Genomic DNA, 72089 nt, shown 5'->3' with positions numbered 1-72089 from the left:
AAATTATGTATCTGGGAAACTAATGAAGATGTCTAGAACATTATCAAAGTTATTCGAGAACGGAATGTTAGGAATATACCGTAAAAAATGACAGCTTTTGGTTTTGCATATGCGGCTTCGTATCCGCAACCTGTGTTTGTTCCGCTGCTGACGGTGAAAAATGAGGAGAAAAGGTTTTTTGTGGAAAGCCAAAGGAAACTATCATGTATTTTGTGCAAATGCATCATTCATTCACTAATTCATTCATCGATGGTATACCCGTCAGTTTAATCAAATAAAGGATTTATTACGGATATACCTCTCATCTATATAATTCTTACGTGCATATTTCACGTGCACTACTAGGAAGCATTTAAACCTCTTTATATGAGAAACGGATAAACATATTTATAAAAATTTTAAAGTTATTCGAGATTGGGATCTTAGAAACACACAGTAAAAATTTCAGCCATTTGCTGTGCAAAACCAAACTGGAATCCTTGGCTGGTTTTTGGTTTGCTGTTGATGACGAAAATATAGTACACAAAAATCTTTTTAATGGGTTTTCCGAAGAACCAGCCGTTAACGTGTGCAGAATTTCGTTGAAATACCGTCCATCTAGACAATATTACGAATGGAAAACAGTGTACCTTAAAGAGAAATCACGTAATACACAGCTTCGTCAACTGAAGTCTTGATCCCGTTTAAGAGTGGGGTATCTCAGCTCTGGCGGTAGCTCACCTCCAAGCAGAATTTGTAGATAATGGGGTGACAGTCGTGCTCTCCACTGGTATTTGTTGATTCTGCTTAGTTTATAACAACAACGTCTCTAAACTAGCTATTTTTCTGTGCCAGCTAATGATAAGAGCCACGTACTGACGAAGCTGTCTTTGTAACCTAGATGTCGTGGAACTGCAGTTCGAATGCGTGTACAGTTTGAAAAGCACGGAACTGAAGTATCTGCGGAGTATATTTGCTTACATGGTGTAGCAAGGTGTGAACATTGGCAGATGGGTACGATGTGAGCATATTTTCTTAATTAACGTATGTTACAAAATTCTTCCTTTGCTGGCTAGTCTCTGAAATGTGGAGAAGTACGTAGGCAGTGAGGTACACAAAAGCTAAGCATAGAGTAGGTGCTCAATATGATCGCCACTAACTTCGACAAATTTTGTGGATCACCGGTAGATCATTGGACCTGTGTATATCGTGTATTGTGTATTAAACCGGGGACCTAGATAAGACAAAGTGGCTTCGTCCCGCCGTAGCCCTCAGTGGTTCAAAACCACACAACTGGCTACACAGTAGTCCACCCACACCACCATCGCCCCACACCGAACCCGGGGTTATTATGCGATTGCGGTGGGAAGTGTTTGAACAGCCACCATACAGACGGGACCTGGCTCGCTCTGTTTTCCATCTGTGCTCAAGTGAACCACTGGCTATGAAGACATTTTGGCACAGACAACGAGCTACAAAAATGGTTCAAATGATTCTGAGCACTATGGGACTTAACTTCTAAGGTCATCAGTCTCCTAGAACTTAGAACTACTTAAACTTAACTAACCTAATGACATCACACACATCCATGCTGGAGGCAGGATTCGAACCTGCGACCTCAGCCGTCGCGCGGTTCCAGACTGTAGCGCCTAGAATCATTCGGCCACCAAGGCCGGCACAACGAGCTACAGTCCGGTGCGGAAAAATGTTAAAAAAGGCGGAAGGCTGCTTCTACGACGAGGGTATTGGAAGCTTGGTACAACGCTAAGACAGATACCTAAATCGGCGCAGCGACTATGTAGAAGAGTACCTGAAAGGTGAAGCTAACTTTTGTAAATAAAATAGTTGTGATTCTCACTGTGACTTCGCGACAAATCGTTTCCTACTTTTCTAATGTGGTTGTTGTTGTGGTCTTCAGTCCTGAGACTGGTTTGATCCAGCTCTCCATGCTACTCTATCCTGTGCAAGCTTAATCACCCTGTACTTACTGCAATCTACATTCTTCTGCATCTGCTTACTGCATTGATCTCTTCGTCTCACTCTACGCTTTTTACCCTCCACGCTGCCCTCCAATGCTAAATTTGTGATCTCTTGATGCCTCAGAACGTGTCCTACCAACCGGTCCCTTCTTCTTGTCAAGTTGTACCACAAATTCCTCTTCTCCCCAATTCTGTTCAATACGTCCTCGTTAGTTATGTGATCTACCCATCTAATCTTCAGTATTCTTCTGTAGCACCACATTTCGAAAGCTTCTGTTCTCTTCTTGTCCAAACTATTTATCGTCCATCTTTCACTTCCATACATGGCTACACTCCATACAAATACCTGACACTTAAATCTATACTCGAGGTTAACAAATTTCTCTTCTTCAGAAACGCTTTCCTTGAAATTGCCAGTCTACATTTTGTATCCTCTCCACTTCGCCCATCATCAGTTATTTTGCTCCCCAAATAGCAACACTCATTTACTGCTTTAATCGTCACATTTCCTTATCCAATACCCTCAGCATCACCCGGCTTAAGTCGTGTACATTCCATTATCCTTGTTTTGCTTTTCTTGATGTTCATCTTATATCCTTCTTTCAAGACACTTACCATTCCGTTCAACTGCTATTCGAAGTCTTTTGCTGTGTCTGTCAGAATTACAATGTCATCGGTGAACCTCCAAGTTTTTATTTCTTTTCCATGGAATTTAATACGTGCTCCGAATTTTTCTTTTCTTTCCTTTACTGCTTGCTCAATATACAGATTGAACAACATCGGGGATAGGCTACAACCCTGCCTCACTCCGTTCCCAACCACTGCTTACCTTTCATGTCCCTCGACTTTTATAACTGCCATCTGTTTTCTGTACAAGTTGTAAATAGCCTTTCGCTCCTTGTATTTTACCCCTGCCACCTTCAGAATACCAAAGAGTATTCCAGTCAATATTGTCAAAAGCTTTCTCTAAGTCTACAAATGCTAGAAACGTAGGTTTGCCTTCCCTTAATCTTTCTTCTAAGATAAGTCGTAGGGTCAGCATTGCACCACGTTTTCAAGTATTTCTACGGAATCCAAACTCATCTTCCGCGAGGTCGGCTTCTACCAGTATTTCCATTCGTCTGTAAAGAATTCGTGTTAGTATTTTGCAGCTGTGACTTATTAAACTGTTAGTTTGGTAATTTTCACATCTGCCAACACCTGCTTTCTTTGGGATTGGAAGTATTATAATCTTCTTGAAATCTGAGGGTATTTAGCCTGTCTCATACATCTTGCTCACCAGATGGTAGAGTTTTGTCGTGACTGGCTCTCCCAAGGCCTTCAGTAGTTCTAATGGAATGTTGTCTACTCCCGGGGCCTTGTTTCGACTCAGGTCTTCCAGTGCTCTGTCAAACTCTTCACGCAGTATAGTATCTCCCATTCCATCCTAATCTATATCCTCTTCTACTTCCATAATATTGTCCTCAAGTACATCGCCCTTGTATAAACCCTCTATATACTCCTTCCACCTTTCTGCTTTCCCTTCTTTGCTTAGAACAAGGGTTTGCATCTGAGCTCTCGATATTCATACAAATGGTTCTCTTTTCTCCAAAGGTCTCTTTTAATTTTCCTGTAGGCAGTATCTATCTTACTCCTAGTGAGATAAGCCTCTACAGCGCTAAATTTGTCCTCTAGCCATCCCTGCTTTGCCATTTTGCACTTCCTGTCGATCTCATATTTGAGACGTTTATATTCTTTTTTGTCTGCTTCATTTACTGCATTTCTTTATTTTCTCCTTTCATCAATTAAATTCAATATTTCTTTTGTTACCCAAGGAATTCTACTAGCCCTCGTCTTTTTACCTACTTGATCCTCTGCTGCCTTCACTACTTCATCCCTCAGAGCTGCCCATTCTTCGTCTACTGTCTCTTTCCCCAATTCCTGTCAATTGTTCGCTTATGTTCTCCCTGAAACCCTGTACAACTTCTGGTTTAGTCAGTTTATGCAGGTCCCATCTCCTTAAATTACCACCTTTTTGCAGTTTCTTCAGTTTAATCAACAGTTCATAACCAGTAGATTGTGGTCAGGGTCCACATCTGCCCCTGCAAATCTCTTACAATTTAAAACCTGGTTCCTAACTCTGTCTAACCATTATATAATCTATCTGATACCTTCTATTATCTCCATGATTTCTCCATGTATACAACCTTCTTTCATGATGCTTGAACCAAGTGTCAGCTATGATTCAGTTATGCTCTGTGCAAAATTCTACCAGACGGCTTCCTCATTCATTTCTTGCTCCCAATCCTTATTCACCTACTGTTTCCTTCTCTCCCTTTTCCTACTCTCGAATTCCAGTCACCCATGACAAATTTTCGTCTCCCTTCACTACCTTAATGATTTCTTTTATCGCATCATACATTTCATCAATTTCTTCATCTGCAGAGCTAGTTGGCATATAAACTTGCACTACTGTATTAGGCGTGGGCTTCGTGTCTATCTTGAGCACAATAGTGCGTACCCTATGCTGTTTGTAGTAGCTTACCCACACTCCTTTTTTTTTTTCATTGTTAAACCTACTCCTGCATTACCCCTATTTGATTTTGTGTTTATAACCCTGTATTCACCTGACGAAAATTCTTGTTTCTCCTGCTTCGGAACTTCACTAATTCCCACTATATCTATCTTTGACCTATCGATTCCCCTTTTTAAATTTTCTAACCTACCTGCCCGATTAGGGGATCTGACATTCCACGATCCGATCCGTAGAACGCCAGTTTCCTTTCTCCTGATAACGACGTCCTCTTCAGTAGTCCCCACCCGGAGATCCGAATGGGGGACTAATTTACCTCCGGAATATTTTACCCAAGAGGACGCTATCATTTATCCATACAGCAAAGCGGCATGCCCGCGGGAAAAATTACGGCTGTAGTTTCCCCTTGCTTTTAGCCGTTCGCAGCACCAGTACAGCAAGGCCGTGGTGGTTAGTGTTACAAAGCCAGATCAGTCAATCATCCAGACTGTTGCCCCTGCAACTACTGAAAAGGCTGCTACCCCTCTTCAAGAACCACACGTTTGTCTGGTCTCTCAACAGATACCCCTCCGTTGTGGTTGCACCTATGGTACGGCTATTTGTATCGCTGGAGCACGCAAACCTCCCCACTAACGGCAAGGTCCGTGGTTCATGGGGGGAAGGGGGGGAGAGGGGGGACGTTTCTAATAGCCCTCGCACATTTGGAGTTAGCCGCAGCGTGAAGAAGCATAATATGTTTAATCTGTGAAACTTATGCTTGTAAAAGTGATACACGGAACAATAAAACTATCACTACTACTACTACTAATACTATTAGAGTTTAGAGGTGAGTAAATCTGAGTGCAGGCCGGTCTACTAGCATAGTCGGATAATGAGTAATTTTGTGGTTTATGAAATGCAGCTTTCAGATTTTCTGATGAACACCTGCATGTGTGTGTCACGAACAGGAAAAAGAAAGTTGCTGGAAATGAAAAGAACTGACTGCAAAGATGCCATATCAAGAACGTCAAAGAGCTTTTTGTAAATAAACCCTGAATAAAATGGTTTAATTCCAGGAACCCGGTCTGAGAAAAGACCGTACATCTGTAGTAAGGCGAAGGCGCCTGTCAATTAGCTTTGCTTGGTATCAGTTACAAACAGCTTCCCCTTAAGAAGAATTAGTCACGTAAGCAAAAGAAAAGAGTATGGTGGATCATCTCAAATTTATACCTCCTTGCAGCGCTATTTCCTTTTAGGTTTACGAAGTGTTCCGGCAGTGTTTCAAATACTGACATATAATTAGATGAAACCATGAGAATATCAAAATAGTGATATTGTCTGCAGTTTCATTTTGTGTGTTTCAAATTTCTTTTTCACGTTACGTCCTGGCCGTAAGTAACTGTTCTGTTGTTTGAGCAGACAATAAACTGCCACTGAAGCTCATTCCTCTCCCCAAATATTTTTTTTTGTGGTTAATGATTTTTAATGTTTTAATTTTGAGATTGCTATAACGTTTCAACATTGCTTAAATTTCCAAGATACTGCCATGCTGTGATTCACTCAAGAAATACATAATTATGAGCTGCACATTTTAGTTTTTCTCTTCTGAGAAAGTTGAGTTTTGGGCACACACCACCGGCCAGCCAACCGGCCCATTTGAGACAGCTGTTGGCAGTTGGCTGTCGATTACCCACACTAAATTTCTCGTGGCTGTAAGTTCGATCTAATGCCTGACTTACCGAGATGTGAATACGCTATGTGATCAAAAGCATCAGGACACTCCCAAAAATATACACTTTTCATATAAGGTGCATTGTGCTGCCATCTACTGCCAGGTGCTCCATATCAACGACCTCAGTAGTCATTAGACATCGTGAGAGAGCAGAATGAGCCCGCAGCTCGTGGTCGTGCGGTAGCGTTCTCGCTTCCTACGCCCGGGTTCCCGGGTTCGATTCCCTGCGAGGTCAGGGATTTTCTCTGCCTCGTGATGGCTGGGTGTTGTGTGATGTCCTTAGGTTAGTTAGGTTTAAGTAGTTCTAAGTTCTAGGGGACTGATGACCATGGATGTTAAGTCCCATAGTGCTCAGAGCCATTTGAACCATTTTTGAAGAGCAGAATGGGGCGCTCCGCGGAACTCACGGACTTCGAACATGGTCAGGTGATTGGGTGTCACTTGTGCCATACGTCTGTATGCGAGATTTCCACACTCCTAAACATCCCTAGGTCCACTGTTTCGTATGGGATAGTCAAGTGCAAAAGCGAAGGGACACATACAGCACAAAAGCGTACAGGCCGACCTCGTCTGTTGACTGACAAAGACCTCTGGCAGTTGAAGAGGGTCGTAATGTGTCATAGGCAGACATCTATCCAGACCATCACACAGGAATTCCAAACTGCATCGGGATCCACTGCAAGTACTATGGCAGTTATGCGGGAGGTGGAAAACTTGGATTTCATGGTCGAGCGGCTACTCATAAGCTACACATCACTCCGGTAAAAGCGAACGACGCCTCGCCTGGTGTAAGGAGCGTAAATATTGGACGGTTAAACAGCGGAAAAACGTTGTGTGGAGAGACGAATCACTGTACACAACGTGGCGATCCGATGGCAGGGCATGGGTATGGCGAATGCCCGGCGAACATCATCTGCCTGCGTGTGTAGTGCCAACAGTGACCGAGCGAGGTGGCGCAGTGGTTAGCACACTGGACTCGCATTCGGGAGGACGACGGTTCAATCTCGTCTCCGGCCATCCTGATTTAGGTTTTCCGTGATTTCCCTAAATCGCTTTAGGCAAATGCCGGGATGGTTCCTTTGAAAGGGCACGGCCGATTTCCTTCCCCATCCTTCCTTCCCCCCAGCTTGCGCTCCGTCTCTAATGACCTCGTTGTCGACGGCACGTTGAACACTACTCTCCTCCTCCTCCTCCTCCTGCCAACAGTAAAATTCGGAGGCGGTCGTGTTGTCGTGTTTCTCATGGAGTGGGCTTGCGCCACTTGTTGTTTTGGGTTGCACAATCATAGCACAGACCTACACTGATGTTTTAAACACCGTCTTGTTTCCCACTGTTGAAGAGCAATTCGGGGATGGCGACTGCATCTTTCAACACGATCGAGCACCTGTTCATAGTGCACGGCCTGTGGCGGAGTGGTTACACGACAGTAACATCCGTGTAATGGACTGACCTGCACAGAGCCTGACGTGAATCCCATGGAACACCATTGGGATGTTTTGGAACGCCGACTTCATGCCATGCCTCACCGACCGACATCGATATCTCTTCTCAGTGAACACTCCGTCAACAATGGGCTACCATTCCCCAAGAAATCTTCCGGCACCTGATTGAACGTATGCCTGCGAGAGTGGAAGATGTCATCAAGGCTAAGGGTGGGTCGACACCATATTTAATTCCAGAATTATCGATGGAGGGCGCCATGAACTTGTAAGTTATTTTAAGAGAGGTGTCAGGATACTTTTGATCACCTACTGTATACAAGAAAAAGGAAAACGAATGAAATTCGTCTAGCGAGAATGGTAGAAGAGATTCAAGCACTGAGCAAGAGGGATAGATACTAAAATGTCGTAGGCTGCATATTTCCTTGAGAATGAAAACGCCATGGAAATGGGTGCAGATCCGACAATGTAATAAATTCATACCATATAGTACTAACTAGGAGGTAATATCCTACAATCCCAGATATTTCAGTTTTACGTGAAAATGGTTACGGGTACACTGAAGTACCTCTAGCTTCAACCTCATACGTCCTTCATGGTTTGGTTAATAGCTGGCGAGCATATTTACATTGTTGTACTTCCGTAAGTTTGCGTTTAGATGAAAGAGAAGCGTCATTGTACAATGTTTTGTTTTAAACTTGGGAAAAACGCTCCAGAAACGTACCAAAATTGGGAAAGAATGTTTTGGAGACAACGCCTTATTTCAAATGCGGAACGAACGGGTGAACATCGATCGATGATTATATGAAGGCTGTTCAACGAAGAATGATCCTAATTTTTTTTGACAACATACCTTCACTCATCTCATAATGTTGTTGATCCTTCTTAAAGTAGTCTCCCATGAATGCGATGCACCTGTCCCAGCGTTTCTGCCAGTCTTTAAATAATGGGTGATCAAAAAATCAGTATAAATTTGAAAACATAGTAAACCACGGAATAATGTAGATAGAGAAGTAAATATTGACACACATGCTTGGAATGACGTGGGATTTATTAGAACCAAAAAAAAAAAAAAAACCACCCCATATTGCTAGACGCGCGAAAGACCTATGACGCGCGTTGTTTGGTGATGATCGTGTGCTCAGCCGCCTCTTTCGTCATGCTTGGCCTCCCAGGTCCCCAGACCACAGTCCGTGCGATTAATGGCTTTGGGATTACCTGAAGTCGCAAGTGTATCGTGATCGACCGACAACTCTACGGATGCTGAAAGACAAAGCCCGACGCCAATGCCTCACCATAACTCCGGGCATGCTTCACAGTGTTGTTCACAACATTATTCCTCGACTACAGCTGTTGTTGAGGAATGATGGTGGACACATTGAGCATTTCCTGTAAAGAACATCATCTTTGCTTTGTCTTACTTTGTTGTGCTAATTATTGCTATTCTTATCAGATGAAGCGCCATCTGTCGGACATTTTTTGAACGTTGGTATTTTTTCGGTTCTAATAAAACCCCATGTCATTCCAAGCATGTGTGTCAATTTGTACCTCTCTATCTACATTATTCCGTTATTTATTCAGTTTTCAAATTTATACTGACTTTTTGGTCTCCCGGTATTTTGTTGTGAATATAAGAAGCATCTACGAGGCAGGTAAAACATTATTATATGCGGGAAACCATTTTTTAAGAGGTCTTTCAAAATCACCTCTGCAGCCTTCACCACTATTTTCTTATGTTAGGGAATAGAAAAACGTGACATGGTGCTAAATCCGGACTATAGTGAGGGTGAGGGGTGCATTTCATGTTGATTTTTGCAAGATATTCAGCAACAACATAGGCAATATGCGGCGGCTTATTATCGTGGTGCTTCATCCAGCCAGCTTCACGGAAATGTGCTCTTTTGCTCCTGGTTTGGACTTGCAATGTTTTAGGGATATCCCTGTAGTATTGTCCAGCTACTGTTGTCTGTGCAGTTACAACATGCTCATAAACCATTCCATGAATATCAAAGGATGAGATGACCGTAACTTCCCGAGCAGAAGCAACCACTTTTGCTTTTCTGGGGGATGGTGATGAACGAGATTTCGACACTGAGCTTTGCTGTTTCCTCTCAGGATCAAAATGATGTGGCCAAGTTTCATCGGCAGTGATTACTTTTGAAAAAAACTCCCGATCTTCCTCTAATATCAACTTTAACTCCATGCAGACCTGCACGTGAATGTACTTTTGTTCGGGAATCAACAGTCTTGGAACCTATCGCGCAGTGACGCGAGTCATGTGTAACTCTCATTCAAATGTTCAGTATTTCAGAAAGTTATCTTAAGGTAATTCATCGATCCTCTCTCACAATGACAGCAGCAGTGTTGATGTTTTCTTCCGTAAAAGCAGTAATTGGAGCACAGGTTCCAACTTCCTTTGAAATTGATAGTCTCTCGTCTTTAAACATTTGAAACCACCTTCGAGCTGTGCTTTAGCGAAGAACAGACTACCCATAGGCCTGCTGTAACATTGTGTAGGCCACAGCTGAAGATTGGATGAGACGAAAGCAGAATTTGAAAGCCGTATATTGTTCCTCGCGCGTTGTCTTCATTGCAGTGGTAGGCGATTCTGAACATGTCTGACCTCGCCTGCCTCTGAGAGGGGGCAACCAGGAGTCAGAACAATGAAACTACTACGGTGTGTTTTTTTGCACTTTCAGCTAACTGAATATCATAAGATTAAATTTTAGCGTGAGAAATCATGACCTTAAAAAAATTATGGTCATTCTTCACTGAACAGTCCTCGTAATTGTAACTGTAAATGCAACCGTTCAACAGGGTCGTGAACTGACATCACACTAGAAAATCTGCAGGAAGTGAAGATTCTCATTCTTAAATATGATAGACGGACCATCATAGGCTTTGTTTACCTTACGATTACGTTGTCACACATCAGAATGTATTCAGTTGGAAGAATCGAATTTGAGACGAGTTGCGGTGAAGTATCTGCCGCCTCCGTTTCTAGACCACTTAGAGTGGAAATTTGTACATAACATAAGCAATTGCGTGCGGGCGGTCGTAACTTTCCTCCAAACGCTGCTTCTGCCGAGGAATGCGGAATTTATTAGCATACTTCCGAAACTAAGCGGTGATAGTCACAGTGTCCTTTCTCACCTCAGCACAAAATATCTCGATGTTCCAGGTGTAACATGAAGTCCTTGTTTGTCAAGCGTATGATATTTTCATTGATTTTGACGGGATTGTACATAAGAAGTTCATCCCCCTAGTCAAATAGTTAATAAAGAGTTCTGTAGCGGTGTTCTAAGACGTTTGAGGAAGTACGTGAGGAGTGAACGTACAGACAGGTGAAAACTACTGGGTCCTTCAGCATGACATTGCAGGACGACATGCTGGTTATATCATTCATGAATACATTAGCAGACCAAATACAGGAATTCTCTCATGCAAAAAACTGACTTTCGTACTCAAAGAAACCATTTTGACCAAAAAAACCCTGTTAGTGTAAAAGAATGGCTTGAATTTTAGGAATAAATATCCAAGAATATACATTTCTAGCACAGCGTCTTATGGAGGTGAATCATGGACTGTGGGAAAGCCAGAGAAGAAGATGATGGATGTTTAAGATAACGTGCGTTGCTAAGGTAAGAATCAATAAAATATTAAGTGTGTGGCAGTCAGTGACAACGAGAAGGGACAATACGGTAAGACATCGGGGAATAGCTATCGAGGGTAAAATCTGTAGGGGAAAACAGGGATGGAATATCTCCAACATATAACTAAAGACAATGGTTGCAAGTATTACTCGGAAATGGAGCGACTGACACTGGAGAAGAATTTGTAGCGGGCCACCTCAATTCAGTCAGTGAACTGACGAAAGTAAAAAATACTGAAATGAGGTTGTCAGTGATGCCTGTTCACAGTACTCATCAAACATGAGCGAGTCTTCTTCCCAAGTTAATAATCAGACTGCATGGGCGAAGATTTGATACACTGGGCGAGATTCAGGCAGAATCACATAAGATCATAAACACATCAAGGGGAAAGACCTCCAGGAGGCATTTCAAAACTGGGAGACACGTTGCTGTGTGTGTTGTCACTATCTGTGGGAAAAGAACGAATGTGTTCTAGCAGTATTATAATGATGAACTTTCGGAATTTACAGATGGTAATCAACAGACTGTAACGTGTGCGTTGTGCACGTAAGTGGACCTAAGATTGAGGAATGGTAGAAGTCACTACTGGCCATTAAAATTGTTACAGCAGGACGTGCTACATACGCGAACTTAATCCGACAGGAAGAAGATAGTGTGATATGCAAATGATTAGCTTTTCAGAGCATTCACACAAGGTTGGCGCCGGTGGCGACACCTACAATGTGCTGACTTGAGGAAAGTTTCCAACCGACTTCTCATACACAAACAGCGGTTGACCGGCGTTGCCTGATGCAACGTTGTTGTGATGCCTCCTGTAAGGAGGAGAAATGCGTACCATCACGTCTCCGACTTTGATAAAGGTCGGATTGTAGCCTATCGCGACTGCGGTTTATCGTATCGCGACATTGCTGTTCGCGTTGGTCGAGATCCAATGACCGTTAGCAAAATACGGAATCGGTGAGTTCAGGAGTGTAATACGGAACGCCGTGCTGTATCCGAACGGCCTCGTATCACTAACAGTCGAGATGACAGGCATCTTTTCCGCATGGCTGTAACGGTTCGTGCAGCCACGTCTCGATCCCTGAGTCAACAGATGGTGACGTTTGCAAGACAACAACTGTCTGGACGAACAGTTCGACGACGTTTGGAGCAGCATGAGCTATCAGCTCGGAGACCATGGCTGCGGTTACCCCCGACGCTGCGTCAGAGACAGGAGCGCCTGCGATGGTGTACTCAACGACGAACCTGGATGCACGAATGGCAAAACGTATTTTTTTCGGATGAATCTAGGTTTTGTTTGCAGCATCATGATGGTCGCATCCGTGTCTGGCGATATCGCGGTGAACGCACATTGGAAGCGTGTATTCGTCACCGCCATACTGGCGTATCACCCGGCGTGATGGTATTAGGTGTCATTGGTTACACGTCTTAGTCACCTCTTGTTCGCATTGACGGCACTTTGAACAGTAGACGTTACATTTCAGATGTGTTACGACCCGTGGCTCTACCCTTCATTCGATCCCTGTGAAACTCTACCTTTCGGCAGGATAATTCACAACCGCATATTGCAGGTCCTACACGGGCCTTTCTGGATACAGAAAATGTTCGACTGCTGCCCTGGCCAGCACATTCTCCAGATCTCTCACCAACTGAAAACGTCTGGTCAATGGTGGCCGAGCAACTGGCTCGTCACAATACGCCAGTCACTACTATGGATGAACTGTGGTAACGTGTTGAAGCTCCATGGGCAGCTGTACCTGTACACGCCATCCAAGCTCTGTATGACTCAATGCCCAGGCGTATCAAGGCCGTTATTACGGCCAGAAGTGGTTGTTCCGCGTAGCGATTTCTCAGGAACTATGCACCCAAATTGCGTGAAAATGTAATCACATGTCATTTCTAGTATAATAGACTTTTCCAATGAATACCCGTTTATCATCTGCATTTCTTCTTAGTGTAGCAATTTTGATGGCCAGTAGTGTACATTCACTACAAAAGTGGTGAATAAGGGAGATAGGAAGGAAAGTAAGAAAGACAGCGGCAGAGAAAGGGAGTGAGAGAAAAAAGAAGAGAGAGAGAAAGAGGAAAAAAAGGACTGAAATATTCCCCGGGGGAGGGGGGGGGGTGTTGTACAATGGTTGTTTGTTTCTCTTTCTCTGTGGCTTTGGATAACTTGCTGCTGCATTTCTTGTATTTCACCTTCGTGAGCTACCGAAATACTCTCTTAATTAATGGATATCATAGGATGCGAATGCGTTAACGTGAGAGGTCAAAGTGGGGACAGTGCAAATACAGTGGAAAGATGTAAGATATCCCAAACTTACAGCAGCCACTGCAGGTGTTTCAGCTTGTGCTACTCTATAGTCCTGAAGTCACCGTAGTACCCCCTGCATACTGACTGATGCTCAAAGTATTGTCTGAGTAAGAGCCTGAAAAAATTGCATTTAGAATATAGAATATCATAAATCTAACGTACGTGCATATAAACCGAAGGTCTGCGACGCAGACGAACATCGTTTATTTCTCTAAATAGCACAATCTCTAGTGCTGCTGCTGACTTAGAAAAACAAGTAAGTAGTCTCTGACACCCATACATTCACGCATTTGGCAGCACGAAGATTAAGTTTCTTAAACTCAACTTCACCAAATCAAAACCTGACTTAATCCATACCTGAAGCTCAACATAGCCCAAATTGACTTAATCTTGGAAACACCTCTCTCCTAAAGTGACTTCAGATTTACAAATCTATTAAGTATCAAACATTAATCTATGAAGCGTTAAACATAGCGGCTGTACTACTTCCAATTCAAAATGCGGGTCCCCACAGTCTGCCGATTCGCAATTTCTTTGAAATACCCCAATTGATAAGTCTCTAAGTGTAAGAAATAAACAATTTTTTTTTCAAGGACCTAAACTACACCCCTACTAAATTGCTATCCACGAAATGTTAAACTAATTAAACGAATTTTTGTTACGTTAAAATGTGCGGCCATAGACTCCAAAGAACAACACAGCGACCACCTTCAAATGCATTTATTTTGTAACCACAAATATTTTGTGACCAACTTTGTGCGTGTAATGAATAAATGTGTAAAAATTTCGTATTGAAATGATACATAACTCGTATTCTGATGAAATCAAGTGTCAATCACCTCTGAATTCTAGTTTATAAACAGAGACCTCGCTGGCCGGTGTGGCCTATCGGTTCTAGGCGCTTCAGCCTGGAACCGCGCGATCGCTAAGGTCGCAGGTTCGAATCCTGCCTTGGGCATGGATGTTTGTGGTGTCCTTAGGTTAGTTAGGTTTATGTAGTTCTAAGTTCTGGGGGACTGATGACGTCAGATGTTAAGTCCCATAGTGGTTCATATGTGGTTCATATGGTTCTAAGGACTATGGGACTTGACATGTGAGGTCATCAGTCCCCTAGACCTAGAACTACTTAAACCTAACTAGCCTAAGGACATCACACACATACATGCCCGAGGCAGGATTCGAACCTGCGACCGTAGCAGCAGCGCGGTTCCGGACTGAAGCGCCTAGAACCGCTCGGCCACAACGGCTGGCAGTCCCATAGTGCTCAGAGCCATTTGAAACAGACCTCATTCTGCCTATCTCGATTGAAATATGAAAAGTAACGCACCTGCTTGGTGTTCTCACTCACATCGTGACGTGACATTTGTCAACCCAGAGTTGCTTCCAATGGAACTCGTTCTCTGTTATTTTTCCGATGAAAATAGTCAAAAGATTGTTAATTGCATTTAGACTAGATAAAATATCTGGTGAGATCTTAATAGAAAAAAGTGCTTGAGACGTACCAGTTGTGTGTGGAGAGAATTTCAAAAGAATCTAGACACCATCGACGAAACATAGGGAAAGGCTACTCGTATTCACGTTGCGAAGCCTTGCCTCGATCTATATTTCCTTCTGAAGTCAGTCTGGCGTAGATCGCCTGCATCATCCACACAGTCAGATTTAAACTGAATCCACAAGCAAACCAGACTAAAGGATAACAACCAGCAGTTTTAACAAGAAAGAAAAGATGAAATATGCGAGGGCCTGCTAAAAAGTGTTTTTCTTTTCGGTGTGATAACTCATAAAAATTTTAAAATAAAACAAACGTGGTTAACATTCTACATCTTTACTCTTTATGTATACATATTTATTTCTCAATAAAGTCATCCTGGCGACGAACACATTTCTCCCAATGAGAGACCAATTTGCGGTTGCAGATTACATGCTGTATACAGAAGAAACGGCCACAAATCACAGAAAATATGCATATATATCCCGGAAGTAATGACACAAACGTAAAACCTTGCCGTGACTTATAGTTGTGGTGTCACCGCCAGACACCACACTTTCTAGGTGGTAGCTTAAATCGGCCGCGGTCCACTAGTACATGTCGGACCCGCGTGTCGCCACTGTGTGATTGCAGACCGAGCGCCACCACAAGGCAGGTCTCGAGATACGGACGAGCACTCGCCCCAGTTGTACGACGACTTTGCTAGCGACCACACTGACGAAGCCTTTCTCTCATTTGCCGAGAGACAGTTAGAATAGCCTTCAGCTAAGTCCATGGCTACGACCTAGCAAGGCGCCATTAACCGTATCTGAAGATAGTCTTATTTGTATTATCAAGAGCGATGTACCACAAGGATCGAATAAAGTTAAGTATTCGAGGAGCTGCATACTTTTCTTGTTAGAATTCACTACTTATCCTGTTCCAGAATTCACGCCCGTCTGCGTTAGATAGCTTCCATTTCGGCCTCCTCTATCTACAAGGTGTTGGCACATTTACCAACACATCAATAGTATTATGAAACCAACACAGAGTATAATATTTGGAACCAAACATTATGTAAATGCGTCCCCTGTACGGGATATTCGTAAGTATGTACGAGTTGAGGTTGTAGACGCGCTTTTGACTGCATACGGAAGTTTCGGTATGGCGTGAAGCGTGCACGGATTGCCTAATGATAAGAATGCCGCTCGCGATAAGGGTTCGATTCCTGGACAGCACAAATTTTCATGGGCAGCAGCCCATTTCGCAGCTGATGGTTGCCCAAATTCGCACCTACGAATGCATTTCATATAAAACTTATAGGGATAGATTGAACATATACTACACATTATTCAAAACAGATGCAGCCAAGTACGAGAGTGTGACACCTGGAAACTGTTAAGAATTTACAGACTGTAAGGACCTGTAACCAAGGAGATGTAAGTGACTGACAGGGACCAAAGCTCTTACAAACACATCAATGAGCAGCGGTACTAACTGGCCAGGATATTCCAAACTTTGCATAAAATAGGTGCACCGACTTTTAGACGAAAATGGGGACAGCGAGTTTTGTGATAGCCAAATACTGACCAAAGACAGGAATACATTAAATCCACAGGAATATACTTAAACTGATATAAGTCCTCTCGGTGATTCGTTCCTGTATTTATTAAACCTCAGTCAGTAGCAAAATACTGACAAAAGACAGGAATACATTGAATCCACAGGAACATACGTAAGCTGCTACAAGTCCTCTCGGTGATACGTTCCAGTCTTTACCTGTAATTTCAGGAATTTTCTCGTCGTGGTCATTTCGTGAGTTATATATGGAAGAAAATGGTATGCTGTCCCACTCTCCCCGAAAATTTCTCACTCAGAATTTCAATAGTAAACATCCTGGTGGGGCACAACGAATTATTTAAGCGGCTCTGTAACACTCTCGAGCCGAATAAACGAACCCACGACGAAACATACCTCTCTTCAACAGGTCTTCTCTATCTCTCCTACTAGTCCTACCTGGTAAGGATATCATATTTATGAACATACTCAAGAATCTGTCGAACAAGACTCTTGCAGGCCACTTCCTTCGTCGACGAGTTGCATTGTCTTAAGATTTTTTCTACGAATCTCAGTCTTCCACCTGTGTTTCCGTCTGTTTTTCCATGCGGTCATTTCAATTGAGATCTCTCTAGATATTTTACGATATATACTGTTTCCAGCAATTTTCCGTCAGTAGTGTAGCTGTAGAGTACTGGATTTCCTTTCCTCCATATGCGCAATATGTTAAAGTGGCTCAAATTCTGTGTCAACTGCCAGAGCCTGTACCATTCCTCAATTCTCTGCAGATAGTTTAGTACATCGTACTGTCTTCTGCCGTTGTTATTTCCTTACAGACATCTGAACTGTCTGCGAACAGACTTAAAGACTTCTTACTAGTTCATTTATATACAGTTTAAAAGTAACGGTCCCACCACGCTCCCTTCTGGTATTCCGTAAAGTACCATTACATCTCTCAGTTAGGTTGAAAGCGACGTGTTGAGGTCAATCTGCAAGGAACCCAGTCCGAAATCTGATCCGATACACTGCAAACTTATATATATATATATATATATATATATATATATATATATATATATATATTAGGGCCTATTTTAGTTTTCCAAAAACGTCATCATTGTCGAGCTTAAAACATTTTTTGGCCAACGGTCTTGCCGTAATCGAAACACTGTCCCCGCCAGAACACAAATGTTAAGTGTTGCCGGGCTAGGCTAAAACCTGGATGGGTGACCATCCGGTTTTCCGGGCGCTGTTGGTAAGCGGGGTACACTAACTCCTTGTGTGGCAAATTGCGGAGCTACTTGATCAGTAGCGGCTCCGGTCTCATAAACTGACGTACCGCTGGGAGAAAGGTGTACTAAATACATATCCCTCCATATCCACATCCAGTGACACCCGAGGGCTGAGGACGACACGGCGGCCGGTCGATAGCGTTGGGCCCTCTTGGGCTGTTCGCGTGGAGTTAGTTTAGTTTTAAAATATTTTTCATTATTCTGCGACAGATTTACGTCATTGATATGTACTTATTTCGTACACCCCTTCTTGAAAACTAATGACAAGCGCTTGTTTACAGTCGCTATGTACTGTTCGTTGCTCCAGTGATCGACGATAAACTGCTGCTAGAACGGAAGCAATTTGATTCATCAGATTTCTGTAGAATCTTATAGGTATCTCATTCGTTCATGAAGTCTTCCCCCTACTGAGTGTACTTTCTTTTTTACTTCCCGATCGGTGATGATAGTAACTGCCTTTTCGACGTTCGTACGATGACTGAAAGGAAGGAAGGAGGTACGGCCATCAGCGTTGGAACAATTTCGGAAAAACGAATGCAGCATTTCGGCCTACCCTCTGTTATTCTCTGTTTCGGTACATAATTTTAAAGGAGTAGGGACTGGCTCACAGGAAGGTGCCAAGCAGATATTTATCTGCTTCTTTCCTTACTTTCTTGTGGAAAAATACACACACGTCCATTCGTTATCCTTGAAATAGAACAAGCACACAATGTAAAATCCTACCCTACATTTGGCATAAATTCTGTTTTCTATAATCTGTACAGAGTACAACGGGGCGGTAAATAAAGTGCGGTTGCAATGTTCCCACGAACGTGCATATACAAATGTTAGTTAAAAAATGTTAGTGCAAAATTTGGCTCTCACGTAAGTCTCAGGGAATGATTTCCACACTTGGTGCATTAGTACACTGTTCCACACCCGCGCATTAGTTACAGTTTTTGAATTAATATTCGTGAGTACAATTTATGATAGGGAACAAAAATTAGGCGATTATTATAGCAAAATAAGTTTTTCACGACACCGTTTAATAACTATCTATTGGCGTTGTCCTTTACTTTCACACAATGAAATTAGCACTAGTGACACGGTTTACAGTTTTACTTTAATAATACGTTGACTCCGAGCCCCAAATAGCAGTAATGTGGGCTGCTATAAACGAATATTACTCAATCAATTCAAACAGAACCACAAGTCCCACTGTCCTCTTTGTTCTAACAGTTTTGGGGCGAAATCACATATCGCCAGATGTCCACTTACGCAGATGTATACCTCGTGATTCGTACTCACGCAAATTATCGTAGCCCTTCCAGTTCACCAAATATATGCTTGCACACTAGCACTATTTAACAATACTCTTTGTCGAAAAAAATCGGAGCGAGGGAAACATTCTGAAACGACCACATAGGCCACCCTCAAGTGGGGCTCGGTCGCCACCCACGCTCCAACACGACTGACCCCTGGCCAAGATGGTCGCTCGCTTATATAGGCTCGGACGTCAAACCACCCCCCCCCCCCTTCCCCTGGTTATGGAAGTATCAATCTCACCACTTAAGATTACAAATTTTGAAATATGCACTACTGGCCATTAAAATTGCTACACCACGAAAATGACATGCTGCAGATGCAAAATTAAACCGACAGGAAGAAGATGCTATGATATGCAAATGATTAGCTTTTCAGAGCATTCACACAGGGTTGGAGCCGGTGGCGACACCTACAACGTGCTGACACGAGGAAAGTTTCCAATCGATTTCTCATACACAAACAGCAGTTGACCTGCGTTGTCTGGTGAAACGTTGTGATGCCTCGTGTAAGGAGGAGAAATGCGTACCATCACTTTTCCGACTTTGATAAAGGTCGGATTGTAGCCTATCGCCATGGCAAGTTTATCCTATCACGACATTGCTGCTCACGGTGGTCGAGATCCAGTGACTGTTAGCAGAATATGGAATAGATGGGTTCAGGGGGGTAATACAGAACGCCGTGCTGGATCCCAACGGCCTCGAATCACTAGCAGTCCAGATGCCAGGCATCTTACCCGCATGGCTGTAACGTCTCGATCCCTGAGTCAACATATGGGGACGTTTGCAAGATAACAACCATCTGCACGAACAGTTCGACGTCGTTTGCAGCAGCATGGACTATCAGCTCGGAGACCATGGCTGCAGTTACCCTTGACGCTGCATCACAGACCGGAGCGCCTGCGATGGTGTACTCAACGACGAACTTGGGTGCACGAATGGCAAAACGTCATTTTTTCGGATGAATGCAAGTTCTGTTTAGAGCATCATGATGGTCGCCTCCGTGTTTGACGACATCGCGGTGAACGCACATTGGAAGCGTGTATGCGTCATTGGCATGCTGGCGCATCACCCGTCGTTATGGTATGGGGTTCCATTGGTTACACGTCTAGGTCACCTCTTGTTCCCATTGACGGTACTCTAAGCAGTGAACGTTACATTTCAGATGTGTTACGACCCGTGGCTGTACCCTTCATTCTATCCCTGCGAAACCCTACATTTCAGCAGGATAATGCACGACCACAGGTTGCAGGTCCCGTACGGGCCTTTCGGGATACAGAAAATGTTCGACTGCTGCCCTGGCCAGCACATTCTCCAGATGTCTCACCAAGTGAGACCGTCTGGTCAATGGTGGCCGAGCAACTGGCTCATCACAATACGCCAGTCACTACTACATGGGCAGCTTTACCTGCACACTCCACTTAAAGCCCAGGCGTATCAAAGCCGTTACTACGGCCTGAAGTGGTTGTTCTGGGTACTGACTTCTCAGGATCTATGCACTCAAATTGCGTGTAAACGTAATCACATGTCAGTTCTAGTATAATATATTTGTCCAATGAATATCCGTTTATCATAGCCAGTAGTATACATCTCTCGACAGAAATAAGTACACCATCGGAACCTCGCTAAAAATTACATCTTATTTACTATGTTACATTAATTTCTAGGGAAATCTTATCGCCCATAAATCAAGTTTTAGTTTTTGCGAAGTTTCGCCACTTAGCGCAAATTTGTTTGTTTACATCTGTGCTGCAAAGTTTTAACATAGAGCTGCACATAGCACCGTTTACGGAATCTATATCGATCTGCGCACTTCGCTGCTCTAAATCTTCATATCTAAAATAGTTAATTAATTATGGGCGATAAATATTAATATTAATTTGCAAACAAGAAACTATTTCTATTTAAGTGAATAGTGTAACTTAACTAGTTTAAAATACGTGTGATGCCACGCAAAACATTATACAGTGCCGTTCTTTACGCCATGAATTTTCTATTGAATTTTATAAACAATTTCCTCTCACACTTTGTTTGTTTCTCTTTACGGGCTTAATTACTTATGAATCTTAACATATGATTACGGCACTCAATCCGCTATGACGGAACGTTTTTAATGAGTGCTCGCTCATCCCTATATGTTGTTATTTATTATTTTTAGTAATCTTTCAGTATTTGTGATATTAACCGATTTTGAGATTACTAAAACTTTTGCGTCTCCTGACTTGAAATAATGATTGATCTTTCAGAATGTGCATATTGCTGACCACAATCCACTGCCGCATCACTCTTCACTGTAAGTTACATAGTTTTCGCGTAATGCGGGAAAAACCAAACAATGCCCCAAGCTACGACCGACGTGGCCACCCGGCGGCAGAGACATCCCACTGACCGTTGCAAATCTCACGCGGGCGCGCCACGCATTTCCGCGAATCGTGCACCATGTAGCGCATTCGCTCTCCACAAAGCAATCCTTGCATACTAGACCTATCCATCTAGTAATGGGGTTTGTACTGTCACAAGACGAAAAAATTTGTTTTTAAAAGAATAGGAAAAAAGAAGAAAACAGTTGCCTATACATTAGTCACTCATTTCTCCCGGAGATGTTAAATTTCGTCCAACGATTTCCCAATCCAAGAGAACTGAAGACCATTTCAGGCTCCAGCACTGTCGTGAGTCCAAGAAAAGTGCATGGAAAACTGTAGTTGACATCACTCCATTTTCTCACAAGCGGCACTCCGTAACACGGTACACACATATGCGCCATGTCATACACTGCACAGTAATGAAATACTGAACGGCACTACTGTTTGACGATACTCCTCGACCACTTTGACAATAGTTCAAGAAAAGTGCAAACTGTATTAATCGTCATTTCGTCTAAATATAAATCTTGCCAATGTAATTCTAATGCTTCATTTTATGTAGCGTGCTGAAATAAGATCAACTCGTTCACACACATGATGACTCGTTTATTCTGCAAACTTTTAAACCTAAATTTCACATACAGGAAAAAGTTGTATTAGATATTTCCTCTAAGCCTTGAAGTCCAATCCTTGGCCAAGAAAGCTTTGAAGGTTGGTATTCCTTTCTATTGCTCTTAACATTGCAAAAGTTTCTGCCTAATAACACATTTGTCCATATCGTCAATGTGAAACATATTGTGTGTACTTTGCTTCTAGGTATAAGAATCATATATCGCTCGGCATCGTTCTGTCCTGGTATAATTTAAAAACCACGTGAGGTACTGAGCTCTCACTGTAGTGACCTATTCGTCTTCAGCCGGCCGCGGTGGTCTAGCGGTTCCAGGCGCGCAGTCCGGAACCGCGCGACTGCTACGGTCGCAGGTTCGAATCCTGCCTCGGGCATGGATGTGTGTGATGTCCTTAGGTTACTTAGGTTTAAGTAGTTCTAAGTTCTAGGGGACTGATGACCACAGATGTTAAGTCCCATGGTGCTCAGAGCCATTTGAACCATTTTTTTTATTCGTCTTCAGAGCATCAGCAACTGTATTGACCTTTAAAACAATTTTCATTTATTTTTCAATCTGTTACACGCTTTTAAGTGAGAAGCCTAGATTCTTTGGATCATCTCCATATCTATGTAGTGTCGTCAGCAGCACGTCTTGTGTGTTCAGAACCTTATATCTGAGTACAGTACTCTGATATGAGGTTCTGATTAGACAAGACGGGTTGCTGATGCAACTACTTAGACCTAAAGATGATCCTGAGTAATCGAAACACGTCATGTAATTAAAAATATGCAACTAAGACTGAAAGAAGAGAAACATCTTTTATTAAATTCTCTTTCTTATCGTCAATAAATTCCATTAAATCACTGGCAGGAATTTTCGGCCCTTAGTCTCCACTCTTGAACTGCTGGGTAACTACAACCACTACTTTGAACTACAGTGTGACTTTATCTAGTCCTGTGACAAATGTTCCCGATACGGTGGCGTTGGCAGTTGTTGAGTAATGTGAGAAGATCGTTCAATAAATATGTTCCACAACTTTTTCCCTCAGAACATATTTATTCTTACCTCCGTTTGGATAGAGGCAGAGCTCCAACTGGTAATAGGATGCAATGATGCTTAAACTGTTACAGGTAACAAAGGCTGACTAAAGCCAGAAAAAACTACAGCCGAAATTTTCAGAAGAACCAAATGGTGTTCAGGAAGCATAGACGAAACGCAGTTGGTTGCTGCGTGTTTGACGCTACTAGAAATAGTTTATGTTCTACAGAAATTGAAGCAGGTAGTTCCTGTGAGTTAGTATGGGTGTGGTTATTCTTGAGAGCCGGGATAATTTACTGATTGGTTCCTTTTAATCTACCCCCACCACGACTCAGTTGCTTTGTTCCTGAAAACTTTAAAGAGAACTTGAGTATTATCTCAAATATGTACCCACCCATACAGCGGTGTCTTCAGTCTATCCTCGCTTGGAGAAAATACATGTTCAGAGCTGATGGTAATTATAAACATCGTCAGGAATTGCACTAAATTCTTTCCACGAAAATTATTTTCAGCATTTAGTTCAGGAGCTCTCTCGAAGTGTAAATGGTTGCTAAAACATACCTGACCTCGTAGCAAAAAATAAACGTAAGCAAGTAGTGACCATCGTGACAGATTCAGGGATTAGTGACCACAAGGTCGTTGTAGCCAGAGTGATCACTGCAATATCAAAATCAACCAAACTATATCTTCTTAGGAAATCAGAAAAGGATTCGGTTTACGCATTACTAAGAGACTGTCTCCACTCGCAATTATGTAAGTGTAGACTGTATGTCACTTAAATTCAAAGGGATGTTTAAGTCGTTAAATAGATAAAAGATGGTACTGTTTCCCATGGTCCACGAAACGGGTCAGAACACTGTCATAGAAGCAATGAAGAAAACATTCCACATTTAAAAATATTTCCAAATCTGCAGTTCTGGCGACGTTTGCTATAGACTGGAACTTAGCGCTTCAATGCGAGTTGCTTTTAAAAACTTCCAGAACAAATATCTGTCTCGGATCTGAACAAAAAATTCAAATATACTCTGGTCGTATGTAAAGTACTTCAGCGGCAAGTCACCAGCAATACTTTCACAGCAGGATACTATAGGTGATATTACCGGTGACGGCATCACTAAAGAGGAGTTGTTAAACACAGTTTTCCGAAATTTCTTCATCAAAGAAGGCGAAGTAGATATCCCACAATTCGAGCAGGAACGGCTACCAACATGAGTAACTACAAGTAGATATCCTCAGTCTAAGAAGGCAGCTTAAATCAATAACGACAAGTCTTTAGGTCCAGATTGTATATTAAGTAGATTCTTTTCTAAGTATGCTAGTACAGTAGCCCCATACTTATCAGTCAGATATAACCGATTGCTAGACGGGAGATCCGTACCCAGAGTCTAGGAAGTTGCAGAGTTCACACGACTTCTCAAGAAAGGAAATAGGAGTAAACCAATGAATTACTGACTTATATAACTGACGGCGATTTGAAATAAGATTTTGGAACATGTATTGTGTTCGAATATTATGAATTACATAGAAGGTAACTATCTATTAACACATGGACAAAACCGATTCAGAAATACCGCTCTTGTGACACACACCTAGCTGTTTACCTCGCGCGAAGTAATGGGAAACTTTTGATAGGGGGTCTCAGATTGGATTGGACTGGATTGATACTTCTAGACTTCCAGAATGCTTTTGACACCGTTCCTAAGCAGAGACTTGTAATCAGACTTCTTGCCTATGGAACATCATCCCAGTTATGCGACTGGATTCGGATTTCATGTCAGAAAGGTCACAGTAAGTAGTAATCGACGGAAAATCATCTTGTAAAACAGAAGAGATTACGGGGGCTCCCCAAGGAAGTGTTTAAGTCCAGCTGTTGCTCTGATTTACTAGAAAATCTGAGCAGCTCGCTTGGATCGGTTGCAGATGATGCAATCACTTACTTTCTACTGGAGGCATCAGAGGATCAAAAGAATTTCCAAAATGAATTAGGCGCGATGTTCGGTTGCCGCGAAAAGCGGCGATTATCTCACAGTATGAGGGCATCCACATCAGCGCGAAGTCACACAAATGTAAAGCTAGTCAGTTAACTAATTACCTAGGAATGAAACTTACGAAAAGCTTCATTTGGAACGATGACATAGATAATGTTGTGGGGAAAGCAAACCAAAGATAATGTTTTATTGCCCGAACACTTACAAGATGGAACGAATTTACTAAGGAGACTACTTACATTACGTTTGTCCGTCGTGTGCTAGAGTATTACTGTGCAGTGTGGTGTGGTACCATTACCAGACAGATTGACAGATGACATGGAAAAATCCAAAGAAGGGCACCTCGTTTTGTATTATTGCTAAATAGGAGAGAGAACGTCACGGCTATAACAAGTAAGTAACTTCGGGAATCATTAAAAGAAATGCATGCTTTGTTGCGGCTAGATCATTTTATGGTATTTTAGTCAGCAAGTGTAACCCCTGAATGTGAAAATATTTTACTGTTGGCAAGCTACACAGAGAGAAATGATCATCGATATAACATAAGTGAAATCAGAGCTCGTACAGAATAACTGAAGTCTTCATTTTTCCCACCCGCTATTAGAGAGCGGAACGGCATGGCAATAGTCTGGAGCTCGTTCGATGAACCCTCTGCCAGGTACTAGAGTGTGAACTGCAGAGTACTCGTGCAGACGTAGCTGTAGATGAGGCAACGTTGTTCGGTCCAGTACGTTGAAATGTTCCCCAGTTCTGAGACTTGTCTGTGGGTGGGCATTGTCATGCAGGAAAATGATATCTTTTGAATCTCTGTCAGGCCGATTAACTCGGAAATGGTACTTGAGTTTGTTCAGAGTCCTCGTAAATGCTCGTAATTTATGGATATCCTATTTGACAACATATCCACGAGAAAAATACCTTAACTATATCAAAAGAATTCATCATATCTTCGTATCGAGAATTTTTCTTTTTGATGATTGCGGAATTTGTCAATCCAAGCCGTTTTGACTCCGGCTCAAAGTGACGCACGCCTGTTTGCTTCACCTGTAACGATCCATGACCGAAGGACCTCCCCTTTAACCTCAATCTGCTGCAGTAGTTCCGATGAAATGATTCTTTTTCGAACCTTGTGCCCTTTCTGAGCATTCGTGGAACTCATCCTGAGGAAACGTTCGAGTATCCAAGAGTCTGGATCACTACATGCGCACTGCAATGCTCACTGACAGTTAGAGAGTCAAATGCAAAGATGCAATGTGGCGGTCTCCCTGAATAATAGCACCCACACTGTTCACTTCTTCGGGAGCAAAAAGTCTATTACCGGACAAACCGAATGTGGGAGATTGTGGAACTCGGTTTCTGTTCTTCCAGATAGCTGAACTGTCGTCATCCATCGCTGAACAGTACTCCAATCAACTGCGTCAGTTCCATGAGCAGAAATGTATATAGAAAGTCACCAAAATTCTTTTTTCCGCAACTAAGTACTCTATTACAGCACGTTGATTGTAACGAGAGTCTTGCGCAGAAGTCATCTTGATAGATCTGTCATGATTCGTTCGAAACTTCTACGCGTGCATCAGAAACACCAAAGTTAAAACAAATTTTCCTTCATATATTAAGGACTGAAAGAAAACGATGCTTTATTTATTCAACGAGCCTCGTATCATTGAAACAATAAAACTATTTTTGCTTGGTGGAAATGTCTTCATTTCGCGAGGATAGTCCCCCATTCGGATCTCCGGGAGGGGAATGCCAAGAGGGAGGTTACCATGAGAAAAAGATTGAATAATCAACGAAAGGATAACGTTCTACGAGTCGGGGCGTGGAATGTCAGAAGCTTGAACGTGGTAGAGAAACTAGAAAATCTGAAAAGGGAAATGCAAAGGCTCAAGATAGATATAGTAGGGTATCAGTGTAGTGAAGTGGAAGGAAGACAAGAATTTCTGGTCAGATGAGTATCGGGTAATATCAACAGCAGCAGAAAATGGTATAACAGGTGTAGGATTCGTTATGAATAGGAAGATAGGGCAGAGGGAGTGTTACTGTGAACAATTCAGTGACCGGGTTCTTCTAATCAGAATCGACAGCATACCAACACCGACAACGACATTTCAGGTATACATGCCGACGTCGCAAGCTGAAAATGAACAGATAGAGAAAGTGTATGAGGATATTGAAAGGGTAATGCAGTATGTAAAGAGGGACGAAAATCTAATAGTCATGGGCGACTGTAATGCAGTCGTAGGGGAAGGAGTAGAAGAAAAGGTTACAGGAGAATATGGGCTTGGGACGAGGAATAAAAGAGGAGAAAGACTAATTGAGTTCTGTAACAAGTTTTAGCTAGTAATATCGAATACACTGTTAAAGAATCACAAGAGGAGGAGGTATACTTGGAAAAGGCCGGGAGGTACGGGAAGATTTCAATTATATTACATCATGGCCGGCCAGAGTGGCCGTGCGGTTCTAGGCGCTGCAGTCTGGAACCGGGTGACGGCTACGGTCGCAGGTTCGAATCCTGCCTCGGGCATGGACGTGTGTGATGTCCATAGGATAGTTAGGTTTAATTAGTTCTAAGTTCTAGGCGACTGATGACCTCAGAAGTTAAGTCGCATAGTGCTCAGAGCCATTTGAACCATTTGATTACATCCTGGTCAGACAGAGATTCCGAAATCAGATACTGGATTGTAAGGCGTACCCAGGAGCAGATATAGACTCAGATCACAATATAGTAGTGATGAAGAGTAGGCTGAAGTTCAAGACATTAGTCAGGAAGAATCAATACGCAAAGAAGTGGGATACGGAAGTACTAAGGAATGACGAGATACGTTTGAAGTTCTCTAACGCTATAGATACAGCAATAAGGAATAGCGCAGTAGGCAGTACAGTTGAAAAGGAATGGACATCTCTAAAAAGGGCCATCACAGAAGTTGGGAAGGAAAACATAGGTACAAAGAAGGTAGCTGCGAAGAAACCATGGGTAATAGAAGAAATACTACAGTTGATTGATGAAAGGAGGAAGTACAAACATGTTCCGGGAAAATCAGGAATACAGAAATACAAGTCGCTGAGGAATGAAATAAATAGGAAGTGCAGGGAAGCTAAGACGAAATGGCTGCAGGAAAAATGTGAAGAGATCGAAAAAGATATGATTGTCGGACGGACAGACTCAGCATACAGGAAAGTCAAAACAACCTTTGGTGACATTAAAAGCATCGGTGGTAACATTAAGAGTGCAACGGGAATTCCACTGTTAAATGCAGAGGAGAGAGCAGATATGTGGAAAGAGTACATTGAAAGCCTCTATGAAGGTGAAGATTTGTCTGATGTGATAGAAGAAGAAACAGGAGTCGATTTAGAAGAGATAGGGGATCCAGTATTAGAATCGGAATTTAAAAGAGCTTTGGAAGACTTACGGTCAAATAAGGCAGAAGGGATAGATAACATTCCATCAGAATTTCTAAAATCATTGGGGGAAGTGGCAAAAAAAGACTATTCACGTTGGTGTGTAGAATATATGAGTCTGGCGACATACCATCTGACTTTCGGAAAAGCATCATCCACACAATTCCGAAGACGGCAAGAGCTGACAAGTGCGAGAATTATCGCACAATCAGCTTAACAGCTCATGCATCGGAGCTGCTTACAAGAATAATATACAGAAGAATGGAAAAGAAAATTGAGAATGCGCTAGGTCACGATCAGTTTGGCTTTAGGAAAAGTAAAGGGACGAGAGAGGCAATTCTGACGTTACGGCTAATAATGGAAGCAAGGCTAAAGAAAAATCAAGACACTTTCATAGGATTTGTCGACCTCGAAAAAGCGTTTGACAAAATAAAATTGTACAAGCTGTTCGAGATTCTGAAAAAAGTAGGGGTAAGGTATAGGGAGAGACGGGTCATATACAATATGTACAACAACCAAGAGGGAATAATATGAGTGGACGATCAAGAACGAAGTGCTCGTATTAAGAAGCGTGTAAGACACGGCTGTAGCCTTTCGCCCCTACTCTTCAATCTGTACATCGAAGAAGCAATGTTGGAAATAAAAGAAAGGTTCAGGAGTGGAATTAAAGTACAAGGTGAAAGGATATCAATGATACGATTCGCTGATGACATTGCTATCCTGAGTGAAAGTGAAGAAGAATTAAATGATCTGCTGAACGGAATGAACAGTTTGATGAGTACACAGTATGGTTTGAGAGTAAATCGGAGAAAGTTGAAGGTAATGAGAAGTAGTAGAAATGAGAACAACGAGAAACTTAACAACAGGATTGATGGTCACGAAGTCAATGAAGTTAAGGAATTCTGCTACCTAGGCAGTAAAATAACCAATGACGGACGGAGCAAAGAGGACATCAAAAGCAGACTCGCTACGGCAAAAAAGGCATTTCTGGCCAAGAGAAGTCTACTAATATCAAATACCGGCCTTAATTTGAGGAAGAAATTTCTGAGGATGTGCGTCTGGAGTACAGCATAGTATGGTAGTGAAACATGGACTGTGGGAAAACCGGAACAGAAGAGAATCGAAGCATTTGAGATGTGGTGCTATAGACGAATGTTGAAAATTAGGTGATAAGGTAAGGAATGAGGAGATTCTACGCAGAAACGGAGAGGAAAGGAATATGTGGAAAACACTGATAAGGAGAAGGGACAGGATGATAGGACATCTGCTAAGACATGAGGGAATGACTTCCATGGTACTAAAGGGACCTGTAGAGGGCGAAAACTGTAGAGGAAGACAGAGACTGGAATACGTCAAGCAAATAATTGAGGACGTATGTTGCAAGTGCTACTCTGAGATGAAGAGGTTAGCAAAGGAAAGGAATTCGCGGCGGACGGCATCAAACCAGTCAGTAGACTGATGACCAAAAAAAAAGATATTTTCTTCCCGCCCTTGCTCCGCGGACGGCTTGCTGACGTGGTTCCCTATCACTTACAGCCTTCTGTATGTCACATTACTGCTCTAAATGTGTGTGATCACCACCGTCGGGATGTTCCGTTTCTTGTGAGGAGCGTAAACGACGCTTCTGCAAATGACGTACCGCCGGCGAACATCTGACTGCCGACAGGAAACGGCGTGGAAAATGGCGTCCCGCACCGTGGAGTAATGGCCGTGTGGGGCGACGAGGCGACGCTCCCTGCTCGGCGCTGATGAGAACAAAACACGAGAGCAGGCCGGCGGAAGACGTGACTGCTGGGAACGCTCCCACTTTTCTAATCCCCCCTTCCCCCCCCCCCCCCCCCGCCCCGCCACCACCCTTGTCGCTCCAACCGCGGGGCCCTCGCAGAGACGGCTAATTACCGTAGGAGGCCGCGGCCCACAAGAAGCGCCCAGATGAAAGCCACGGCTTATTCCAGTCACTGGAAGAGGACCTGCGCCCTGCTGCCGCCACTCTGCTCCTGACAAAGTGTCCCACGGAAGGGACGGGTAGGCGGGTTCTGCCACGTCCTTCACTACCCTTTCCCCACATCTTCGCACAACTTACGTTACTCATATCATACAGAACGCAAACTGAGCTAACTTCTTACCAATTGTGTCGTCCGTCTTAGTTTTGAAGTACAGTAGAGCGTCGATGATAAGAACGTCCGTCAACCGAACGACCGCTTAAGCGAACTGTGTACTCGCTCGCACCTGTTACTCTCCCACCCTAACGTCCATCATCCCCCTCACTCCCAAACCAAGTTTCCCACAGTAGACGCCGCACTGGGCCACCGCTGGCGGAACATTGCTTCTAATGGGGCCTTCACAATGCGCTGCTGACCGGCTAATCCGCCAGTCGCTATGTTTCAACAATCAGCACTCTTCTGTCGGCTTGGCACTGGCAGTAGAAGTAACGCAGTATCAAAGCTGCGCCAGCTTAGAGTAGAGGCGTGCCGCTCCACGCGGTTTGAAGGATTGCGCGCCCCCAAGAAGAGCTTCTGACGTTGCAGTCACCTTCTGTTTTCTGTTACGACCACTTGCGTGCTGCTGCGTGAAGAAGTGAACTTGACGATACAAAATCCTTAAACGTAAACGTGTTGTCCTTTCTAAGAGGGACAAGTACGAGATTGTTAAAAGGTTAGAAGAAGGTGAATCTGCAACCACTTTATCCAATGAGTACAATGTGGGGAAGTCGATAATCACGGATATAAAAAAAACAAAAGACGAGTATAGCAAATTTTATAGCTATGCTTCATTCTACTGATGGATCAACATGCCGTAAAACTATGAAGCTCGCAACTAACACAGATCATCTATGATGCTGTCTACAAGTGGTTTACACAAAGGAGATCGGAAGGAGAACCTATCTCAGTTCCCATGCTGTGTGAGAAGGCAATGCAGTCCAACGAAAAACTTGGAGGGCCTTCGAACTTTAAAGCGAGCACGGGCTGGTTGAAACGCTTCAAGTCAAGACACCGCATTCGTGAGCTTACAATACAGGGAGAAAAACTGCCGGCTGATTCTTTCAAAGTCAAACAAAGGGAAGTAATAAGGGAAGAAGATTATGCTCTCGAAAATCTTTACAATGCTGACTAAACTGTACTTAATTGGAAAGCTTTACCGAGAAAAACTCTTGTTTCACGTCATGAATTAGCAGCACCTGGTCCTGAAGCAAGCAAGGACTGTATTACAGCTTTGGCTTGTGCTAATGCTACTGGAAGTCACCGACTGCCTATGTTCGTCATTGGTAAAAGTAAAAAACCGCGTTGTTTCAAGCGTGTTAATATGCCAGCCTTGCCTGTTGTGTACACCTCACAAAAGAGTGCATGGATGGATAGTCCGGTTTTTATGAAGTGGTTTCTGGACGTTTCGTACCCTCTGTAAAAGCTCATCAGCTAAAGAATGAGAAGAGGGAGAAAACACTACTTCTCCTTGACAATACACCAACTCATGTGGTATTTTAAACGAAAAAGACGAGTTCATAAAGGTAAAATCTCTTCCACCTAACGTATTACAGCCCATGGATCAAAGCTTTATTGAGACTTTCAAACGATATTACAGGAAAGAATTGTTGCATAAGTTATTGTTAGAAAGAGAAGAGGATGGAGAAGAAAGTCTTTTGAGAACTCATAAGAATATGGACTTGAAAGACGCGTCCTACATGTTCAGCGCAGCATGGAATAGTGTAAAGGAAGAGAATTTGAAGAAAGTCTGGAATAAAATTTGGGACACAGAAGAAAATTCACAAGGTATGACTGAAAATGACGAACAGAATGATATGTCCGAAATTCTCGGTATGTTAAAAGAAACAGATTGCCACGAATGTGATGAAGAAGACGTTCATGAATGGATGAATATCGATTATACAGATCCAGGACACCAAATCCTGCAGGACAGCGAAATTGAAAACGTCGTCACTGATAAAGACGGCGCCGCCAGCATCTCATCAATCAGTGCTCCATACAGTGAAGAAAGTATACCAACAACCTCTGAGGCGATCACTTGTTTAGATACTGCCTTGCCATGGTTTGAAGCCCATAAAACGTCCTCACTGATAAAGACGACGCCGCCAGCATCTCATCAATCAGTGCTCCAGACAGTGAAGAACGTATACCAACAACCTCTGAGGCGTTCACTTGTTTAGATACTGCCTTGCCATGGTTTGAAGCCCATAAAACGTCCTCACTGATAAAGACGACGCCGCCAGCATCTCATCAATCAGTGCTCCAGACAGTGAAGTAAGTATACCAACAACCTCTGAGGCGTTCACTTGTTTAGATACTGCCTTGCGATGGTTTGAAGCCCGTAGTTGATATTTACACAGGCGGCAATAAGTATAGGGTGTAGCATAAGTCCCAATACTTCTATAGGTGACACAGGACGATGTACTGACACCCTCACATTTATCAGACTGAACAGCGACCACCGACCAGCCATCGATATAAACCCGTCCAGGCGATAGCAGCGTCACCTGGTGAGGAATGACTGCTAGTCACACACACGCACCGTGTATGTAGAATCAGTGAGCCTGCTATCCGTGCGTAGACTGGGGAAGGCGCGTGATCTGTCTGAATATGACCGAGGGCAGATTGCTATGAAAACTGCTGTGGTGAGTGTCTTCCAACCGTGGCGCAACCAAAGTGAAACCACATCCACACCTCGTGGGTTTTAACGGCCACTTCCCATTACAGATGTCGGACGTCGTAAGCTGGGCGGATTGGCAAAAAAAGACAGGCGGAAAACTGTGGCGGAACTAAGATTAGACCTTAATGCTGGGCACACAGAGAATCGTAGACTCATAACGATGGCCCTATTCGCCGGCCACGGTGGTCTAGCGGTTCTAGGCGCTCAGTCCGGAGCCGCGCGACTGCTACGGTCGCAGGTTCGAATCCTCCCTCGGTCATGGATGTGTGTGATGTTATTAGGTTAGTTAGGTTTAAGTAGTTCTAAGTTCTAGGGGACTGATGACCATATATGTTAAGTCCCACAGTGCTCAGAGCCATTTGAACCATCCATTTTTGATGGCCCTATTCAGGCTACGATCCATGCACGGGACGAGGTTAACACCACCACATTGACAACTACGACTGAAATGGGCAGGTGACCATAGGCGGTGGACTTTGGCGCAGTGGCAGAGTATTGCATGATCTGATTAAGCCTTAGACATTCTTATCACGCCGATGGGAGGGTGCGAATCCGTCGTCTTACAGGGGAAGAGTTCCTTGACCTACTGCAGGATGGAGAAAACCTGACAGCTGTTCCGCTATGCTCTGGGAACATTCGCATGGACATCCATGAATCCAGTGGAGCTCGTGCAACGCACCATGATGGTTCAAATCTCTCTAGGCACTACAGGACTTAACATCTGAGGTCATTAGTCCCCTAGACTTGGAACTACTTAAACGTAACTAACCTAAGGACAGCACACACGTCCACGCCCGAGGCAGGATTCGAACCAGTGACCGTAGAAGCAGCGTGGTTCGGGACTGAAGTGCCTCGAACCACTCGGCTACCACTATGATGGCCAACGATATCGTACACTGTTTGCAGACCGTATACACCCCTTCATGACGATCACTTATCCTGATATCAGTGGTAGGTTTCAACAAGATAATGCACCTCATCATAACGCGAGGAGTGTGGTTGAGCGGTTCGAAGCATTCAGTGGTGAGTTCTAGTTGATATCTGCCCCCACCCCCACTCCGTCAGTTCACAAGATCTAATCCTGATCGAACACATCTGGGATGTGATTGAACGCCGCGTCCAAACTCATCACACGCCTCCCCGTAATTTACGGGAATGAGATGACTTGGTTGTGCAACGTGCTGCCTCCTCCTTCCAGCCACAGACTAAGGCATCATTGCTTCCGTGCCATAATGAGCTGCAGCTTCTATCCGTGTCAAAGGTGCACATACCGTCTATTAAGTAGATGGTAATAATATTCTGGCTGATCAGTGTACATCAGTATTTACGTCGTTTGCAGACTAGTAATAATTCTAGGTGTTTCAAGTCATATGTTTTTAAGTTAAGTAGTGCCTCCAAGTGCATTAGCAAACAGCTAGGCATTAATGTTTATTTTTCCCTGGGCAGCAGGTTAGGTGTTGCAATGTGAATGCGCATACGCCAAACTGAAATGAGTAATCGACTTAGTGACGTAGCTACGACTGTGCAGAAAAGGTCAGGTCGTAAGTTTGTGTCGTATTTGTGGGAAGACTGCTCTGCGCAGAGAAAAAGCATGGACATCCATGGATCCAGTGGAGCTCGTGCAACGCACCATGATGGTTCAAATGGCTCTAGGCACTACAGGACTTAACATCTGAGGTCATTAGTCCCCTAGACTTGGAACTACTTAAACGTAACTAACCTAAGGACAGCACACACGTCCACGCCCGAGGCAGGATTCGAACCAGTGACCGTAGAAGCAGCGTGGTTCGGGACTGAAGTGCCTCGAACCACTCGGCTACCACTATGATGAGAAAAAGCAGCCCACATACAGATGCTTCTCTATATTGAGGTATACTCTGTATATTGTGTTAGGTTAACCCAATGACAACTTTGTTTTGTATACAGCCTGTTGTAATAGGGTAGTTCTGCTGGAGGTAGGATAGGTCGAAAAGAGAGGCAACATCTAATAATAATTAATGTGTTCAAGAACCAGTACCTGTATACATGCTGATATAGGAACCAATCCGTCTTCTCACTGCCACCAATGTGGTACATAGCATGTACCATTGGTAGTGATGGATGTTCTTACTGTACCTTAACAAAACCTTCAGCCCGATCTATTAACTTATTCATAGCTGTTAATTTTTGACAACTGTAATGTCTACATTAGAATAAAGTTCAGTCGTCAGTTGCACAGATAATTTTATTTCGCATTCCCAGTTTCAAGAAAGTTGTCACCTTCAGAAGACTGCAAAATTAGGGATCATTAGACCTAGGCCAAACATTTGTGTAAAATATAAGATGTGTGTTACGTATGATTGCTTTAGTTTGGTTTAGAAGATACCAATATCGTCTCAAAGACGTATAATGCCGTGACATCACCTATGTTCATGTTGAGCTGTTGTGTCAGCAGCAAGAAACGTACATAAGAGCATGTAAAAAGATTTACTGAAGTATATAAGGAAGTTATGTTCAGTGAACTTTAAAAGCATTGCACGTAGTTCTAGTATATAACAGGAACGGGCTAATTTTCAGGTTTTTCTAAGAAATGCATTACACTCGGAATAGTGTCTATTTTTCAATGCAAGCTGATCATTGAACAAATCTTTTTGACTTTAGGTGGGAATGTATGCATATTCCACATACTTCCGAATAGTTCATTTTGAAATCTTTGTAAACTGGGCGCAAAATTTTCGTGTTAATAAAGGACACAGGAGGAAGTGTGTGTCTCGATTTTGAGATGTTCTGCCAAACCCGACTTTTATACATTCCCGCCATCTTTGTTGAGCCAGTGCTCAAGAAAATCGGTCTTAAATGCGCTCCCTGTCTGCAGTAGATAAAAATTTGGACACATATTACATTGTGTTTGATGCTATTATTGTTATCCTACTGTGAGCTAACAGAAAATGAAGGGAACGATATTACTGTGAAAGAGCGACCCAAGAGTTCACTACCTCCATAAAGTCAGTGAGTTAACACGTCTATCCAGTCGCATCATGCAGTTGTTTCAATTTGTTATTGCGTCAGGTTGAAATGGCCTTCCATCTCTCTCCAGAGTCCGGATTTTAGGTCTTCATTCCTCCTGTAGACGCTGCTAAAATGTGCTCCAGAGTGCTCCCTTCCATCTCTGCCGATAGGCTGTCTTAAAAAGCAACTCCTCTCGGCCTGGCAGCGGTTTTCTTCAGCATATAAAATTTTCCGACCAACCACAAAATTTTCCGCCAATACTGGCCAATAGGGTACTCTGGTAATGTTTTTCATTCCTCCTCCTGTGGCCATATAAAACTATCCCCCTAATAAACTGTATTACCGCCCTTCTCTCTCTAAAAATTGGAACTCAGGAGCTACGTCATAGACGGTCTAGAAATGTACGCTCGTGCTTTCCCCGCTGCGCGTTTTCACCATCATGGTCAAAAAAAAAGGAATGAAGAAGAGAGACGAAACGGCTTAAAATATTTCTGTCACTTGGTGAGATAGCAGCCATCTTCGTTGAACACTTTCTGAAGATTTCATCTGCAGCTGGAAACCACGCTTTTCCAAACACCACAAGGCACGTTATTCTCATAAGCCTGTGAGAACATAGTACGGCGCACAAGTTAGACTGTGTGAACAGGAGATGCGGGGGTTCGTTTCAGTACTGTGGACGCATCTCTTGGTTCGTTTGAACATCGTGGATGCATCTCTGCATGTTGTACTCGATCACTTGAAGTCCGTAGCCCATTGCCTGCCTGGCAGCTGCTGGCCGTTCACAAAACGTTCACCATTCTTCCGTTAGGCCTGGCCATGAGTGCACCGACCTCCTTGGAAGAACGCCGCTTCCTACATCCCATGGGACAAGGCCAGTATAGCCGTCGGTCTCTCTTCAGCATCTTCTCAGCCTCTAATCATCGTTACAACTACAAGAAGAAAATATTATCGGAATAAAAAAGCACACAGAGTTAGTACTGCCATTGCTTTGACTGTCATATAACTCACTTACATTCCAACGCAACTGTCGTGTTTGCTAATTTGTTTCGTCACCTCTTATTTGAATGAGATGTGTCTAACCAGAATGGCTTGCACTGAACGGAAAGTATTTTTAATTGTTTGTTTATTTATTTTATATGGTCAGATAATGGCGTTCAGGCTTTACCTTACATAAGACTAGGGTTTCATACATAGGACTAGAGTACTTTACGTAATAGTCACCTAAGATGCAACAAATTGTGATAAAATGCTATAACAGAATTAAAAGTAATTTGAATGTGTTTAAAGACAAGGTGAATAAACAGTACACACCAAATAACCGCCAACGTACGTACTTTCTGCTCTAATACTGTTACTGTGGCCACCACTGCTGCTGCCACTTATAATAATAATGACAATTATAATAATAATTGGGACGTTATAGGTGTACTAAAGTAATTTTTTCTAACGGAGGGAATTTTAGGTAAACTCTGTCAGTTAAGAGCATTGCAAAATGAGGACGATGTTGTTGAAAGACTGCATGTTAAGGGGTAATATGGATTGAGAGTAAATCGAGGAAAGACAGAAATAATGACAAGAAGCAGAAATGACAACAGCGAGAAACTTAACATCAGGATTGATGGTCACGAAGTGGATCAAGTTAAGGAATTCGGTCACCTAGGTAGCAAACCAACCAATGACGGACGGAGCAAGGAGGACATCAAAAGTAGACTACCAGTGTCAAGAAGGGCATTCCTCGTCTAGAGAAGCCTAACAGTATCAAACACAGGCCTTAATTTGAGGAAGAAATTTCTGAGGATATACGTTTGGAGCACAGCATTGTATGGGGGAGAAACATGGTATGTGGGAATACTGGAACAGAAGAGTATCGAAGCATTTACGATGTGGTGCTACAGATGAATGTTAAAAGTTAGGTTCACTAGTAAGGTAAGGAATGAGGAGGTTCTGCGCAAAATCGGAAAGGAATATGTGGAAAACACTGATGAGGAGAAGGGACAGGATGGTAGGATATCTGTTAAGATATCAGGGACTGACTTCGACTGTACTAAAGGGACCTGTAGAGTCCAAAAACTGTAGAGGAAGACGTGACTGGAATACATTCAGCAGATAATTTACGGCATAATTTGCAAGTGATACTCTGACTCAAAAAAAAAAAAAAAAAAAAAAAAAGCCGGTGAACAGCATCAAATGGAGCCATTACTATTGCTTTACTAGGTAGGTCATTAAATATTTGTTGAAGCTGGTGCAGTTAATCAGGATATATGAGAAGGCCATCCAGACTTGAGTTTCTGGTAGTGAGAAGGAATGCATGAAAGTGATGACGTGGGACAGAAAGGGTTTTGCAGTAATGGGATCTAGTTTTACTGCTATGGGTGCAGCAAATATATTTAAGGTCGAAGAGGGTGTAGGTTGATAATACAGTACAGAAAATTGAATGTGTGCCATAAAAACCCAAATCACCGTTTTCAGTATTCGGTGTAAAGAGACTGTGTAAGGCATGACTTTGCTCACGAATTTACGCACAGGTGGTGACGTTTCTTCTCGACTACGAATTATTTGATGGGGAAACCCGATTTGGCTGTTTAGGAAACGTTCCGCCTTGACAATCACCTTATCATCATTCAGAAATGCCCGCCGCCCAATCCTATGAAGAAATCCCTGGCTGAGGAGAGTACTGCTAGCAGAGTGCTCGTGGTAAGTGACAGATGACACCTCGAGGGACCTGCATGAGTAAGTCCCGGGCAGAAAGACGTGGTGTGTTGCTGTGGAGCATGAACAAAGAATTAGATGCCTTATGTGACACATTGTTTCGCAGTAGCTGGCCGTATGGTAGTAAGCTTCCGTCGCGGCTACCATCTTAGGAGCAAACTGTTTCAGCACCACACCAAGACAGTTTCAGAAATATTCAGCATCATGTTCCACGATGGTGGCTTGGTCATCGCCTTTCTCGGCAGTGGTGAATCCACCTGTTTCCAGTGCTTGTTTTGGAGGTCTGAGTGATGTACGCAGCACTCATCGTTGGTGACTACGTGGCAGAAGCAGTCATTTAGCATCACACCAAAGCAGTCTGAAGAAATTGGCCATTTAACTGGTAATAAATATGCAACCAATTACGATTTATTTAACTATGAACATGTTTTCGATCAACTTCAGGCTCATCATCAAATGGAGGTGTTACAAGAATATTATGTTGTGGACCAAGTGGAGCTAGATGCAATGCTAGTGCTGCGTACACTGGTTTTTGGTATTCATATCAAGTTGCTTCTTGTAACGTACATTATTAAGCTGTGTACACAAAGATACACAATATTTAGTTGCACTTGGTTTTACACTAATTCATAGATTAATTGCCAATCTAAATCAGAGTCCCAGTTCGTCTTCCACGATGGATATACAGAAAAAGGTCTCAAAAAACACTCATCATTGTGTTCCACGATGAAGCACTTTCCGGCAGTGGTGAGTCCACCAGTTTCCAGTCCTTTTTCAGGGTCATCAATCTCGGGATCGCAATGATAACCCCATCACTCGTCTTCGTGACTAGGTGGCTGAAGAAGTCATTCTGGTTGGCGTGACACAGCTGCAAAATTTACGACTGATTCTCGCTTCGTCAATGCTTTTGGGTGCGTGTGAGTAGCCTCGTGAACTAGCGGACGGTGAACTTGGTCATGTTCAAATTGTCATGTACTTTATTGGAAACTGACCATGACTGAGTTTCAGTTTTTCCATGTTCACCTCTCTCGCCTTATAGCACCCGGCCGTTTACACCTATTGCAAATCAGATTCTGCCAAGAGAAATATTGCGCCACTTTATAAACGAACTCTCCGATCTTAAGAGTCATCAGCTTGTCACTATTTTGTACATCAAACCCCGTGTAGGGGAGGGGGAGAAGGTTGGTTCAAATGGTTCTGAGCACTATGGGACTCAACTGCTGAGGTCATTAGTCCCCTAGAACTTAGAACTACACTTCTGGAAATTGAAATAAGAACACCGTGAATTCATTGTCCCAGGAAGGGGAAACTTTATTGACACATTCCTGGGGTAGGATACATCACATGATCACACTGACAGAACCACAGGCACATAGACACAGGCAACAGAGCATGCACAATGTCGGCACTAGTACAGTGTATATCCACCTTTCGCAGCTATGCAGGCTGCTATTCTCCCATGGAGACGATCGTAGAGATGCTGGAAGTAGTCCTGTGGAACGGCTTGCCATGCCATTTCCACCTGGCGCCTCAGTTGGACCAGCGTTCGTGCTGGACGCGCAGACCGCGTGAGACGACGCTTCATCCAGTCCCAAACATGCTCAATGGGGGACAGATCCGGAGATCTTGCTGGCCAGGGTAGTTGACTTACACCTTCTAGAGCACGTTGGGTGGCACGGGATACATGCGGACGTGCATTGTCCTGTTGGAACAGCAAGTTCCCTTGCCGGTCTAGGAATGGTAGAACGATGGGTTCGATGACGGTTTGGATGTACCTTGCACTATTCAGTGTCCCCTCGACGATCACCAGTGGTGTACGGCCAGTGTAGGAGATCGCTCCCCACACCATGATGCCGGGTGTTGGCCCTGTGTGCCTCGGTCGTATGCAGTCCTGATTGTGGCGCTCACCTGCACGGCGCCAAACACGCATACGACCATCATTGGCACCAAGGCAGAAGCGACTCTCATCGCTGAAGACGACACGTCTCCATTCGTCCCTCCATTCACGCCTGTCGCGACACCACTGGAGGCGGGCTGCACGATGTTGGGGCGTGAGCGGAAGACGGCCTAACGGTGTGCGGGACCGTAGCCCAGCTTCATGGAGACGGTTGCGAATGGTCCTCGCCGATACCCCAGGAGCAACAGTGTCCCTAATTTGCTGGGAAGTGGCGGTGCGGTCCCCTACGGCACTGCGTAGGATCCTACGGTCTTGGCGTGCATCCGTGCGTCGCTGCGGTCCGGTCCCAGGTCGACGGGCACGTGCACCTTCCGCCGACCACTGGCGACAACATCGATGTACTGTGGAGACTTCACGCCCCACGTGTTGAGCTATTCGGCGGTACGTCCACCCGGCCTCCCGCATGCCCACTATACGCCCTCGCTCAAAGTCCGTCAACTGCACATACGGTTCACGTCCACGCTGTCGCGGCATGCTACCAGTGTTAAAGACTGCGATGGAGCTCCGTATGCCACGGCAAACTGGCTGACACTGACGGCGGCGGTGCACAAATGCTGCGCAGCTAGCGCCATTCGACGGCCAACACCGCGGTTCCTGGTGTGTCCGCTATGCCGTGCGTGTGATCATTGCTTGTACAGCCCTCTCGCAGTGTCCGGAGCAAGTATGGTGGGTCTGACACACCGGTGTCAATGTGTTCTTTTTTCCATTTACAGGAGTGTAGTTAAACCAAACCAACCTAAGGACATCACAAACATCCATGCCCGAGGCAGGATTCGAACCTGCGACCGTAGCGGTCTTGCGGTTCCAGAATGCTGCGCCTTTTACCGCACGGCAACTTCGGCCGGTGGAGAAGGAAATTAGTGTATAACGTCCCGTCAACAACGAGGTCATTAGAGACGGAGCACAAACTCGGATTAAGGAAGGACGGAGAAATAAAGCATCCGTGTCATTTCGGAGGAACTATCCCTGCATTTGCCTTAAGCGATTTAGGGAAATGACGGGAAAAGCGCCATCCTCCCGACTGCAAGTCGAATGTGCTAACATCGGCGCCACCTCGCTCAGTCAAATGGCGTGTAATCGAACCTAATACTTTCGTAACACTGGTTCCTTCAGTGCTACGTAACGACACGTGTGACTTAGTGCACATTACTCCCTTTGGTTTGATAACGTGCTTAACTGCCACGTCCAACCAAGGTTTATCATACGTGGTGAACAGTAGTAGCTCACCATCCCTTGCACTAAAAAATAGCGGCTTCTGGAGACCTTGGCTGCGTACCGCAAAGTAGAATTCTGTCCTCTCTACAAGCCGTTTACGAAACTTTATCTGCTATATTTCACTCAACAGATTACAATCATTTACTCTACACTGCACAAAAGTTATTAATCACAGTTTTAACTAACTTTGACTGTGTGTTAGTCAATATGAAATTACTATTTTGAAAGTAATCGACTGCTAAATTCTAAACTGTAAGGTAAATGTGGGGACTGATCTTAATTTGTAACACACACACATCATCGCACAAAGAGACAAACATTCATACACAAATAGACGCGCGCGCTCATGAACACCAAGATATTTAACTGTATTTGCTACCATAGTTGTCTGTTACATAACTTGGCTTCATCGTCCAAACAACAGTAGGGTTGTCGTGAGACTGCTTGAGATCGCTTATTAATTTACCGTATGAGAAACCGTGTCAAATAAATGTTATACTAATAAAAACGGTCGTCACCTCAGAAGGAGCGAAAGTTTATTTTGTTTTCCCAAATGTATTTTTCAAATACTGAAGTCAATATATTTTGTTTATTGAGTTTCCTTGGAAAGAAGATAGATGCAAGCTGTTATTACGTAGCTCTGTGTTCACCAAACTGAAAACATTAAGTATGAACAATAGTTAAAAAATAATTGTTAAGAAGCTGTAAGTGAAATTCAAGCCACCTTACTACTTATAAGAAATAAGGCAATCACAGTCATAAGTCTTTATATAAAAACAGGTTCTTGAGCTACTGAAAATGATACATATTTTTACGACTGTGAAATAATGTCGTAATAATCAGATACGACGTTTCACGTTCGAAATATAATAATTAAATATGTAATGAGCATAAAAGCAGGATATAGAAATGTCGTTAGGCGAATGATTGTAACAGTTTACAAAGTTTGCAAAATACTGTATTCTTAAACTTCGAACAACATCAAGCATTTGCCGATAGCTGGCTGTTATTCTTTTCCACACTTCTAAGAAAAATACTTGTGCTAAAATCCTTACCTTCAAAGCTGCTGTGTCATCGAAAACTGTAGTGGAAAATAAATTTTCAAACCACTTAGATTAGAAATGGGTCACTATGATGCCTCGAGAAGTACTGCAACTATGATTCAAGTAACCCAACAACTATCATAACCGGAACTTCTTGCAATTCGCGAACACTAATTTCATAGATGACTTTTCCATACATCCTCAATAACCTTATCACAATGCATCCCATTCGATGAACTTTTAGGCATTTTACTATTTCACGTTTCCATGCTCAGAAACCACGTTCGTGCCCGCATTCCACACTACCCTGCCTGCGAGTCTTGTCGGTCTGTCCGCTACGAGGCGCTACAATGACAACCAAACAAGGGCGAGAAAGGAAAATACGTTGTGGATCCCAACAGTGCGTAATTAAATGCTTGAATTTTGAAAAAAAATTTTGTTCAAATGGCTCTGAGCACTATGGCACTTAACATCTCAGGTCATCAGTCCCATAGAGCTTAGAACTACTTAAACCTAACTAACCTAAGGACATCACACACATATATGCCTGAGCCGGGATTCGAACCTGCGACCGTAGCAGTCACGCGGTTCCGGATCGAAGCGCCTAGAACCACTCGGCCACAGCGGCCTGCTTGAATTCTGACTTTCATAAATTATTATCCCTAGCAGTTACTCATTTCTATGTTTATTTATCGTATGATGACGAAGAAATATGGCGAACTGTTTACAACAAATACGAGTATATGTCTTTGATACAGATACACACTGTCCCAAGTTCGTTATTGGTTCAAAGCTCAAAATTCACATCGAAAACCGAATCAAGAGCTTCTGCAAAAAAACTGTGAAGGTATTCGATTTTCTCTCAGAATGTTCTGACTGTACATTCAAATGCTATGCGATGTACTGTTTGCTGATCTTTACCGCAGTCGCATCAGGAGAGGACGTCCATCCTCATTAGTACAGCAATGCTCAACATCTGCCCGATCAGTTCTGATCCGACGCAGTATACATGAGTGTCGTCGGGATGGATGGAAACCTGCTCGTCGCTGCCAGGGAGATGTGACTAGTTGGTGACGCTTCATAGATGACTGCCGCTGCCATTGACAGTTGTAGGCGCTTTGTGTGTTTAAATTACTATCCTGCAAGGATGTTATTTATTCTTGTCCACACGTTCAGCAATGAATACGATCTTCTAGTGGGTGGAGGAATATTACTAAGTACCGATAGGAAGTGCGTGTTTACGGGATGGGTGCAGCCTGTGATGAACCTCATTGTTTGACTGGGATGTGTGTAAATTATTTTATTCTGAGCACTGTTTAGCCAGGTGATACCGTAGCATCAATAAATTTCCTGGTCTGTTTTTCTCGAAGCTCGTACATATACTAATTAAAAATGAATGGAGCCAAAATATAGCCCTTTTGGCAGTCATCAGTTACCTTGTCAATTATGCTAGAAGTATGTAGCCGATTAGACATGAATCATGAATTTGAGCAAAAGTCTGTCACCCCAAACAGTGTCATTGGGTGTAGTTAGATCTAAGGAAACACCCATGTTAGCCCTCTGCTTCTGAAAGCCGTTTACCATATGAGCTAGTATTGTTTGCACCTGTTCGTCTTATCCTCATCCTGGCCTAAACCCCACTTCCTCTATTGGGCGGTGTTTGTTGATGGCTGAGCTCATTCTTTTAGGAATGAACCTCTCCCTAAACTTGAACGTGGCACAAGGGAGAGCAATAGGAAGCTCTGGATGGATGTTGGTTTGGCTTTAGTACACAGTGATATTTGTTTCCTTGAAGAGAGGTGCCAGATGATGTGACTCTAACATATTCTAAAAGAATGTGTTCAACCATTTGACAATAGCAGTGCCACAGTGCAACAGAAATTCAAGGTCAGTTCAAGGTCTTCTTTATAGCTTCTATGGCCTCTTCCAATTGAAATGGGGTGGATAACTCAGATGTTTGTGGAGCCACTCTTATCTTTGCTATTCAATGTATAATTTCTGATTTCTCTCTATTTATCTCTCATTAAATTTCAGGTGGAGATCACGTAATTGTCCACATAATCTAAATTTATATTAAATTTTGTCTCTTTTGCTAGCGTGAGTATGATCCAAGGAAGCTACGATTTCTTTCCATCTCCTTGTCTGCTCTCATTTAGTGATTGTAGAAAGTCGGAGGCCGTACCAGTATCATCACTGTTGTGTTGATAAATCCCTCACTTCTTCATTCAAGCCAAGAATATGTTCTTTGAGATAACCTCTTGGTGAAGAGCGTTTTGCTGCGACTTTCAGTACTACAATGGATCTGCTGCTGTTGTTTAAGATAAGCTTTGTCCACATTATGCTGGGATTTTTTCATTTGGAAAATTCTGTCCACTTGGCTTTATCAAAGTTCCATCTTCGTTTGGACAGGGGTTCATGATGAGTATTAACAATCTTGTGTGGAGAATTATTGGATAATACTTACTGAGGGGGAACTGGTAATGACTGTGCGACCCAGCTCATTGGGAACGTTTGCAGACTGCGTGATAAAGTTTAGGTCAGGTGTGTAGCCATTGTTCCATTCGCCGGTAAAGAAGGCTGTCTTGTCTTTTGCAACATGTATAAATTTGATGTTTTGTGTTTCCATCAAGTCGATAAGATTTTGTCGGTTTTAGACGCATTCTTGATATCCGCAGAGCATATGGTGTCTGTTGAAGTCTCCACCATTTATACTTGGATGTTGTGGTAAGAGTAAAGCTAGAGAAGGCCAGTTGCATCCTAGTAGTTAGTACAGGTTTACTATCGACAGGTCCGCCATCTTAGCGGCAGATGTGAAATGTTATCCTTCTACATAAGTGGCCAAACTGTATTTAGGATGATTGTTATAGGCCTAAAGCATGGTATCCTTCCTCTGAAGTGGTGCATCGCCTTCTACTTGGGTTTCTGGGAGTAAGATGGTCTCAATTTCATGTTCTTTCATTGTTATGGATACACATTCACCCTCTGATCTGGTTACTGCTTCTGCGTTCAGTTGGTAAATTGTTACTGAACGTCCAGTCTTACGAACTTGGGGGTCTTGGCACCTCTTCTGGGTAGCTTTCCTCCGTCGATTCTGACAGGGAGAACGTTTAAGACGGTTTGGTCCGTTGTTAATAGTTGTTGGTACCTTACCACCACTGCGGGAGAGGAGCGGACGTGATAAGGGGGTGGGGTCCCCCTTCCCTAGCAATACTACTATAAGTTCCAATAATAAGGGTATTCTTTGGCATGCTATTGCATTTATTGATTTATATCAATAAAACATCAGTTACGTATTTTCGAAGATGCACTACATTGCTAATAGTTAACCATCGATACAAAATATTTCTCAAAGAAGTCTTAAGGATTTTGTGATGTCTGTTTGTTAGATAAAGCTGTCGCGTTCCACCTTCGTTCTTCTTCATTGAGAAATGTTTGATCCCGGTGGAAGCGCCCGCGTGACTTAACCACTTCGTCGGATATAGGCAAATTTTTATCGTATAACTACGGTAACTAAGCAACATATTGTTGCAGCGTCTCTTGGTTCCTCGAATTATGCGACAAAAATTCCCCTATATCTGACGCAGTCGTTAAGTCACGCAGAAAAGAAAAGAAAAATTCGGAGTAGGAATTAAGATCGATGGAGAAGAAATAAAAACTTTGAGGTTCACCAATGACATTGTAATTCTGTCAGAGACAGCAAAGGACCTGGAAGAGCAGCTGAACGGAATGGACAGTATTTTGAAAGGGGGATATAAGATGAATATCAGCAAAAGCAAAACGAGGATAATGGAATGTAGTCGAATTAAATCGGGTGACGCTGAGGGAATTAGATTAGAAAATGAGACGCTTAAAGTAGTAAATGAGCTTTGCTATTTGGAGGGCAAAGTAACTGATGATGGTCGAAGTAGAGAAGTTATAAAATCTGGCAATGGCAAGGAAAGTGTTTCTGAAGAAGAGAAATTTGTGAACACAGAGTATAGATTTAAGTATCAGGAAGTCGGATCTGAAAGTATTTGTATGGAGTGTAGCCATGTATGGAAGTGAAACGTGGACGATAAATAGTTTGGACACGAAGAGAATAGAAGCTTTCGAAATGTGGTGATACAAAAGAATGCTGACGATTAGATGGGTAGATCACGTAACTAATGAGAAGGTAGCGTTGAACATTGCCCTGTGGACACTCACCATTCACGTCCAATGTAACGGCATTTGGTGAAAGCGGTAGTCAAAATTAAAAAATCTTTAAAAATATTATTTTCAAATGATGGGAGCGGCAATGACCGTGCAAACTGAGAGGAGCGGACACGGCCTGACTGACTGACCGAAACCGGGAAACCGCTCACGCAGTGGCGCGAGGATCGCCAGAGGCCGGACGACGTGTACAAAATGTGAAGAGTGGGGGGTGCTGAAGATTTGATAAACAAGATTGCACGGTCATTGCAACTACCATGATATAAAAAAAAATTTTAATAATTTTTTAATTCTGACTACCGTATTCACCAGAAATTTGACGTGAATGGTAGGGAGTGGCTACAGGGCAATGTTCAACGCTACCATGTTATAAATAGCGTATGCGAGTACTTTCCTGTCTCATTCAAAAAACTGGTTGTTTAAAAGTTCACTCTATACCTCACGATAGGATGATCGAATAGTTTGTATGAGCTCTTATTATATTATTTATTGCACACATTGCCTGAGGATGCACCGATGTTGTTGTCGTGGTCTTCAGTCCTGAGACTGGTTTGATGCAGCTCTCCATGCTACTCTATCCTGTGCAAGCTTCTTCATCTCCCAATACGTACTGCAGCCGACATCCTTCTGAAACTGTTTAGTGTATTCATCTCTTGGTCTCCCTCTACGATTTTTACCCTCCACGCTGCCCTCCAATACTAAATTGGTCATCCCTCGATGTCTCAGAACATGTCCTACCAACCGATCCCTTCTTCTAGTCAAGTTGTGCCACAAGCTCCTCTTCTCTCCAATTCTATTCAATACCTCCTCATTAGTTATGTGATCTACCCATCTGATCTTCAGCATTCTTCTGTAGCACCACATCTCGAAAGTTTCTATTCTCTTCTCGTCTAAGCTATTCATCGTCCACGTTTCACTTCCATACTTGGCTACACTCCATACAAATACTTTCAGAAACGACTTCCTGACATTTAAATCTATACTCGATGTTAACAAATTTTTCTTCTTCAGTAACGCTTTCCTTGCCATTACCAGTCTAAATTCTATATCCACTCTACTTAGACCATCATCAGTTATTTTGCTCCCCAAATAGCAAAACTCCTTTACTACTTTAATTGTCTCATTTCCTAATCTAATTTCCTCAGCATTACCGACTTAATTCGACTACATTCCATTATCCTCGTTTTGCTTTTGTTGATGTTCATCTTGTATCCTCCTTTCAAGACACTGTCCCCATGAACCATGGACCTTGCCATTGGTGGGGAGGCTTGCGTGCCTCAACGACACAGATAGCCGTACCGTAGGTGCAACCGCAACGGAGGGGTATCTGTTGAGAGGCCAGACAAACGTGTGGTTCCTGAAGAGGGGCAGCAGCCTTTTCAGTAGTTGCAGGTGCAACAGTCTGGATGGTTGACTGACCTGGCCTTGTAACACTAACCAAAATGGCCTTGTTGTTCTGGTACTGCGAACGGTTGAAAGCAAGGGGAAACTACAGCCGTAATTTTTCCAGAGGGCATGCAGCATGAGCTCTTATTATATTAATTATTGTACAGATTGCCTGAGGATGCGCCGATAAGTGGTGCGAAACCGGTCGCAGATTTAACAAAAATCATAGCTATAGCCAGTGCGATATTTTCTTTGAGAAATGTCGGAGATTGGCTGTGGTTGTCCGCCCTACGAAACAACGTAATGAGGAGGTATTGAATAGAATTGGGGAGAAGAGAAATTTGTAGTACAACTTGACTAGAAGAAGGGATCGGTTGGTGGGACATATTCTGAGGCTTCAGGGGTTCACCAATTTAGTATTGGAGGGCAGCGTGGAGGTTAAAAATCGTAGAGGGATACCAAGAGATGAATAAACGGATTCAGAAGGATGTAGAATGCAGTAGGTACTGGAAGATGGAGAAGCTTGCACGGGATAGAGTAGCACGGAGAGGTGCATCAAACCAGTATCTGGATTGAAGACCACAACAACAACTACAACAGTTCTCCGTATCAACAGGATGTGCCATGAAACTTCCTGGCAAATTAAAACTTTGTCTTTCGCGGGCAAGTGCTCTACCAACTTAGCTACCCAAGCACGACGCATGCCCCGTCTTCACAGCCTTACTTCTGCCAGTACCTCGTCTCCTACCTACCAAACTTTACAGAAGCTCTCCTGCGAACCTTGCAGAACTAGCACTACTGAAAGAAAGGATACTGTGGAGACATGGCTTAGCCACAGCCTGGAGGATGCTTCCAGAATGAGATTTTCACTCTGCAGCGGTACACAGTTTTAATCTGCTACGAAGTTTCATATCGGCGCACACTCCGCTGCAGAGTGAAAATCTCATTCAGGATGTGCCATTTTGATTTGCTGTCTCTCGCGGCGTACCGCGAAACTGTGGCCTGGAGATTTTCAAGTGTATCAAGACTACACATAATATACCTGCGGACCAACAATTAGTGTCCTAATTATCCTTTTTCAGATGACAATAAGAACTTGATGATTACCCGTCGTAAGCAAGGGAAGTTTCGAATGCCGTGCGGCTGTGGACTGAGTATGCAACGAGAGCAGCGTTCCGACCACAAAGTGCCGCGCCGTGACCTCAGCACCGTAGGAACGCCAGCCAGCGCCGCCGCAAATCCCTCTTAGGTCCGCAGCTGTTCGCAGCGGAAAGCATCGGATTTGCCCCTGGAAAATCGAAGGCGCAGCCGAAAGCTGAGCGGCGCCAACACGGGGCCGCGTTCGCTGCTGGGGCCAGCCTCCTCCCACTCCCTCCCCCCCTCCTCTGCCCGCCCACGCACTTCGCTTCGACCTCCTGTACCTTGCCATTCCGCGCTGCACAACCATTAGTGGACCCTCCCCAGGCCGCCGACACTGAGGAAACGCTGTTGCGAACCGGCTGCCAGCTTTTATTTCGATTTACATGCCGAATGCCTCCTTTTCCAACTTCTATGGACTCCGACAAAGCGGCTTCACCTTCCGTTACTCAACCCCGTGAATTCCTGGACATCGGAAAGTGGTTTGAGTTCGTACACCTAAGTGTCTATGATGACGGTTTACCAGAAAGGCTGATCCTCGTTACGTGTGACGGTAGCCAGGTCAATATTGCGGTATCAAATGGCTACAGCATATCTCATTGATCATGTAAGGGATTTGAATTAAACAGACGAAATTATGAAATATCTAAATTAATTTCTTTCGAGTGTATATGAAAAGTGTCGACACGTACCGCATGCAGCACGTCAGTCTTGTTTCAGAAGGAGGACATTAACACAATAAGTAAAATTTAGAGAGAGACTGGATTCAAAGGATGGTTGTGAGGATTTCTTAGGACGCTGGCTACCCACCGAGCTCCTTTTGCATCTTGGGAGAGGAGTGGTGGCGTCATTATTTCATTGTAGCAGTACTGTGGCCTTCTGATTAGGAAACCACAAAGCTTAATAAAAATGTTGAATTACAGATGCTTATGTGATTAATGTATTTGCCAGACAGTATTTACTGAGATCATGGATGCCCCATTGTTTGATTCATATCTGCCTGGTGGATATATATTGTGTGTGACTACAGCACGAGGTACACTGGTTTTGTTCAGCTTGTCCTCCGTGTAATTGAGAATATGACATACTGGAATATGTTCCTAAAAAAATCAGGCCGTGAAACTCTACCATCAAGATAGAGCAACTCCAAAAACTGGATTTTATTTGCCTCTTTCATTTTACACTCTCTATCAGTTCAGTAAGACAATGCAAAATAAAATATTCGAATTTGAAAATGTAACCACCTTCTTGATTATACAATACTCACATACGCTACCCACCTTGACACGTGAGGTTGATAACGAAATTTAGTTTGTGACGCTACAACGCAGTCCTTGCTACGAATTTTTTCGCTTATTTAACACATGAAACTGTTTGTATACGAGTGTAAACATGTATTGTAAATACTATGTTTAAATTATGTAATATTTAACACTGGCAAGTGAGGGCATATTTAGTTAACGTTGAAGTCAGAGAGATTGTTTTGTCGTGCCGCTGGAAGCATGGCCGGGCAAGTTATTATGGATTAATGGGCATACTGCTGAAGAAATGAGGACTTACATGTGAAGCGCACTGTGGGCCCAAGTCGCAACAGTAAAAGCCCGCTGCCACATTGTGTCGCTGCCGTGGACTTCCGTCGATACACCGACAACTATTGAAGTTAGATCTACGTAAGTTTCGTTGTATAAAATTGTAGAAGGCTTGCCAGTGACTGTGCGTTTCTCTGAAATTGAAAACTTAATGACAAGCACTTTATAATCGAAGTGTTGCAGCTACATTCCACCCGACAATAACACCAAGTAGGTTCCTTCCGATCCTTACCTTATTCAACCGAGTGTGTCACGTCATTATCAAGAGAAAATATGTTAATTACCAAATTATTTGCATAGACGGTGAAGAGTAAATTTCAGACTGGTTATCGTAGTTAATTTTTGCACTTAATAAGCTTACGCCAACCGTAGTAACTTACAATAGACTGAAGTAATAAATTTGATTATCAAGATTTATTTCAATGCATGTTCACCTGAAGTTAGTTCAAGGATATTTCATGAAACTATAAAGATTATTCCACCTGACAATCCCCCAATTAATGAATTATTATCATTCAAAACATAGTTCATCTATTATTGGCAATATATTTCATTATCAGTAGATTAAACTGTGCAAAGTACCTAATTTTAAAGACAGAGTGACAATCCATTATTCAAAATCTCGATAAATAATTATGAGTGTTGTCAGCATTGCCCTTAGCTGACAAATTATGAACAAAATAATTATCAAAATGCTTATTGAAAGTTAACTGTTAATGTTTAAGTGTAGTTAGATTGTTATGACATTGTCTTATATGACTTCTGAGACTGATACACCACTTACGTGAAAGATCCCGTTCCACCTGCTGGGTTACAAACAGGCAAACTTTATTTTTGACACAATTATTCACGTACTTAATAATACTGTCGCCCATCAGCTGAGCTGGCGACCGATTTTTAATTGCTTTTACAACTTAATCATTTCTTTCGGCAAAATTTCCACCGGAAAAATTTATTTCCAAATTATTTCCATTATTTCATTTACCGATCGTTGTTGAATGAAATTACTCATTCAATAACGATCAAGTTATAACTTCTCCTGTTTCCCGCGGAATAATCATTATTTACTTCGGATTCGGATCCCTTATCCCGACACGGGTCAAAATTCATAATTCACGGTCATTGTAAACTTGTAATTTCGCAAATCCCGGGAAGCAGGAGGGTGTTATAAGTTTCACGAAATGCGACATGGTCGCCAATTTAACACGAACCTGAATGTAGAATACATTTCCTTTACTTAAAGTCTATGGTCAGATATTTTATGTCATCAGAGTACCGGTTTCGGTCTATAATAATGATCTTCAGATCTGTTAGATAAAAACATGTCCTAATATACTGGAGCCATAGTGGCATCGTCAGACGCTAATCACAAAATCTGTGCAAGCGTCATCAAATATATATATATAAATAATAGTATATACAAGAGCCATCTTGTCAGCAGCACTACTGTTGTTTTGAATAGTAGCGCTGCTGGCAAGATGACTCTTGTATATACTATTATTTATTTATATATTTGATGATGCTTGCGCTGATTTTGTGTTTAGCGTTTGACAATGCCTCTGTGGTTCCAGTACATCAGGATATGATTTTATAAAACAGATCTGAAATTGGTCATTATTGACCGAAACTGGTACTCTGATGACATAAAATTTTTGACTATGGACGTTAAGTAAAGGAAATTTACGAAATTTAATGTCTTTTCTTCCAAATTATAGGCTGCCAGTTCTAGTGTGCATGATGGAAGATAACACTACTAACACTATCTGACCATGAACGACATACGTGGTAAGTTCCCTTTCTAATCACTATGCTCTAGAGCATTTCACTGGTACGTTACAAACCTATCCATGGTATCTTATGGTGTCCGAGCGTATTAAAACGTTGATGGCCATTTCTCCGTAAGATGGGAACGGTAACAGCTACTGCCCCACGTGGCTCTTGTAAAAAAAAAAAAAAAAAAATTATTCCATGGATCATCCGAGAGGAAAAGATGAGTACAGTCCGTGGTGGGAAGCGTTTGTGACCGTAAAACGTGGAAGTATTCGCAAACTCGGGGTAAGTGAACACAGGATCAAAATATTTATGGTTCGTGTTATCGTTAAAACCCTATAAATTTAGAGCCCAACACCAATACTTCTCAAAGAAAGAAGGATTGATCAGGTTGACGAACTGTACTTGATCTCCCAAATGTCACAGACGTTAACCATCGCGCGGGGTACCGTAACCGGCCCAAGTGGCCGAGCGGTTCTAGGCGCTTCAGTCTGGAACCGCGCGACCGCTAAGGTCGCAGGTTCGAATCCTGCCTCGGGCATGGATGTGTGTGATGTCCTGAGGTTAGTCGGGTTTAAGTCGTTCTAAGTTCTAGGGGACTGATGACCTCAGATGTTAAGTCGCATAGTGTTCGGAGCCATTTGAACCATTTGGGTAGCCGTGCGGTCTGAGGCGTCTTGTCACGCTTTAGGTCTTGCCGAGGAAAAACAAACTGCATGTAAGGGTGGACATGGTCCCCAGCATAGGTGAATACTTGTGTTGATCTATTGTATCTTCCAGAGTGATGAGACCACCCAAGGAATGCCACGCTAATATTCCTCAGATAATAACGCTCTGTCATCTGGCTTCGGACTTTCTGATGATTGTTGCAGGGGTTCTGCTGTCACCGATGAACCACTGCTCATCGCGAGATGGAATGTCACATGGCTACGTTGCGTGCACGTGACATGGTAATGATCGATTATTTCCGAAACACGGACGGATAGTGGTTGGATTTAGCTGGCCAGCTGGCCACGTGCTGCTATGGTTAGCTTCTCTGGACAGTGTATAAGGGATGGCGAAACCACGAGTTGGTGATGAGGTGTTGCTCGTCCACATCTTATCAAAGAACGTGGAGGCTGGTGGTCTTTCACCAGTACTTGTGGTGGTAATCAAAAGCACCTTGATAGCTGCGAACGAGACGAACATTACTGCGGACTACATGCATCCCTTCACACATCTACACCAATACTCCACAAGCCAACCGGCTGACAGTGTGTAACGGAGGGTACTTCTGGTACCACTAACTGATCCCATTTTCCCTCTTCCATTCGGGAATAGCGCATCGAATGAATTTATTGATTTTATTTTTCGAGTCCAGGATATAAAGTAATTACAAAAACTAATAACTATTGATTCACGCAACAAATTTGCAAAATTAAATATGTAAAGTAGTATTTATGACACAGAGTCAATAATATATAGAAACAAGTATCAGATAAACAAGCAGCAAGATGATTACATTTTTTGACGTGCCCAGTATTCGGCGGTTATCACAGCTGTTTCGCTGGCTGCTGCAAGATCACAGATGGTGCATGCAGCCGGTAGGTTCCTGCAGACCAGCAGACGTTGTTCGTCCTGTACGTCACCACACTGACAAGTTTCCTCCTCTTTGTGGAAGCCCCACTTCCTAAGGTTGGCTTTGCACCTTGATGCCCCAACTCGCACTCTGTTCTTGGTCTTCCAGGTCACGTGTGACAGGTGTGAACCTTCGGCTATTTCCTCCTTGACCGTTATATGATTATCTACAGCTAGGGGGTCTCACCATAGCTCCTCTCTGCGAGTTCTGGGAGATGAACGAATTGCGATAGTCTTCTGTAGGAAGCTTTCTCTTGACCTCAGTCTTGGCTGTTGAGGGTCACGTCCAAACAAAGGATGTCTAGGGTACATTTCTTGTTTTTTCTTCTGCGCTTCTGTTGCAGCTTGCCTTCGAATGCGTGGCGGTGCTATACCCATAATTTGGTACAGCTTATTGACAGGAGTAGGTCGTAAGCAGCCTGTAACAATGCGTCCTGTCTCATTCAGGGCTGTATCTACATGCTTAGCATGTGCAGAGTTTTGCCAGACGGGTGCTGCGTTTTCTGCGGCGGAGAAACATAGTGCCAAGGCAGATGATCTAATCATTTTGGCTGGGCACCCAAGCTAATTCCTGTAAGTTTGCGGATGATGTTCAGCGCTTTTACTTTGAGACTCGTTTCTTCACAGAGGGCTTTGAATGTGAGGGAACGGCCCATCTTCACCCCACGGTATTTAGGAGATTTGCATTCGAGTAGTTGTTCTCCTCTCCAGGTGATGTTCAGTTTCTTATTGGCATCCCTATTTCTAAGATGGAATGCACAGACTTGGGTCTTTCCAAGGTTCGGTTTCAGTTGGTTTTCATTGTAATACTTGGCCTAATTTTACAATTGAATGAATGATTTTCGGTAAGCCTCTGTGTTAGCCGTAATTCGTTGAATTTTCTCATCGTGGTCATTTCATCAGATATATGTGGGAGGATGTAATATGGTAGATATTTCAGTAGTTTGCTGCTTCCCTCCTCCCCTTATGTACAACGCCTCTCTTTGGATGACTGTAGAGCATTTCTGTAACGCTCTAGCGCCAACTAAACGACCCCATGAAGAAAAGGCGCCGCTCGTCATTGGGTCTTTCATGTCTCTTCTGTCTCTCCTGGTTAGAGTCCCAGACTGATGAACAGTACTTAAGAATCAGTCGAAAAAGCGCCTTGTAAATCATTTGTTACGTGCATGAGTTACATTTTACCAAGAGTCCTTTCAGTGAATCTCAGTCTGGCATCTGCTATTCTTTCTATTTGTTTTACGTGGTCGTTACACCTAAGGTCGTTCTAGAGAGTTATTCCTAAACATTTTACGGTATGTACCGTTTTCAACAGTTTGTCATTAATGGTTTAGTTGAATTTCTTTTCCTGTTTATGTCCAATATGTTACATTAATTTACGTTCAGGGCCAACTGCCAGAGCGTGCACGATTCATCAATACTTTGTAGGTCATTTTGCTAACCGATACTGTCTTCTGGCGTTGCTACCCTCTTATAGACAGCTTCAACGCTTTCTACTACATCATGTATACTGGGTGAGTCAGCTGCCCCAACCGATGTCGTTTTATGTAACCTGTAATGTTATTTCTTGCCGTCATAAAACTCGCGCAAGATTTTCATATCCTCTCGCTAGACATGCGCAAAGCATTAGTCATACTAAGAAAGTTACGCATGTTGGTGTGGCGATCTCTGTTTATACAAATTTTTTGTCAAACCAAAGATCGCTTCATTTTAAGACCTTCATTCGAAATGAAACTAGTAATTGGAAAAAGGTCTTAAAATCAAGCGATGTTGGCTTTGGTAAAAATACCTCCAAATAAAAGAACAGGACTTTTTGTAGGAAATTTAATGTGTTTAATATTTGTAATGGGATACGTTTTGCCTAGAGGTGGTGTAAGGTGTCAGGCAAATCCAACACCTTCCACGAAAACCCTGACATGATAAGCAAATCCAGCAGTGTGTCACATAGCTCCGAATAAATCGTGACATTTAATTAACCAAAGTAATACGATTAACGAGTGAGCAAATGGAATACCACAGACTAACACGAGAATGCCTAAATGCATGTCATACCTTCCCACCGTGAAACAGACGCATTTCCGAGGGGAGAACGAGAACAGAAGCCGAGAGCAGAACCATGTTGAGCTAGAAGGCCCTACGATAAGGAACAGACAACTACGTATCCAGCCAATCGCCAGGACCACCCTCCAGCCCATGTTAAAAGATAGAGCCCTCCAGAAGGACACTATAGCTCTTACGATAACACTAAAAGGGCCACACCAGCTGCAAGTTTTAGCGGGAGACTTTTTCGCGTCTCTGTTACGTTGCAAACGTTAAAAACATTGCTCCACCAAGAAAAGTATAACGTTTCTCATTGGATTGACAGAATTTTTGTAGACGGAGCTTTAGATTAATATTGAGACCCTGATTGGTCAGATGAAAACACAGCCAGATAGTTTTTTTTAAACCAATTTCAGTAAATTGTAGTAAGGAGAAGAGGAGAGAGTTGCTTCCGAGACGGCGAACTGTATGGAGCTGCGCCGAACGCCCCCCCCCCCCTCCCCCTTTGACGCCTCCTATCCAACGACAAGGTAATGAACGCACACGATGCTGCATTTTTGAGCGCATAAAGTTTCACTCAAAACTGCAGAAGTCTCATCTATTACATCCCCTTTTTACGTAATACTAGTGTCGATCGTCAATTAAATCTCATGGTGTTCACATTTGCTACTTGAAGTAAAAATCTGAAACGCAATTACTTTTCTGTTATATAATTATTGAGAAACCACATCAGCCACTGTAATTTACTATAAGTTAGATCAGTAATTTAAGATAATTTAGGGTCACTGTAGACCTTTTTGATAGTTTTCTCTTTTGTGAAACTTAAGTTAAATCTAGATTATAGATGTGATATGGCATAGGTAATCCTTCGATCCATTGTAGAACTTGGACACCGATTCAGGGAATATTAGTTCACATTTTTGTTGAATGCAGTTGGTTTTTATCATTCTGTATTAAAACATTTCCTTTTATCAATAGTGCAATTTATAAACAATGTTTTGTGAGTAGAATAAAATTTCCAATGGTATACTTAACTGCTTCTTCGACGTCATTTTACCAGCTAACTAAAAGTAGGAAAGCCTTGAACCTATTCCACTAAATTTAGTTAGTATAAGATTCTTATACAGGGAGTGCAGTGGAGCTGACGCTGAATTCATTAAGTATTTGGTTATATCATCGCTGGTCTCACTGAACTCTTCTGAACTCTACTTATCATGTGTGGTCTGGCGTCTCCTTACCAGCAACAGGTCCCAGGTTCAAACTAGTCAATTCCCTAAAAAACACGCTCAGAGCGTCGTTGCGCGAAAGTGGTAGGGAGACACAACTTAGAACAGACAGACACCGCGCCGAATGTTAGAGAATGGCAACCCTGCGAGGATGGTAAAATACCATGATTAAAGGTCCACCACATGCCCAAATAGGTCAGAAAAATAACCTGTTAAAAATTTTCGTAAAGATAATTTTTTTAAAGGCATTAATAGTTGAAAACAGTAGCTGCAGCGATAGATAGTAAGAAAGTATTCAATAGAAAGTGAGACATTCTAGCAGAGACAATAGCATAATTAAGTTATGAATTTTAATATTGTTAGAATTAAGTATTCTCTCCAATGAAAGCGCACAGGTGGCGGCTACATCGTTGACAGGTTGGTTCTGACCCAACAAGTAAGTGAATGGATTGTCAGTCTTGGGTATAATAAGTGTCAAGTCGTGTGAACATAAAGTTTATGAAACGCGTGAGATCGTATGACCGCATGATGACGCGTAGATTGCTTTTAAAACAGAAAATAAGGGATTCGGAATTATTAGCAATGGCAGATCGAAACCCAGCATGAAGATGGACAGAGAATAGAGGACAGTACAACAGACGATGCAGTATCGCGAGAAATAGGACAGATAACGCACCATAACGAGGATAACGTACACAAGGCATTGGAAACGTAAGTCAGCATACGACTGAGGAGCAGGAAAGTAGAGAGACAGTCGATGAGGATTCTAACTTGCGTCTTGAATACATAGAAACCATAGTACAAGTAATCAGAACTCCCTCACCACAGAGTACAAGGAATCCGAGCAGAAAAATGTCACCGCACAGTTCAATGCAATCTGTTGCGAACCAACACTCGGGCGAAAACACAGAGCGTAGGACGTCGGAAGAAAACGCAATAGGACCCACCAATCTGGCAGAATTATTACAACAAATTACGGAAACCATGACAAGGCAAAATAAAGACATAGCGAACCAAATTCAAATTCAGAATGCAGAAACCACGAGACAAATGCGTGAGATTAAAGAACAAAACAAAGAAAATTCAGTTACACCTAAGTCATATTGAAGACGAGGCAAAAGAATCTAGAGAAGTGATAGGAAACTTAGTAACAGGTCACAATCAATTGAGAACAGACATTGACAAGGTACAAGTGGACGTACAAACATTGCGTAATGACACTCAGGACGAGATAAAAACATTACGTAACAACACCCAGGGGAAAGTCAAGAAATTAGAGAAACTGATAAACGTGTTTTACACAAACGTATTACAAAAGCAGCGCTGAAAAGATGTGATAACCGCATATTCAAAGTAGAAGCGCAAACGAAGCAACAATTTCAGAAATTGCAAACCGAGTTTGTTGCAAACCACTGAAGAGCGTAGTGAACAAGATCGAACAAGCATTGAGTCTGCAACCACATCCGTATCTGTAACAGCACCGGAAAAACAAGCAATTAACGAAGATATCATGCATTTTCGATTCCAATCACAGGCGGAAAGTAACATACCTAAAATCAGACAGCCTGCACAGCAACAAACACGTTTCGAAACTCTTGATGAACAAACGGCACCACAAATTCATGCGGAACGACAAATGTATGTTTCAAAACAGTCTGGATCGTGCAATGAAGCGTCAAGGTTAGCCAGACAAGTTACCGAACCAATATGTGACAATGGAAAGCCAGGTCGCGAAGAGTACAGTGCAATGCATTCAGCTACACGTTCACAAGCGATGGAAGAAAATTATTACGTACCACTCCAACGATACTACGCAAGGGTAGGCGAAAGTTACAGTGGACAATATCCATTGGATCTACGACAACCGGAAAGAACGACGGGAGAAATGATCAGAAACAAAAGTGGCGAAGAATCGCGAATTTCATATGGAACTATGACGAAGTACGACAACGATCATCTCCTCACAGTCAGAAAATTTCAACACTTTAGAGAAGGAAACTCATTACATCCACGAACTTTCATTGATCAATTCCGAGTAGGATTACCAGAACACTGGACGCTAGCACACAAATTATACTTTATATGTACACACATGTCAGGAACATTCGCAGAAACCATGCAGAATGTTGCAGCGACATGCCGATCGTACGAAGATTTCAGAGAGAAGTTTCTCTCACGATATTGGTCCAGCGAAGCACAGAACAGAGTAAAGTACGAATTATTACAGAAACCTTATTTTGAAAATTCAGGAGAGAAGAGTCCCGTGAAATTTTTCGAATTAATGGCAAAGAAAAATCAATGCTTAGATGCACCATATAGTGATGGAGAGTTGATTAAATTATGCGCGATGAAGTTACCATTGAAATACCAGCAATCATAAGTAGGTCGCGGAGGCAATGGCGTCGAAGCATTTAAAGGTATTCTAAGCGAACTAGAGTTCACATTTTCTGAAGATGACGCAAGAAAAAGACGAAGCGCATGTGAAAACGAAAGCAAAAAGCAGTAGAATCCACAAGATACAGTAATAAGAAACAATAATTACGAACCACGTGATAACTTCGCACCAAGAAACGACAACAGATTCCAACAAAAAAAAAAACGGTTATGGATTTAGGAGAGAATATGGCAGTAACTATAATTCACCAAGTAACGGCAACAACTATTACAGAGGGAACAATGACAACCGTAACGTGTATTGGAGAACCAATAGACCGACAAATTATCCACAAAGAAACCAATATCAACAAGCAAGAAAAGAGAATACAGATAGAAGTGGAGGTGAGAACACCAAACCCCGAAAAACGTTCGAATTGACAGCTAAGCACCCATGCCAAAGAGAATGACGCACCGACCCAGAAAAATTACAGCACCTTGAACAGAGAGGTAAATACCTTATCACGAGAAGAGAAGAAGGAAGAAACAAATCCGCAGGGACCAGATGAAAACAAAGACAGGAAAATAACAATATCGTGTTGGGACGAAATTAATTGGGAGAATACTGACGAGGAATATGAATTACCAGAGGCATGCACAACGAATGTAGGCGGTAAGGACGAAGTAATGAGTATTGCAGAGCTGTTTAAGATAGAAACCAGGGAAAGCGAATTCAATGAGGATAATGCGCAGTCGACAGAAGTTGAAAATAAGTTATTAGTGGTCACAGAACCCAACGTATATAAAGAAGAAAGTTATGAAGCGATAATTAGAGCTTTTAAATGCGATTATGTGGAAGTAGCGACGAAGAAGGAGAAGATAGACGAGGATGAGGAAAAAGTACAGGATGTTGAAGAAAGCATAAATGAAGGACGAAACAGAGAAGAAGAAATAAAAGAGAGAGAAGTAGCAGTCGAAGCTTATCCTACAGAAAGTTCGAATTCACAAGGGAAATTCCTGAAAAGACTCATGTATGATTCAGTGGAGGATACGTTGATGCAAGAAGAAGAAGAACAGAACCAACCCTTTCATATTCAACCAATTGTGAAGGCCATGGTAAAGCATATCCCAGTCACTATTGTAATTGATAGCGGAAGTGAACTTACCGCGGTCTCAGAAAATTTATTCATGTAGTGTAATGCCAATGAGGAACTGCCAGTTCTGAAAACACGTAAGATTAAAGTAAGAGGCCCTATTAGAAACAACGCTGCGGAAGTTACGAGACAAACAAGGTTAACTCTTTCGTGCCAAGGTCAAAAGATCGAAGCCAACTTCGTGATTATACCTAAAGTAACTGGGGGGATTTTTTAAATGAGAGACGAGTGATAATAGATACGGGGAAAGGTAGCGTAACATTCGGGAATGTCACACTTCTCTTTGAGCAAAAGCTAAAATTAAAAGAAATACCACTTATAAACAAACAATTAAGAGTGATGCGAGATAAAGAGGATGAAGAATTAGAATGGCATGCACAAAAGGGGGAATAGCCTCAACTCATGTTAGAAGTCCATAAAGAAATCGACGAAAAATTGCAAGATGTTCAAGGTATTTCGGAACACAGTAAAGGAGAATTAAAGGGTATTTTACGAGATAAAGCAGAGGTATTTTTACCTAAGACTGGCAGTATTAAGCACTTTCAGTACAAATTTGAAGTAAAACAGCACAAACCATTTAGAGTGCCACCCTATACAATCACATTAGGAGATATCTAAAATGTTAGATGGTGATATTGTTGAACCAGCTACCTCCACATATAACAGGCTGCTCCATTTTGTACAAAAACGAGATGGGAGCATCAGGTTAGTGCTTGATTCCAGACAGATCAACGCCATCATAATCACTGAGACAGATCGCCCAGATTAATGAGAGGAATTGATACAAAACTTCCACGGTACTGAGATATTTTCATCAATTGATTTACGGAGTAGTTTCTGGTAAATAGAACTGGCCCCAGAATGTAGAAAATTTACAGCATTTATCGTATTCGGTAGATGTCACCAATTTAAACGATTGCCATTTGGTTTAAATATATCATCAGCAGGGTTTTTTAGGGGATGTAATACTATACTCACTTAAATCTTCCGGGCTCATAGGGCGTGGTCGAAGTATAAAACTGTCTCCTGACGCTTCGTCTCCGACTGCGGGAGACATCCTCGGAGGTAAAGCGGCGAACTGCGAAGAGAACGGGAGGAAGCGCTGATTACATAGGCAGTACAGAGGGCGCCACTGTCGATCACGTGGCGTCGGCTATGAGATTGTCACTGGTATTGCCAACATTCTCGATTGAGAGTAATCGATCATCACGCTTGCGGTGCAACGCTGACATCCAAATTTTATCCTGTTTAACACTTTCGTCTTTCCTGTTAAAATTATTACGATGTTTATCAATCTCGATAGACTCCCTATACAAGCGTGCATGATAATGCGAGGTTTTTGATATGACGCTTGTCTCGCTGAATTTTATTTCATGATCACCTTCCTGGTAAACATGTTCCGCTACGGCCGAGTTATCCGTGTGACCCAGGCGGCAATTCCTCTTATGTTCGACAAGACGGGTGTTCACATTTCTCTTTGTGGTACGAGGAAGGTGATTATGAAATAAAATTCAGCGAGACAAGCGTCAAAAAAATGGTTCAAATGGCTCTGAGCACTATGGGACTCAACTGCTGAGGTCATTAGTCCCCTAGAACTTAGAACTAGTTAAACCTAACTAACCTAAGGACATCACAAACATCCATGCCCGAGGCAGGATTCGAACCTGCGACCGTAGCGGTCTTGCGGTTCCAGACTGCAGCGCCTTTAACCGCACGGCCACTTCGGCCGGCGACAAGCGTCATTTCAAAAACCTCGCATTATTATGCACGCTTGTGTAGAGAGGCTATCGAGATTGATAAACATCGTAATAATTTTAACAGGAAAGACGAAGGTGTTAAACTGGATAAAATTTGGATGTCAGCGTTGCACCGCAAGCGTGATGATCGATTACTTTCAATCGGGAATGTTGGCAATACCGGAGACAATCTCATAGCCTAAGCCACGTGATCGACAGTGGAGCCTTTTGTGCTGCCTATATAATCAGCGCTTCCTCGAGTTCTCTTCGCAGTTCGCCGCTTTACCTCCGAGGATGTCTCCCGCAGTCGGAGACGAAACGTCAGGAGACAGTTTTTTACTTCGACCACGCCCTATGAGACCGGAAGTTTTAAGTGAAGACAGTACCGGCCGTGAAAGCTTACATTGTATGATCAAACGCCTTTACGGGGAGGATATGTCAGCATCGGTTCGACGATTAGAAGGAATGCGCAAGAAGAACGCACAACAACTGTGTACCCTCACCTTTTTGTTACGCTGCAGGGACACTTCGACGGTTCCGAAATTTGTGAAGGTGAAGAGGATGTTTCCCTCGGCCCAGGCACATCGTATTTACAACCGTATGGAGTCTGCAATGCTACGTGAGAGGATTCATCAGACGCGGGCAGCACTGGCGGTAACCAGCAGTAAACTTTTTCATCTCCACTTGTTTCTTAGTAATACTATGGAGTGTTGTGATTGGAATAAGATTGACGGTCTAACATTCAAAACTATGGAAGTTAGTGCAGAAATATCAGCAAATAGGCAGAAGAAGAAGTTCAATAACTTACAGAACAACATTTCTGGAGGTTCAGTTGAGGACAATTCTCGAACTGTTATTAACCTGTCCGATAAAGATTTGTCAAAAGTTGAAATTTCTGTACTAGCGAAAGGTGGCAATTTTGCTGTGACGCCCCAAAACGTACCGACAGAGGATATTGTAGCAAATATTGAGGCCGGTAACCGTCAGCTTCCACAGCAGTCCGCTGACGTAATTAGGATGGAAACGGATAGGATTTTACGTACATGTAAGCCACCTAAAAGTAATTTGTCGCCGGCTCAAAGGAAGGCGCTGAGGGATATAAATGGAGATAAAAACACTATTGTTCTTAATGCACATAAGGGCAATGCCACCGTCATACTGAACAGTGAGGACTATCATGGAAAAATTAATGATATTTCGGTTCCCTCCAATTACAAAAAACTCCAGAAAGAATCGACTATGAAGGTTTTAAGAATGACAAATCGACTGGTGAAAGCGTCCTCATTTGGCTCCGACGATAAGAAGCTGCTTTGTGAAACAGAAGCGTACCCATCTAGACTTTATGGCTTACCCAAAGTTCATAAACCTGGGATTCCGTTGAGGCCAATTGTCAGCGCTATAGGCGGACCAACACACGAGTTAGCTAGACAATTTGCCTCAATGCTGCAGCCTTATGTTGGTAGGACAGACAGTCATATTAAAAATTCAGCTCATTCCATTGACAAGTTAAAGTAAACGAGCGTGGGTCCGGATGATATCCTCGTCAGTTTTGACGTTGTGTCGTTATTTAGCATGTTTCCGGTAAACGAAGCTATCTTATGCATAGCGGATATTTTTCCTACCGATATTGTGGCATTATTCCGACACTGCCTCACCACAACCTACTTTCAATACAATAATAACTTTTATGAACAGATTGACGGTGTGGCTATGGGCATTCCTCTCAGTCCTGCTGTGGCTAACTTATTTATGGAGACTTTTGAACAATGGGCGTTGCAGACTGCCAGTAAGAGACCAGCCAGATGGTATCCCTATGTCGATGACACGTTCGTAGTATGGACGCACGGAGCAGTGCAGTTGGATGCCTTCCTGACACATTTAAACAGCATTAATCCGAAAATCCAATTCACTATGGAGACGGAAAGGAATGGGCAATTGGACTTCCTGGATGTGTCTGTGATTAAACGACGGGACGGAACGTTGGACCATAAAGTGCATAGAAAGCCCACACATACTGATCGTTATCTACACAAAGATTCAAACCACCACCCTAGAAAAAAAGAGGTTTAATGGAAACTTTGGTAGACAGGGCGTACTAACTTTGTGAACCTGTTTATGTAAAAGATGAGATTGAACATCTGTGGTCAACTTTCGTGAAGAATTCTAGCAAGGATAAAGTCGAGCACTTCGCTCTAGGCAGAGAATCAGGAGTAACGACGAACAACAGTCGTCCAAGGTCAAAGTTTTCTTCCGTTCTTTAGTAAGATCACAGATCGCATTGGGAAAGTTTTAGGCAAGTATGGGGTAGAAACTATTTTCCGACCCACTAGGAAAATAAAAGAATTTTTAAGGTCGGCAAAAGATGCAATACACCCTTTGGCTACACCGGGGGTATATAAAATTCCTTGTAGTTGTGGACAGGTTTACATCGGTACCACAAAGGGAAGTGTGAACACCCGTCTTGTCGAACATAAGAGGAATTGCCGCCTGGGTCCCACGGATAAATCGGCCGTAGCGGAACATGTTTACCAGGAAGGTGATCATGAAATAAAATTCAGCGAGACAAGCGTCATATCAAAAACCTCGCATTATCATGCACGCTTGTATAGGGAGGCTATCGAGATTGATAAACATCGTAATAATTTTAACAGGAAAGACGAAAGTGTTAAACAGGATAAAATTTGGATGTCAGCGTTGCACTGCAAGCGTGATGATCGATTACTCTCAATCGAGAATGTTGGCAATACCAGTGACAATCTCATAGCCGACGCCACGTTATCGACAGTGGCGCTCTCTGTACTGCCTATATAATCAGCGCTTCCTTCCGTTCTCTTCGCAGATCGCCGCTTTACCTCGGAGGATGTCTCCCGCAGTCGGAGACGAAACGTCAGGAGACAGTTTTATACTTCGACCACGGCCTATGAGCCCGGAAATTTTAAGTGAAGATAGTACCGGCCGTGAAAGCTTACATTTTGTGATAATACTATATTCAGTCCTGAAATTTTACAAAAAATTACTTGTGATGTTGATGATGTGATTATAGCAGAATCCTCTTGGGAACATCACAACGACACATTAAATCAGTTTTAACAGATCATGAAAGAGCATGAGGTAACAGTAAATATAACAAAATCCAAATTAGGAAGGCGAGAGGTCAGATTTCTAGGACACATAATTTCAGAGAAAGAGGTAATGCCCGACCTAGAACAACTAATGGCAATCAAATAATTCTGTACTGCATATAATAAGAAAACTCTCAGAGGATTTCTAGGTTTCAACGGATTCTATAAAAAATTTATTTGGGTCGACTCTCTCGCAACACCACGCCTATGTGCATTGAGTGGAAAAAACACGCCATGGGTATGGGATCAACAAGTCAATGAAGAATTTTTAAATGTGAAAAACGCACTAACAACAGTACCGATTTTAGCACATCCTGATCTAACACAAAATTTTGTATGGCCACTGATAGACCGAAAACTGGTTTAGGAGTTGTTTTATTCCAAGAATACGAACAGGCAGGGTTAAGATCATATAGAACAATTTCATTTGCCAGTCGTGTACTCACAAAAAGCGAGAACCACTATTCAGTCACGGAGCAGGAAGCATTGGCCATTGTATGGGGCTTCCAACGTTTTGGATACTTCCGATTCGGAAGAAAAACAAGCTCATGGAAGGTTAGCCAGATGGATGTTAATACTACAGGAATTTGACTTCACTATTACACATATTCCAGGACCAGCGAATGTATTAGTAGATGCTTTATCGCCAAGTCCACAGGGTGCATCCAGTAACATAGGTTTGGAAGCAGCAGAAGACGAGTTTACAATGTACTATATGAAACAAGTACCTTTCGAAAACTACATTACGACAGCATTGAAAAACATAGGCAAAGAACAAGACAAGGATCGCGAAATACTAGGAATCAAACACAAGAGGAGAAATAAGGATTTTCCAGACATTCGACAGCACTATCTCGTAAAAAACAATGTTTTATTTTTTAGACGAAATGTTGCAACGAATGAATGGTTAATTTATATCCCAGATGAACTAAATAATGAGTAATATGGTATACACGTTTAAGTAATGGCCTCTTCGGACCAAAGAAATGCTTTTTAAAAGTAAAACAAACCAGTTATTTTCCTAATATGGAAATTAGAACAGTATTAGTCAAATGCAAAAAATGTATGAGGGCTAAACACGTCACTTTCCAAACCAAACCACCTATGTTTCCAAATAATCCCTAAAAAATTAAAAGAAATAGCTGCAACAGATTTGATAGGGCCCCTCCCACGCACAAAAAATGGATATATTTTCAAATTTGTCGTTTTGGAACTTACATCTAAATATGTTACCTTGACACCATAAAAACAGGCAACAGGTCTTACTATAAGTAAAGCATTTAGACACGATTTTCTCAGACAAGTAGGTCGAGTGGAACGAATAATTTCGGATAATGGCCCACAATACAAATCAGTGCAATGGCAGAACACATTAAAACAACGCAAACCTAGCGTAATTCCAGCAGAACGATCTATGAAGGACATAGGCACGTTATGCCGATTATATGCAGGCAAAAGACACAACGCTTGGGATATATACTTTAAAGATTTTCAAGAAATAATAAATGAAATGCCACATTGCACTACACTACTACCTCCAATTACTGTACTTAAAAATATTTAACCCCCAAACATAATCAGAGGAAATGTTAGATTTCCTATTGTACCACGTAGACAGCACAAACAAGACATAGCAACAGCACTCTCCAACATCAGAAAGGCAACCATTAAAAGAAAAGAAAGAGGAGATAGAACAGCAATTAAAAGAAAATTCTCAGTAGGCCAGAAAGTATCTGTAAAAACACACCATTTCCCCAACAAACAGAAACACGAAATACATAAGTTTTACACTGCATACAAAGGACCTATCATAATTAGCCGAATTGCTCATGATAATGCTGTGGAACTAATGAACCCAAAAACAGGCAAAACCTTGGGACTTCACCATGTCAGCCATATCAAAAAGTTTGTAGATTAATTTTATTACTGGTAAATAATCAGCACAATATTTCAAGTTTATGTTGCAGATAAGATCGTCAATAGAAAGAAGAATCAGGAAAGAGGAAGGTGGGGAAAAGAAACTAGTTTCAATAAAAACAAAAAACAAAAATAACACCAGTAGTAGCGTAGATTAAGGTGAAAGGATAAAGTGTAGATAGTCTAACAGCATGAAATACTAAAATACTATACAGCACGACACTACACAAAAATAAAGAACGAATTTGAGGATTCTTGTAGAAGTTAAGACTCAAAATATCTTAGAATTGTAACATGGAAAGGGCGCCGAAATTTGTAAAGCTTTTTAAAAAGGCGTAAAATAATGTAGGTACTAGACGTATGTTAGATGAATATAAGTAAAACTTTTTGTAAGAACCATTGTAAAAAACTCCAGCAAAAAACCAAATGCAACGACCCAAAAGTTGCAACCAGAGAAGTATCAAGAAAGGAAAGGGTGTAATTAGCAAGACACGATTCCTACAAGGAAGAAGTGTCGAGAGAAGGTAAAGGACAGTGAGACCAACAATGGGCACGTGTAAATCAACTGCTGAAGGGACCGGTGCAGGGACAGACAAGCAAACACTGGACTTTCTCCGCTCGTAAACCCTGGGATGGCCCGACTCAGCGGAGCGAGCAAAAAACGGCCGGACGAGAAGACCGCTTGGGCAAGCCACCACTGGCAAAAAAGTATGTGTAAAAGTCACACTACCGCTATTAAACAGCACACTGATGCACGAAACTGAAGAAAACTTCCACAAAGTAAAAATGACATGTTTAAACAATTTATGAAACTGTTACTAAGAGGAGAACTTGAAAGCAACTAGGTATCAATAAATATTCCTATATCCTGCCCAGAGAAGAACCAAGAATCAAGTAAGAAGCAGAGAAAAAGCTGGAAGAGCAGAAGTAGAAGATTCACAAGATTGAGATCAAAAAAGTAGATGGGTGAAGAATAGACGACATACCATCCCAAATCCCTATCCTATTGTGATCTAGCCGTCTTCAAAGTATCACAACGAAAAACGACCGATTTCAGCGACACATAACGATGACTTTCATCATACAAAGCCAGTAAACCACGAGATTCTGCACTCACAGGGCCATTCCATTATGGGACCTCCACAACGTCAACACAGCCAGATGTCCGAATACTTTTGATCACATAGTGTATCTGCTCATACATTTACGTGCTACTTGCATCAACGCTCTTCCTTCTACGTATTGCAATTTGGATTAGTAATCAAACTACGCAGCCTACTTGCAAAGAGAAAACATATGCTGAGGAGGAAAATATTCTGCCCCCAATTTGCAACGCAATACAGTACCGATCCTGCACATCATGGAGTCAGCAGTATTCGGTAGGTTTCCGGAGGTATGCAGAACCATTAGCCTGTGCACATTATTAGTAATTCAGGTAATATGGGGGCTGGGAGTACGTGCGTAGTGAGACGTCGCCGGATAGAGTCAGAGGTGTTCGATCCAATGTAAATCAGGCGAATATGATGACCTAGAGATCAATGTGAGCTCTTCAAATCATTGTGGTACGACTGGCCTCATGACGATGACAGTTTCCTTGTTGTAAGTTATCACCACTGCAGGGGAAGACGTGAAGATTTGTTTATATACGTATATGACTGAAAGAGCAGACACCATATCCATATAAGTGTATAGTTTTGGCAATACCGACCATGACCTTCTTCTTCTGTGCGGATGCACACATATTCCCCGAACTCTTAGGGCTTGGTAAGAAAGTTTTCCAAAAATAATGAGTGTGTTGGCTTGGGACACTACGAATGTAGTGCGTGGACATACAAGATGAGAATGAGGGTCTCGCGGGAGGCGTGCGCGAGAGAGTCCCTGCAGTCACACTATCCTCTGTTCCCTCGGTGGCTCAGATGGATAGAGCGTCTGCCGGGTTCGAGTCCCGGTCGGAGCACACATTTTCACCTGTCCCGGTTGATATATATCAACCAACGCCCATCAGTAGCTGAAGGTATTAATGTAATTCTAATTTTGTTTGCATACGAGTCTCAACACGTCGCTCTTTGCGAGCCAAACTAACAGATTTAAAGTTAATATCTGGAGTGAAGTGTGATAGGACCGTTACTGTTTCTAACGTATACACGTTGATTCAGCTGCCCCCACAGATGTCGTCGTTTAATGCAACCCGCAATGTTAAATGCGGCCTTGATTCACCACTCTCGAAATTTCCCTATTCCCTCACTCGTTACGCTATAGAAAAAATGAACAGGACTAATTTGTAGGAAATCCAATGTAGCTAAATTTTGTACTCAGATACGTATTTGGTGGAGACCACGGTTTTCATGAAAAACATTCGGAAGTGACCTTCAAACGCACGTCCACCGCAAGACTCACCCCTTAATAGTGAGCATTTCTAGGAAGTTGTTCGTGGTACTCCGTCCTGCTACTGTACAAAAATTTCTGACAACGCGAACTATTTCCGGTATTCAACCTTCTTTGGTTTCTATGTGTTGTGCTACTTCGTCATCAAGACTCTTGGATATTTCTCCAACATTATTAATTTAAACGCACCCGTGAGGTTAATGAAAGGAAAACGTCTTTGTCAACATTACCATTAATCTATTTACTTTGGCAATTCCATCCAAACTTAATCCTTACAAGCGCAGTAGTTTCGTAGTCAGAAAGATGTATTTCTTTACTTTAAGCTGTTACGATTCATATAATTGTTACGTAAGATTTACACAGACGTCATTTTTACAATTTGTAAATGCTCGATTAAGCTTGTAGCACAAAAAAGTCAGTCAGTGAAGACCGAAATAGGACGAATTTGGGAAATATTAGTGCTGTAGGAAATGTTTGTACAGTGGCAGGAGGGAATGCCATTAACAAAATTTTAGCCAACCTGACAGGTCAGAGCTGAGTGTATAAGTGGGGGTGAGATTTAAGAACAGTTTTGTACGTTTTTCTTGAATAATTCGAAAACTACCACTCTAGCATTCTGCGTGGTATCTGTTTGTTCTACGTCGTGTCTCCCTACCACTTTCGTGCAACGACGCTCTGAGCGTGTTCTTTAGGGAATTGACTAGTTTGAACCTGGGACCTGTTGCTGGTAAGGAGACGCCAGACCACACAGGACATGTAGAGTTCAGAAGGGTTCAGTGAGACTAGCGATGATATAACCAAATACTTAATGATTTCAACGTCAGCTCCACTGCACTCCCTGTAAAAGAATCTTAATACTAACTAAATTTAGTGAAAGGGGTTCAAGGTTTTCCAATTTTTAGTTAGCTGGTAAAATAACGTCGAAGAAGCAGTTAAGTTTACCATTGGAAATTTTATTCTACTCACAAAACATTGTTTATAAATTGCACTATCGATAAAAGGAAATGTTTTAATACGGAATGATAAAAACCAACAGCGTTCAACAAAAATGTGAACGAATATTCCCTGAATGGGTTTCCAAGTTCTGCAATGGATCGAAGGATGACCTATGCCATATCACATCTATAATCTAGGTTTAAATTAAGTTTCACAAAAGAGAAAACTATCAAAATGGTCTACAGTCACCCTCAATTATCTTTAATTACTTATCTAACTTGTCGTAAATTACAGTGGCTGATGTGGCTTCTCAATAATTATATAACAGGAAAATAATCGCG

Source organism: Schistocerca americana, chromosome 6 (genome assembly GCF_021461395.2).
Source record: "Schistocerca americana isolate TAMUIC-IGC-003095 chromosome 6, iqSchAmer2.1, whole genome shotgun sequence".
Lineage (NCBI taxonomy): Eukaryota > Metazoa > Arthropoda > Insecta > Orthoptera > Acrididae > Schistocerca > Schistocerca americana.
The sequence above is the reverse complement of the archived record's forward strand: the minus strand, read 5'-3'. Positions refer to the sequence as shown.